A 72,089-nucleotide genomic window follows, 5' to 3' on the forward strand; every position below is an offset into this window, starting at 1 on the left:
TGGGGTTGAAATGGGTATGCAGTATTCCAGTGTAATATTCTCAAAATAAAATACTCATATTTTTTTAAAAGCATAAGAAAAGATAAAGGCTTTAAGAAGGCCTCAACTGAGTACTGTATGTTTTGTTTTTACTTTCTTTTCTCTTCACAGGATATCAAAACTTGAAAGTGATATTTATGTTATTGACTGACCATTTCAAATATTGTAGATATAGAGTTTTCAGTTACAAATATTAATGTGAAGTTCCCAATCATTGATATTTATCAATTAGCACATAGGTACAGCAACAGTGTATGGGTTGGTGTGAATATAGAGTTAGTAAAACTATTAATTAAAACAGTTGTAACGCTTAAGAATGTTAATAAATATTATTCATAATTGCAAGAAAATTATATTACTTAATTCTGCCTAAATTTAAAAAAAATACAACTGATCAATCATTTTTTCAGAGTAATATAAGACATGGAATTGGAAAAATGTACACGTCAATACTAAAAATAAATTAATGTGGTAAGAAAGTTAAACCATTTTTTTCAACTCCTAATGAATTTGACATTAGGGGAATGCCAGGGCAGGGAGGAAGTGGGGAGTGGGTGGGTGGGTGGGTGGAGGAGCACCATCATAGAAGCAGAGTGAAGAGGGATGGGATAGGGGGTTGCCAGAAGGGAAACCAGGAAAGGGGATATCATTTGAAATGTAAGTAAAAAAATATATACAATAAAAGAAAAGAGAAAGTTATTGTATGTAAGATAAGAAAACATAAAATCAATAAAGTGAAATAAATTTTAAAAATTAACTTGCGACTCAAGCGGCAGGTCCCCTGGGGTCCAGACACTGCCTGGATCTGAAGGGACCTGGGCAACAGCTCCCTGCACCCAAATTCCGTAGGAGGGAGAGCTAAACCTTCAGAGGGGGAGACACGCCTGTGAAGCCAGAAGAGACTACACTCTGCCCACATTTCTGACTCCACAGAAAAACACCTAATGCCATCTGGGACCCCAGTGCACGGGAGCAGCCAGAAAAGGCGGGGCAGGTCCTTCTGGTTGCCACACTCATGGAGAGCTCAAAAGCAGACCCTCAGGAGCAACTTCAGCCCCCGAGACCAGAGGTAAGACCAACTTTTCTGCTCCAAATGACCAGCTGAAGACCAATAGATAGGAAAGACTACATGCCTGAAAGCAGAACACTCTGTTCCCATAACTGGCTGAAAGAAAACAGGAAAACAGGTCTACAACACTCCTGACACACAGGCCTATAGGACAGTCTAGCCACTGTCAGAAATAGCAGAATAAGGAAACACCAGAGACAACCTGATGGCTAGAGGCAAGCACAGGAACCCAAGCAACAGAAACCAAGACTACGTGGCATCATCAGAGCCCAATTCTCCCACTAAAGCAAACACTGAATATTCAAACATACCAGAAAAGAAAGATCTAGATTTTAAATCACATTTGATCATGATGATGGAGGACTTCAAGAAAGACATAAAGAACTCCCTTAGATAAATGCAGGAAAACATAAATAAACAAGTAGAAGCCTACAGAGAGGAATCACAAAAATCCCTGAAAGAATTTCAGGAAAACACAATCAAACAGTTGAAGGAATTAAAAATGGAAATAGGAGCAATAAAGAAAGCACAAAGCGAGACAACCCTGGATATAGAAAACCAAAGGAAGAGACAAGGAGCCGTAGATACATGCATCACCAATAGAATACAAGAGATAAAAGAGAGAATCTCAGGAGCAGAAGATTCCATAGAAATCATTGACTCAACTGTCAAAGATAATGTAAAGTGGAAAAAACTACTGGTCCAAAACATACAGGAAATCCAGGACTCAATGAGAATATCAAACCTAAGGATAATAGGTATAGAAGAGAGTGAAGACTCCCAGCTCAAAGGACCAGTAAATATCTTCAGCAAAATCATAGAAGAAAACTTCCCTAACCTAAAGAAAGAGATGCCCATAAACATACAAGAAGCCTACAGAACTCCAAATAGATTGGACCAGAAAAGAAACTCCTCTCATCACATAATAGTCCAAACACCAAACGCACAAAACAAAGAAAGATTATTAAAAGCAGTAAGGGAAAAAGGTCAAGTAACATAAAAAGGCCGACCTATCAGAATCACACCAGACTTCTCACCAAAGACTGTGAAAGCCAGAAGATCCTGGACAGATGTCATACAGACCCTAAGAGAACACAAATGCCAGCCCAGGTTACTGTATCCTGCAAAACTCTCAATTAACATAGATGGAGAAACTAAGATATTCCATGACAAAACCAAATTAACACTATCTTTATATAAATCCCACCCTACAAAATACAATATATGGAAAACTCCAACACAAGGAGGGAAACTACACCCTAGAAAAAGCAAGAAAGTAATCTCCTTGCAACAAAATCAAAAGAAGAGAGACACAAAAACATAACTCCACCTCTAGAAATGAAAATAATAGGAAACAACAATCAATATTCCTTAATATTTGTTAACATCAATGGACTCAATGCCCCAATAAAAAGACATATACTAACAGACAGGATACATAAAGAGGACCCAGCATTTTGCTGCATAGGGGAAAGACACTTTAGAGACAAAAATAGATACTACCTGGGAGTAAAAAACTGGAAAACAACTTTCTGAGCAAATGGTCTGAAGAAACAAGCTGGAGTAGCCATTCAAACATTGAATAAAATTGATGTTCAACCAAAAGTTATCAAAAAAGAATTTAAAAAGGACACTTCATATTCATCAAAGGAAAAATCCACCAAAATGAACTCTCAATCGTAAATATCTATGCTCCAAATGCAAGGACACCTACATTCATAAAAGAAACCTCACTAAAGCACAAATCATACATTGCACCTCACACGATAATAGCAGGAGATTTCAACACTCCACTCTTATCAGTGGATAGAACATGGAAACAGAAATTAAACAGAGACATAGAGAAACTAACAGAAGTTACGAACCAAATGGATTTTACAGTTATTTACAGAACATTTCATCCTAAAACAAAAGAATATACCTTCTTCTCAGCACCTCATGATACCTTTTCCAAAATTGACTATATAATCTGTCACAAAACAGGCCTCAACAGATACAAGAAGACTGAAATCATCCCATGTATCCTATCAGATCACTAAGATAGACTAAGGCTGATCTTCAATAACAATAATAATGACAGGAATCCAGCATATACATGAAAGTTGAACAATGTTCGACTCAATGATAACTTGGTCCAGGAAGAAATAAAGAAATTAAAGACTTTTTTTAGAGTTCAGTAAAAATGAAGGCACAACATACCCAAACTTATGAGACACAATGAAAGAAGTGCCAAGAAGAAACCTCATAGCCCTGAGTGCCTCCAAAACGAAACAGGAGAGCAGACATTAGCAGCTTGACAGCACACCTAAAAGCTCTAGAACAATAAGAAGCAAATATACCCAGGAGGAGTAGAAGGCAGGAAATAATCAAACTCAGGGCTGAAATCAACCAAGATGAAACTAAAGGACCATAGATAGAATCAACAGAACCAGGAACTGGTTCTTTGAGAAAATCAACAAGATTGATAAACCCTTAGTCAGACTAACCAGAGGGCACAGAGAATGTATCCAAATAAACAAAATCAGAAAGGAAAGGGGAGACATAACAACAGAATCTGAGGAAATTGAAAAAATCATCAGATCTTACTACAAAAGCCTATATTGGGCAAAACTGGAAAATCTGGAGGAAATGGACAATTGTCTAGACAAATACCGGGTAACAGGGTTAATCAGGATCAGATAAACCATCTAAACAACCACATAATTCCTAAAGAAATAGAAGCAGTTATTAAAAGTCTCCCAACTAAAAAGAGCCTGGACCCGATGGCTTTAGTGCAGAATTCTATCAGACCTTCATAGAAGACCAATACTGTCCAAACTATTCCACAAAATGGAAACAGACAGAGTACTACCCAATTTCTTCTAAGAAATCACAATTACACTTATACCTAAACTACACAAAGACCCAACAAAGAAAGAGAACTTCAGATTAATTTCCCTTATAAATGTTGACACAAAAATAATCACTAAAATTCTTGCAAACCAAACCCAAGAACACATCAACATGATTATTAATCATGATCAAGTAGGCCTCATCCTAGGAATGCAGGGATGTTTTAATATACAGAAATCCATCAATGTAATAAACTATATAAACAAACTCAAAGGAAAAAAACCACATGATCATGTCATTAGATACTAAAGAAGCATTTGACAAAATTCAACCCCCTTTCAGGATAAAAGTCCTGGAAAGATCAGGAATGAAGGCCCATAGTTACATATAGTAAAAGCAATATACAGCAAACCAGTCGGTATCATTAAACTAAATGGAGAGAAACTGGACTCAATCCCACTAAAATCAGGGACTAGACAAGGCTGCCCACTCTCTCCCTACTTATTCAATATAGTTCTTGAAGTTCTAGCCAGAGCAATCAGACAACAAAAGGACATCAAAGGGATACAAATTGGAAAGGAAGAAGTCAAAATATCACTATTTGAAGATGATATGATAGTGTACTTAAGTGACCTCAAAAGTTCCACCTGAGAACTACCAAGTCTGATAAACAATGTAAGCAGTGATTGGACATAAAATTAACTCAAACAAATCAGTAGCCTCCCTCTATTCAAAGGATAAACAGGCTGAGAAAGAAATTAATGAAATGACACCCTTCACGATAGTCCCAAATAAGATAAAATACCTCGCTGTGACTCTACCCAAGCCAGTGAAAGATCTGTATGACAAGAACATCAAATCTCTGAAGAAAGAAATTTAAGAAGATCTCACAGGATGGAAGGACCCCTCATGCTCATGGATTAGCAGGATTAATATAGTAAAAATAGCCATTTTGCTAAAAGGAATCTACAGGTTCAATGCAATCCTCATCAAAATCCCAACTCACTTCTTCATAGAGTTAGAAAGATCATTTTGCCAATTCATTTGGAATAACAAAATACCCAGAATAGCAAAAACTATCCTCAACAATAAAAGAACTTCTGGGGGAATCACCATCTCTGACCTCAAACAGTATTACAGAGCAATAATGATAAAAACTCTATGGTATTGGTACAGAGACAGGCAGGTAGATAAATGGAATAGAATTGAAGATCCAGAAATGAACCCAAATACCTATGGTCACTTGATTTTTGACAAAGGAGCCAAAACCATCCAATGGAAAAAAGATAGCATTTTCAACAAATGGTGCTGGTTCAACTGGAGGTCAGCATATAGAAGAATGCAGATCGATCCATTATTATTGCCCTGTACAAACCTTAAGTCCAAGTGGATCATGAACATCCACATCAAACCAGATACACTCACACTAATAGAAGAAAAGGTGGGGAAGAGTTTCAATCACATGGGCACTCGAGAAATTTCCTGAACAAAAGACCAATGACTTATGCTCTAGATCAAGAATGAACAAATGGGACCTCATAAAACTGCAAAGTTTCTGTAAGGCAAAGGACAATGTCATTAGGACAAAACAGCAACCAACACATTGGGAAAAGATCTTTATCAATCCTACATCTGATAGAGAGCTAATATCCAAAGTAAGCAAAGAACTGAAGAAGTTAGACTCCAGAGAGCCAAATAGCCCTATTAAAAATGGGGTACAGAGCTAAACAAAGAATTCTCAGCTGAAGAATATCGAATGGCTGAGAAGTACCTGAAGAAATGTTAAATATCCCTAGTCATCAGGGAAATGCAAATCAGAACAACCCTGAGATTCTACCTCACATTGGTCAAGATGGCTAAACTGGATAAAAAACTCAGGGGTTGGGGATTTAGCTCAGTGGTAGAGTGCTTGCCTAGCAAGCGCAAGACCCTGGGTTCGGTCCCCAGCTCCTAAAAAAAGAAAAGAAAAAGAAAAAAAAACCTCAGGTGACAACAGATGCTGGTGAGCACATGGAAAAAGAGGAACACTTCTCCATTTTTGGTGGTATTGCAATCTGGTACAACCACTCTGTAAATCAGGATAAGGTTCCTTGGAAAATTGGACATTTAACTACCTGAGGACCCAGCTATACCACTCCTGGGCAGAAAGCCAAAAGATGCCCCAACATATAACAAAGACATGTGGTCCGCTATGTTCATAGTAGTCTTATTTATAATAGCCAAAAGCTGGAACGAACACAGATGCCCTTCAACAGAGGAAAGCATGCCAAAAATGTTGTACATTTACACAATGAAGTACTACTCAGCTATCAAAAACAATGACTTCATGAAATTCATAGGCAAATGGATGTAACAAGAAGATACCATCCTGAGTGAGGTAACCCAATCACAGGAAAACACACATGGTATGCACTCATTGATAAGTGGATATTAGCCCAAATGCTCGAAACACCCAAGATGCAAGCCATGGAGGATGACCAAAATGCAGATGCTTCACTCCTTCTTAAAAAGGGGAACAAAAAAAGGGGGACAAAATATCTATAAGAGGGGATATGAAGGCAAAGTTTAGAGCAGAGACTGAGGGAACAGCCATTCAGAGCCTGCCCCACATGTAGCCCATATATATACAGCCACCAAATAGGGTGAAAAAGAATTTAGGGAAACAACAGCCTTTACAATTGCCATGAATAATATAACATATTTTGGTGTAACTCTAACCAAGCAAGTGAAAGATCTATATGATAAGAACTTCATGTCCCTGAATGAAGAAATTGAAGAAGATATCAGAAGATGGAAAGATCTCCCATGCTCATGGACAGGCAGGATAAACATAGTGAACATGATCATCTTACCAAAAGCAATCTACGAATTTAATGCAATCCCCATCAAAATATCAACACAGTGTTTTTATAAAGCTTGAAAGAACAGTTCTAAAACTTTATATGTAAAAAGAACCAAATAACAAAAACAAACAAACAAACAAAAACCCAGGAGGCCAAAACAATCCTGAGCCATGTAAGAAGAAATCTTAAAGTTGTTTTGATTTGCATTTCCCTAATTGCTGGGAACAAAATGAACATTTTTGAGTATTGCTTAACCCTGTTTTTCTTCTTTTCGGAACTTTATAAATATGTCTCAGACTCGGTTATTTTTTAGATCTTAAATAGTAGGAGACCTATTCATAGGGAGAACTATATACACAGTGAGAAGCTTCTCAGGCCAACCCTGAGAAGTGAAGTTTGGTTTTACACATCCACTTTCTGCCATGACAATAAATGCCTTAAAATCATGGACTGCCTCTTTTCATAGGGACCGCCTTGGGGAGCTGTGGAGAAGGCCTTCACCTATAGAGCTGTTGTCTAGTTTCCCTTAGAAGGCCTCTCTGCACACTCAGCCAGGCCCAACCCTGCAGTCAAGCCAAGGACTCTCCTCATAGGATTAGCATGAGCTCAACCCCTGTTCCTTCCCCACCCCACACCCTGCCCAGGCCAGATCCAGCCCTGGGGCCCAGATTCCTTTCTCAGCTCTTGCACAACTTCCAGCTGTGCCTGGGTGACCAAAAGTCTGGGAACCCCACAGAAACAAACTCATTGCAGGCCCCGGGGACCTCCAAGCCTATTAAGGCTGTACTGTGCCTCTGAGTATCCTTTCCTGTCTCAGGAGCAGTATCCTGTTGTTTCCCTAAGACCCACACCAGACTGGAGAGCGGACAGCCTAGGGTAAGTAAGGGCAGTCAGTTCCAGCATCCTGCCTCCCTGAGTGGCCCTGCTCTGTGATTAAGCAGAAGTGGGACCCAACAACCCTACAACTGAAACTGCCATTGTGGGGCAAACCTAGCTGAAGGTACCCCCAGATGGTGACCTACACACAGAGACCCACATTACTTAAGGAGTAAGTAAACCCTGACCTAGTTCAAAATTGCTTGGTCTCCCTCCCTCCCTCCCTCCCTCCCTCCCTCCCTCCCTCCCTCCCTCCTTCCCTCCCTCCACATTGTTCCTGGCCAAGTTCCCCCTCCCCGCTTTGACTCTTAGCTAAACTCTACAAATCACATTTTGGACTTAACTCAAGAGACTAGCTACTCTCTGCCCCATCCCCAACACCACAGGGAGGGCTACTACACAGTTAACAGAGCTGCCTTTCAGACAGCAGTGCCTGCCCTAAGATCTCTGCTTTTCCTGCCTGCCAGCTTAAGCCCAACCTCTGGTCCCCTGCAGACCAAAAAGCTAAATTCCCACTCAAGTGTATAGGTGGCAATGTTCTTGCCCATTCTATGGGCTTCCTAGTCACCTGCTCGACTGTTTCCTTAGCTACTCAGAATCCTTCTAGCTTTATGAAGCTCTGTTTGTCAGTTGTTGGTCTTAAATATAGAGATCTATTCAGGTCCTTTCCTAGGCCTATATCATGTAGGTTACTGACTAATTTTTTTTCCTAGCAGTTTGAGTTTTTTTGGTTTCAAGTTTAGATCTCTGATCCAATTGGAATTAATTTTTGTACAAAGTCGTAGGATTCTATTTTCATTCTTCTGCATGTAGACAGTTTTCCCAGCACCATTTATTAAAGATGCCTCCTTTTCTCCAGTTTGCTTTTATCATCTTTGTCAAGTATTAATTGACTGAAGTTGTGTGTTCATATTTGAGTCTTTGCTTTTATTCCACTGGTCTACACATCTGTTTTTGTTCCAGTGCCTTCAGTTTTTTATTGCCATGCCTCTGTAATATATTTTAAGATGTAAAATGGTAATCTTACAGCATTGCTCTATTTGTTCAGGATTCTCTTGCCTATCTGTGACCACATAGTTCCATATAGGTTTAGGATTGTTTGTCCATTTCCATGAAGAATGGTGTGGGGATTTCGATTCTGATTGCTTTGAGTCTGTAAATAGATTTTGGTTAATTGATTATTTTCAAAACGTTAATTCTACCAGTTTACATTAATGTTCTAAAACAGAGGTCTTTCTTTTCCTTGGTCAGGTTTATTCCTAAATATTTTATTTTATTTTTTGAGGATATTGTGAATGGGAGTGTGTCAATGATCTCCTTCTATATGTGTTTGCTGCAGAGAAAAGTTCTGTGATTTGTGCAAGTTGATTCCATATCTTGCCATGTTCCTGAATTTGATTTTCATTTTGAGAAGTCTTCTAGTACAATTTTTGGGATCTCTATAGTATTATGTCATCTCACTGTGGGAATAGTTTGTTGTCTTCTTTACCTATTTGTATTCATATCAATTCCCGTCTCTTCCCTTATTGATCCAACTAGTATTGAGAATGCAGTGTGGAAAATGAGTATAAATAATAGAATCATGCTACTTTCCTGACTTCAGTGGGATTGGTCAAGCTTTTCTTCACTTACAATGATGTTGGTTATGAGTGTCTTGTATTCCCTCCAGGCTTACATTCTCTAGGCATTTTATCATGAAGGCCTGTTGGACTTTCTCAAAGGCCTTTATACATCTCTTGATATCATCATATAATTTATTGATCTAAGTTCATTTGCATGATTTATTGTATGAATTCCTCTTGAAAACTGAGACATTCCATGTCTGTGTAAATGTTTATTTTCTTTTTGTAAGTATTCTCTTGAGCATTTTGGGGTCTATTTGATCAGGAAAATGACCTGCCGTTTTCGTGTGTGTGTGTGTGTGTGTGTGTGTGTGTGTGTGTGTGTGTGTGTGTGTTTGTGTGTGTGTGTGGGTTTGTGTGTGTGTGTTTGTGTGTGTTTGTGTGTGTGTGTGTGTGTGTGTGTCTTTACCTGGCCATTCAGTAGACTTATTTTTGAGTGAAAAAAGCTTGATTCTCTGGGGCTGGTGGAAGATTCCCTGGGGCCTGTGGAAAAAGATTCTGAGTCCAGAGAAACTTTCTGGGAACAGCAAGTAAAAGATAGGTAATAATCACACACACACACACACACACACACACACACACACACACACACACACAAATGCATGCTTGTGTGCCTCAAGAGCATACTTTGTGGGTTAAGCAAGCTTCAACCAACTCTAACACCTTCACTTATTACATACATACATACATACATACATACATACATACATACATACTGCATATAAATATTTGGTGGATAGTGCAAAGCTACAATCAACTTCACATGTATACATATATTCATGTATACATACACACATTTACATTGGCTGAAAAGCTCCAAAACTTTATTTTTCCTCCCACAGTTTATATATCCCAGCAAAATCTTTCAAGCTTTACAAAAATTACAATATAGTTACATTCTATTTTTCTTTAAGTAAACAATTACAGTGAATATACATAGAAAAAACCAACATGTTTCCCGATACCCTCACTTGATCGAATGTTCTACATATCATAGTTGAAAAACAAATTATGCTGAAGAGCCTACATACATTTGTATCTAAGTAACTTGTTGTAGATTAGCAGAGTATAAGTAGACAAGGTAATTTTCTCAACCGTTTTCCCTTACTGGCAGTTTACCTTTGTATCATAATATGGGAGAGGGGTCACACGGATCCATCTAAAGGCAAAGTGGCATTGTACACTAAATCTAACTTCAATATTACTCAACTGATTTCCTATAAAAAGAACAGCTTCTTCCAAAGTACTGCTATGATCCTGAAGGCACCTATCAATCTGTTTTTGTAGCATAAGTGCCACAGAGACATTTTTAGACAGCTGATTAACATGAGTGCAGTATTAATATTTTGAACCAAAGTAGTTGTAGATAATATAAAAATGTCTATAATAAATATAAGAGCTGTAATTCCTAAAATTAAAGCATCAACAAAATACTTAGGACATGAGAGAGCAGAAGAAATCTGATCCTGTATTTGTAGTCCAGTATCATTGTACCATGGAGTAGTAATATTAGCAGGTAAAAGGACATAAGGTGGTTGTCTAACTACAGCATAAACATCATGTGCAGAAGTAACAGTAATGCAGTTAGCAATTACACACCCAAAACAAGAAACTCTAAAGGAACTGTGTCTATCATGAAAAGCTACATTTAAGGTCCTTTACAAAGAATACGGAAAGGGTTCCTACACAAGCACAAACAGATTTAATAACAATAATAATAATATTAATATTAATAATAATAATGACAACAATAATAAATGAAACACAGGACATTATGATGAAACTTAACCAGTAACAGCAAAAAGGTTAAATAAGTCCCTTTGTAAAGGATTTTTATGGAGAGAGGTAGGAACAAAAATTGGAGTGGGTCAAGCAGGACTATACCAAGTATTAAAAGTCTCAGGAGATAGAGTCTGAGGGTCATAAACAAATTTTTCTTGATTCAATTTGACGTATTTCTTTTTTTTATTTTTATTTTAAATTATTATTTATTTACATTTCAAATGTTATCCCCTTTACCAGTTTTCCAACCATAACCCCCACATCCCATACTCCTTCTCCCTTTGTTCCACCACCCCATCCACCCACCCCTTCCTGCCTCCCAACCCTGTTATTCCCCTAGACTGGAGCATTGAGCCTTCACAAGACCAAGGGCTTCTCCTCCCATTGGTGCCCAACAAGGCCATCCTCTGTTTACAAATGCAGCTAGAGCCATGGTGTGTCCATGTATACTCTTGGGGTGGTGGTATAGTCTCTGGGAGCTCTTATTCATTGGTATTATTAGGGGCTGCAAACCCCTTCAGCTTCTTCGATCCTTTCTCCAACTCCTCTACTGGGAACCATGTTCTCAGTTCAATGGTTGGCTGCAAGCATACACCTCTGTATTTGTCATGCTCTGGCAGAGCCTCTCTGGGTTTTGTGGCTACATGTATATGGTCTGGAGACCCTGATTGGATGTCCTTTCCTGCAGCCTTTGCTCCAAACTTTGTTTCTGTATTTCCTCCTATGAATATTTTTGTTCCCTCTTCTAAGAAGGACAGAATCATCCACACTTTGGTCATGCTTCTTCTTGAGCTTCATGTGGTCTGTGGATTCTATCTTGGGAAATATGAGCTTTTGTACTAATATGCACTTATCAATGTGTGCATACTATATGTGATTTTTGGGATTGGGTTACCTCATTCAGGATGATATTTTCTCCATTTGCCTATGAATTTCATGAAGTCAATGTTTTTAATATCTGAGTAGTACTCCATTGTGTAAATATACCACATTTTCTGTATTCATTCCTCTGTTGAAGGGCATCTGGGTTCTTTTCACCTTCTGACTATTATAAATGATGCTGCTATGAACATAGTGGAGCATGTGTCTTTGCTATATGTTGGAGCATTGTTTGGGTAGATGCCCAGGATTGGAATTGCTGGGTCCTCAGCTGGGTACTACATACAATTTTCTGAGGAACCTCCACATTGATTTTCAGAGTGGGTGTAACAGCTTGCAACAATGTTCCCACCAACAATGGTTCCTATTTCTCCACATCCTTGCCAGCATTTGTTGTCACCTGAGTTTTTTATCTTAGCCATTCTGAGTAGTGTGAGGTAGAATCTCGGGGTTGTTTTAATTTGCATTTCCCTGATGAGTAAGGATGTTGAGCATTTCTTTAGGTGCTTCTGAGCCATTCGATATTCTTCAGTTGAGAATATTTTGTTTAGCTTTGTATCCCATTTTTAATAAGATTATTTGATCTCTGGAGTGTACCTTCTTGAGTTCTTTGTTTATGTTGAATATTAGCCCTCTATGAGATGTGGGATTGGTAAAGATCTTTTCCCAATGTGTTGGTTGCCGTTTTGTCCTAATGACAGTGCCCTTTGCCTTACAGAAGTTTTGCAATTTTATGAAGTTCCATTTGTCAATTCTTGATCTTAGAGCATAAGCCATTGGTGTTCTGTTCAGGAAATTTTCTTCTGTGACCATGTGTTTGAGGCTGTTCCCCACTTTTTCTTCCATTAGTTTGAGCGTATCTGGTTTGATGTGCAGGTCCTTGATCCACTTGGACTTAAGCTTTGTACAGGGCCATAAGAATGGATTGATTTGCATTCTTCTACATGCTGACCTCCCGTTGAACCAGCACCATGTGTTGAAAATGTGTTTTTTCCCATTGTATGGTTTTAGCTCCTTTATCAAAGATCAAGTGACTACAGGTGTGTGGGTTCATTTCTGGGTCTTCAATTCTATTCCACTGATCTACCTGCCTGTCTCTGTACCAATACCATAGAGCTTTTATCATTATTGCTCTGTAATACTGCTTGAATTCAGGGATAGTGATTCCCCCAGAAGTTCTTTTATTGTTGAGGATAAATCTGATCCTGTACTTATAGTCCAGGATGATTGTATAGGTAAAAGGATATAAGGTGGTTGTCTAACTACAGCATAAACATCATGTGCAGAAGTAACAGTAATGCAATTACTTATTATACACCCAAAACAAGAAACTCTAATGGAACCTTGTCTACCACGAAAAGTAATGAATCATATTTGAAGTCCTCTAGAAAGAATACCAAAATGGTTCCTACACAAGCACGAGAGGATTTAATAAAAACAAAACTAAACAAAACAAAAGGACAATATAATGAAACTTTAGGTTAGCAGCAAAAAAGAAAAATGAATCCCTTTGTAAAGGACATTTATGGAGAGAAATAGGAACAAAAACTGGAGCAGGTCAACATTAAATAAGTAGAAGAAACATTAAAAGTTTCAGGAGAAAGATTCTGAGGGTCATAAAACAAACTTTTCTTTGTTCAATTTAACATATTACTTATAATCAAAATTGGGCTCATTAACTGAACAAAGAGAAACAGTAAAAGAAACATTTAAGGGATGGTAACTTACAGAATGGTTGACAAAACCACAAGAAAACCATTTAGGAAAATTCCTTTCAGAGGAAAGATGTGGCCCACCATCATCCATTGTCGAAGGATCAGGACAACTGGAAAGCTTAGGGGGCAAAGGTAAAGGTGTAATCTCATCTTTGTTATTCTTAAAAGCAGCAAGCATAAGTTTTAGATCCCAAAGGCTTCTAAGAGATAAACAGTCCTTATTAGGATGATAACTTAATTCACCAGGAGAATCAACAACCAAAGTATGCTGGGTAAGTGAAAAACAGCCAGTAACTGGGGACGCAGAATCAGTACAAAAACAAATAAGCAATGAACCAGAAGTACCTTTAAATGCAATATTGCCATGTTCCTTATATAAGACGTATTCATTACTTTCTCCCCTCCCCCAACAGCTCCACAGCATCAGTTGTAACTTTAGCAGGAGCAAAACCCCAAGTAGCAAGATGAAACATAGGAGGGTCAGGCAAACACTCACGATAAGGTGCTGCATCACAACCAGGAATAAAACGTAACAGTACCTCAACTGTGATCAAAGATACCATAGCAAGAGACACATTCTCTGGTGAATGTGGCAGTGGCTGAGCCTTACCTAAATCCTCAGCACGGGTGCTGAGTGACTTTATCTGGCCCCAGGATGGTACTGGCTGTTGCCCAGTAGATCCGGAAGCAAAGCACTTGCCAGCAGGGCAAGAATCCAGTGAAGTTTCTTTTATTTTTAAAACAGATGAGAAGTTATTTTATTGACTACAATTCATTCAGAATGATACTCAAAACTGTTTTTGTGTGTACTGTCAGTTTCAAAAACAATCTGTTTTGCCATTCATTCACTTTTATTAATCATTTTATTCATTTATATTTCAAGTGATATCCTTTTCCTGGTTACCCCTCCACAACCCCTTCATTCCATCCTCCCTCTCCTCCTCCCTTTTGCCTGTATGAGGGTGTTCCTCCACCCACTCACCCACTTCTGCCTTACCACTCTAGCATCCCCCTATGCTAGGGCATCAAACCTCCACAAAAGCAAGGGCCTCCCCTTCCATTGATGTCAGATAAGACCATCCCCTGCAACATACGTATCTGGAACAATGACTCTTTCCAGGTACACTTTTTGGTTTATGGTTTAATCTCTGGGAGCTCTGGCTGGTCCAGTTAGCTGATATTGCTCTTCCTATGGGGTTGCAATCCCCTTCAGCTCCTTCAGTCCTTTGCCTAGCTCTTCTATTGGGGTCCCTGGACTCAGCCTGATGGTTGGTTGTATCTGTATCTGTATTGGTCAGGTGCTGATAGAACCTCTCAGGGAAGAGCCATAGCAGGCTTCTGTCAGCAAGTGCTTCTTGGCATCAGTAATATTGTCATCATTTGGTGTCTGTAGATGGGATGGATCCCCAAATGGGGCAGTCTCTGAATGACCTTTTTTTTTCAGACACTGTTCCATTTTTTTGTCCTTGTCTTTCCCTTGGACAGGAACATTTCTGGGTTGAAGATGTTGAGATGGGTGGTTGTCCCCATCCCTCAATGCTTGGCCATGCCTAGCTACTCAAGGTGGTCTCTACAAGTTCTAGCTCCCCTTTGTTGCTTATTTCAGCTAAAGTCATCATGAAGGGATTGCTGGGAATGATGTAGGTTTACAACCTGATGATCTTTCGCTCTTTGATGAGACAGGCTCTGCTCACATCACCTAGAATTTTTTTTTAACTTATCCCAACTTTTACCTAAAATCTTGAGCAGGGTTTTTAGACCATAAAACCCACTTTCATGAGTGATGTTGCTTGTGCTTTAGAACGGCCCAAGGGATGTCTATGCTATCTTAGGACCAGGCTAATGTGACCCCCACAGGCATTGTGTTTACCTCAGTGAACCTCCTTAGAGACTAAATATTGGGCATTATCTCTGAGTCAACAGACCCATCTTGCAAAATAAACCAGGTGTACTTTATAAAGGATCTCAATGTAACACTAAATTGTGTGCTTGGGACTGAGTTCATTGCTATTGGAATACCTTTTCTCCAAAATATAGCTAAAGGGATATAATCAGGGCCAGAATCTATAAATCTTGGTCTAGCATCAAGTGCAACAAAATGGGGCTAAGCTGATTTTCAGTCTTGTCTCTTCCTGAATTGTTTGGTGGTGGTGGTGGTTGTTGTTGTTTAATTTTTTCTGCCTGTTATGAAGACTGCAGCGAATCACCACACTACAATGCTCTGATGTGAGCGTGGATCACACTGGCTCCCTAGGTTCCTTCTGGCTAACTCCAGTGAAAGAAAATAGGAAGTTTACAGAGTACGGCTATAGAGTTGCCACAGCTGGCTCTGTTATGTCAAAGTCAGCCTTGAAACTGTGCCCACCAAAGGGCATGAAAGCCACAGGGACACTTGTCTTCATGACTGTATCTGGAGTGCAGGATGATCTAAGTCATTCCTGGTCATTCTTTGCTTGTTCCTCCCCTCATCTGTTACTTTTCTAGAAGTGCCCAGTAGTTCTCTGGACACATCTATTGTTAGCGAAGCCCAGTGGTCTAGAAGGTTGAAAAGATGAGGAAGGCTCTAAAGTGAGAAACAATTAACCAATGAGTACTGAAATATTGTGTGTGAAGCTCCTGCCACCACCTGAGACGCTGAAGAGTTACTGAAAAAATATGAATTACAAAGTACCAAAATAATGTAAAATGGTCAATTGTCATAATTAATTGTATAGTATACAGTGTTAAGTAATGCATAAGCCTATAATAAAGTAATATATCCAAAGTGGAAGGTCATGATTACTATTATCATATTTTACATTGGGAAATGTTTATTCATCAATATTACTATGACTTGTAATATCATTAGTAATCAAGGCAGTTCATTAAATATTACTTAGAATGAAGGCAGGTCATTCAGAAAAACTTTCTCTCATCTTAATGGGGTTTCCCAGGTTGTTGCTGTTCTCTGCTTAACTCCTAAACAACTGAAGTTCAAGAACGTGAACTTGGGCATCACACGGAGCTGGTGGGTGTTGGAAATCATTCCCACACCTCACTCTCTCAGCACTGGCCCTATTAGTGATTTTTCTGAAGTTACTGGGAGTTTCTGATATAGAAAGTGCAGGCATAATCACATGTCCACAGACAGTAAGCACCACTTCCTGTGCAGTGAGACAGAAGGAAGGGCTGGGGACAGTTAGAAGTTCACAAGTAGCAAACAAAGATCAGACTGAAAGAAGCCAGAGTTAAGCTGTTAGGGTTCCTCGGAGCTCAGCTGGAAGTGACTGGATGACAAGGCGCGCAAACTCAGGTAGGCAACCCTGAAGATGTTTCCCTCTGTGTATCTCACTCTGTTTCTTAGACTGAGTTGCAAGAACTTGCTGATGCTCATGAAAGCAATGGAGACACTGGGGCACCTCAGAACTAAATGGGCAAAGGGACAGGGCATCTGACTTACCTGTCCTGGCTGTTTCTAGCTGCATGATCTTAGTGATCACTGACATAAGGAGCAGAGCTCTCAGGTCATTCACTGATTGGGAAGCATAAAGGCTGAGAATAGAACAAAGAACAGAAGGGAGCCAAGCTGAGCTCATTTCCCAGGGAACATTGTCCTTCCTCATTCAGGAACATGATTGCTAAGAGGCCAGCAAAACTTGAACCACAGCTTAGGAATCCAGGACTTCTCACACTGCTGTATTCAGCTGCTTCTCCACACTGAAGAGACTTAGACAAAGGCTGCTGCTGGCAGGTGGGAAAATAGGGAGAACAACCAGAGTCAGAGACAGCTGGGGTCCCACACCCAACTGTGTGTAATCAATGGGGCAATAATGAGAACTTTGGCTATTTGTTTAACATTTATTTGATGTTGCCGTACACTGCATGAATTACTTCCACGTGCACATCAAACTTTGGATTCTGAATTTCCTACTAATTGTGATTATTTAATTAACATAAATCATTGATTTGGGGAATAAGAACACTAAAAGATTATGTTTACTAAATTATGACAAAATGTGAAGTGGCAATCCTAAAATCCTATTAGACACACAAAGCAGATAAATGGGGTTACATATTTTAAGTGGAATGTAGCAAGGATTGGAAAGCACTGAAGGTTGATTTCTAGTATCTCATTATTAGCAAAGTAACTGGATGGGAAAAGTCAATGAATAAAGACAATGCACTTGTTCTAGGTGACATTGAGAAACAGCCAGAGCTACATTTACAAATTTTGTCTGAACATTTGGGCATGGACACAGGAACTTGTAGGGATTCATGTTTTCCCTTTCTATGAGGTGTTTATTATCTAAAATCATTGGGGTGTGTTAACATTATGGGGGGAGAACACATGAATCCAAGATGTGGTGGTTTTGCATTTTCCTGTACCAGCAGTTTCTTCTGACAAAGGACATATCAAGGATACACAAAGATGCACAGTCTGGGAGGTGTGGGCAGAACGGGGAAGGATAGTTTGTTTTCTTTGTTGTTATTTTATGTTCAAAGCCAAAGCACTTAATAACCTTCTGAAAATTCATATGATACACATTCTGATCATGGTTTCCCTTCCCTTTTCTCCTCCTAGATCCTCTCCACCTATCCGACATTACATCTTCCATCTTCTCTCTCTCTCTCTCTCTCTCTCTCTCTCTCTCTCTCTCTCTCCCTCTCCTTCCCTCTCTCTCTCTCTCTCTCTCTCTCTCTCTCTCTCTCTCTCTCTCATATACATACACAAATAGGCCAAAAAAAGGATAAAATGTAAATCAACCTAGCAAACAGAACCAAAACCAAACCACTACAATGGGCACAGTACTTCATAACAGCTGAGTCCATTTTCTCTTCCAGCTGTGGGAATGCCATCATGATTCCACAAGTAGTGACCAATGAGACCATCACAGTGATTTCGCCAAATAGAATCAACTTTCCCCAAACAGAGGAACCCCAGTCTACCCACCAGAGGCAAGACAGCCTGAAGAAACTTCTAAAGGCAGAGATCAAAGTGATGGCGGTAAATCCCACTCAGCACTTCCTGGGGTGGGAGGAGTGCAGAGGGTGAGGCATTTTGCATTAGGGCTAGAGATAAATTTGGAGGGTGGGAAACCAGTTTTGACAGAGTGATCACAGAATGGCCAGTACACTGGGACTTGGCAAACTGCTTACACCACTAAAGTCTTCTGAAATTGGCAAATATTTCCTTTATTCTAATGAACTTGGACTGTACCCCCAATGACCTGACTCCAGGAGTCATTGAGATTTTGTTGTTTAATTCTTTTTTTCACTTTTGAAAGGTACTTGCTAAGTATTTTATTGATGAAAATATTTGTAGGTAGATTCTAGGAGGTCTCTAAGTATAGACCACCCTTCTCCTCTTTAGTGAAAAGAGATGTTACAACAAAAATCACTGGTTTTTTACTCTGCGTTCATGCTAGAATCACTAATGGATCTATTTTAGGAAAAGAGAGAAGAAATATTTTTGTTGTGAGTTGTTTCTCAGTCTTGTCTATACTAATACTCTATGCCTGGGTCTCTGTGCTACCCAGTCTCAGAACTTAATGGAACTGAACACCTTGCTTTGGGCGTACAAAAATCCACTGGATTCCTTTGAAGTACATGTAGCAAAAAATTGATTAAATTGCTTAATCAACATTACAAGAGCTGTGAATCTGTGAGGTGAAAGTAGTGTCAGGAAGACAAAATTTTCCCTTTTAATACGGAGGCAGTGGATCCCCAGAATGAACAACAGGACTGAAAGAGCTATGGAGCTTGACAGAGAGGCTGGCCCTATGTGATATGCAGTGGGCTCTGGATGATGTGTAGAGAGGTTTTTACAGTCTAGGGCTCAGAGTAAGAAGGCTTTCAGATGCCTCCTTTTTCCTACAAGAGGAAGAGACTTGTTAACCATGCACTCAGCTCAGCCCAGCCAGGAAATACTGGGGTGGATCATAAGCATGCAATGGATTCAAGGACAGCAATGCCTAAAAGTGACCAGAGGCTCTGGCTGAAACACATCCCCTCCAGAATAACCTTTCCGCTGTCATTATAGAGCCTGTACAGTGTCTGTGTGTTCATTGGGATGTTGTAGAAGATGGCAAAGAATGGCCACGATGGGAAATGTGAAGACATTCTTGTCATTGCTCGTTTAGTCTTCCTTCTTCCTTTTTTCAACAGGCAATCCAGATCATGTGTGCTGTGATGGTGTTGGCTCTGGGAATCATTCTGGCATCAGTTCCCTCTGTCCCACTTTTTACGTCAGTGTTTTCTGTCCTGTTAAAATCTGGATACCCATTTGTAGGACCTTTGTTTGTAAGTAGACTTCTGTGGGGATTAAGATGGGGAGGAGAGAGAAGGGAGTTGTCACCTAGCTGCATTTCTGCCTACTGAAAAAGAGGTCAGTGGTAGACCTTGTTCTTCTGTCTGTCTTCAGAGAAGGTCTTAGTGTACAAGGGCAGCAGGAATTTCATCCTGAAGATATTTCAATCTAATCCAAATAACCATTTCTTGTCAATATCACCATTTCATGCCATCTCTTGAGCAATGATGATGTTAGAGTCCTCTTTGGGGAAAAGTCTAGGAAGTAAGACCAAATGATCTAGAGCTTTCTATATTACGCAAGGACATCCAGTGGACCACACTGCAGAGAGGAACACTTTCATTCTTTTGATCTGGCTTTGATGGAGGCATTCAGGGTTGTGGACTGGATAATACTCTGGGATTATTCCATGTCTGGGGTCAAAAGGTAATGAAGGGAACAGCTCTCCTCTAGACTGGCATTTAGAGTCTCACCCACAAGTGAGGATTCCTCTCACTGGGGCTTCTAAACTGCTTACTACAGTTTTGGTTTGTTTTTGTTTTTGTTTTTGTTTTCCCTTCTTGCATCTTTTCCTTTGATTCATCCACAGCCCAATCTTTCTTTCTCTGTGTTAATAATTTGTGATTTTTTTCTTCTCAAACCAATACATTGTCTGATTTCACCAGTTTTCCATAAATGTTCTTTGGTCCAGTTTCTGATCAAAGACACTGCATTCCAACACTTCTGTCTCCAGAGTCTCCACTAGACATCCTAATTTGGACCTTCTCTGACTTCCCTTGTCCTTGGTGACTTTAACTGTTTCAGTGTTATTTTTGTAAATATTTCTAAGGTTCAGTTTGTCTGATATCCTGTTAACCTTTAATTGAGCAGAGAGTGATGTCAGTGTAGGTGACAATGACATCATCGATTTGCAATACAGTAGATATTATGAAGGGTGTATACTATTTACAACACTTCACTGTTCACATAACCCTGATCATGGGGCTGATGTGGTGATGTCTAGGTCAATGCTGTTACTTTATTTTTTTTCTCCTCACCACATTGTGCTCTGTTCACTAAGCATGCCTTGCATTAGAAGAGACACTCAGTACACTTAATTTATTAGGACTCTGATATTGTGGGCATAGCTCACAGGAAAACACATGAATAGATTTCATAGACCCTGAGTTCAATCCCTACCATTGCAGAGATAAAGACCCAGCATTTATTTTATGGACACACTGCTTGACTTTGGAGAATAGAAATCACAAATTTTCTACTTAAAAAAAATTCCTAAACTGTTTGTTACTTGATTTCATTTAATTTATTGTGTAATAGAAAAGTCTATCATGATAAAATCATGATTTTAAAAACATCACAACTAAAGGCTTCTGGAAATGTAACCTTATGGTTCCTTTGTTCTCTGGAACCAGTTACTGAAAGTCCTGTTTCCTTTGGTCTCTGTTTGTTAATGTCATCCTGTATTTCCTTTAAAAAAAACAAAAAAAAAAAAACAAAAACAAAAAAACAAAATGAAACCTAGTACAGTTCACTCTCAAACTATTACCAACATTTGAAACAGGTATCTTTCTAAACTCATTTTTGGATGCCAGAATTATTTTGATGCAAAAATATTGTTGTGTTGCAGCCAGGAGCATGACAAGAAATACAAAGTACAGGCCAACGTCTTAGAGGACGCAGTTCCCAAAATTCCTCTCTAAAGTACTAGCATACTGAAAATTGCACCTTAAAAATTCAACACATTCAAGTAAAATTTACTTAAGGAAATTTGCATGGTTTTTAGGTGCAAATCGAAGTGCTATAACTTTATTTATGAAAGAAGGAACAACACTACCTTTTTATTTTCCATTTTCACTCCTTATAGATCAATGCCTCAGACACTGAATTAATCTAAATCTACAAATCCACATTTTCCTTTCTATATAACAAAACATTCTTTTGCTATCTCTTAAAGCCTTTATGAACTTTAATGGGATAGATTTCTGCACTTATCTACCTTTCTGAAATTTTGGATAATGCATGGAAAAAGAGACACCCCTGTGAGCCTACATTTGTGTGTCCTTGGTCATTTGTACAATGAGGGTTTGTCATAAACACCATAGAGTAACATCATAGACTTTTAGTACATAGAAACTGACATGATAATGTTTTCTTCTTCTCTGAGCAGTTTATTGTTTCTGGAATTCTGTCCATCATCACGGAGACAAAGTCAACAAAAACTTTGGTGAGTACAAGAACCATATCCAAGAACTGATGAGCACAGATCCCAGAGAGATAACTCAGGGCTGGGCCTTTCATGTTGAAAGTTACAAGCTAAGCAATACAATGATTACTTCTTCAATTTGTGAGCTGATCTGGGTTCTCCGTATCCCTATATGGAACATACTCTTTCTATCATGGTGGCCAAAATTATAGCGTGCCTGATGTCTGAGACCAGTGCCAAGAAATCTAATGTAAAAATCCTGCTCTCTTATGATGCCATTGTGTAGGCAGCAGGCAATGATGGTAAATCTTCATGTAATCGACTGGATTGAAAAGTGCCTCAAGGATTAGTAAAGCATACGTCTGGGGGTGTTCCAGTTCCAAACTGTGATTGCTACATTCCCTAATGTAAAGATGGAATAAATGGGAGAAATTGAAGTGTGGTTAGCACAGGTGTCCTCTCACTAGGCTCGCTGACCACCATATTTGAGTCGTTCTGCTCTGCCACCCAAGTCCCTCAAGTCAGCTGAGCATCTGAAACTGAGCCGAACATAATTTTTCTCTTGAATTATGCATGTGAGGCATTTTGTCATGGCAAATTATATTGTTCAGTATTAAATGCCCTTATTTTTAAAGAGTTATATTTGTTGTGGGTATATGATATAATTTCACCATTGAAAATCCATAATAATCCTCAGAGAAAATGTTCATGTCTTCTCTCTATATCTCCATAAAGGAAAGGCTTTTGCCTGAATTGATTACAGAATTTTAACTGAGAAGCAGAATGATGGAATTCTGAACACCTCCATAGTTGTTTTAGCTAAGAATTCAACTTTTCCTACTTTAACTTCTTTCAGTGAAAACTATTCCTGGGCAGACGAAAACTGGATTAGAGAAAGAAATTTTTGAATGATGTAAAGATTCACCTAGTCTTCAGTCATCACATATTCCTCAAGAGTTGATTCAGGAAGTCATTTAGGAAAATAGAGCAATAGCTGAGGGATTGAGTTAGGAAGAGCTGACGAAACCAGTCTCCCAAATGTACAGAATGTTAATCACTTTTCTGTTTCTGTGGTAAAAATACCATGACTAAAACAACTGAGAATTTAGGTCGTGTGTAAGTAGAATAAGGCTTATGAAAGTTGCTTAACCAATGCTGGAGAATGTTCTTTTCATACGGTGTGTGCAGACTAAAGAATGCCAGTTAAGATGAAGTTAGTATATTCTAAGAGCATATATACTATTAGTATCCTGATTGTAACTATTGGCCAAGGTTTGATTTGTCAAAATTTGTTTTAAAAGCACATAAAAGCACCGAGTTCTGAGAGATTTATACAATCTCTCTAAAACATAAATGACCTGAAATTAAATCACACACAAGTGCCATACATTTAGGTATGCCCTAGAATACCCACATGTAACTGTAGCTTTTTGACTGATCTCAGCTCATATTTCCTTTGTATACGTTTAAAAAGAAAGAAAGCAACTATCAAAAAAAGTTTATTTGTTTCACTGACACTGTAAGTGCAATAGAGAAGAGATCCAAAGTGAGCGTTGGAACTGAGTAATGCAGATCAGTGAGACTCCAAGGACCTCTGGCACTGTAGCCTCAATTTACCAACATCTAGTCCCATTCTGTTTTTTTCTGCTTCACACTATTTCCAAAAAGGACAATATTCTTAGTCACATGTTTAGATTTCTGTCTATATCCCTAGTTACAGTTAACCATTAGACTTTCCAGAATCCAAAGTCTACCAAACACTGAGAACAAAGTCCCCACACTCTCCTTTTGGTATACGAGCTTCTGAGGAGTGGTAGTATACAAGGAATGAACTGCCTCACTTGCCTTTTTCGTGAGATTGATGCTTCCCTAGGTGGGGTATAGAAGGGATATGTTATTCTGAATACATTTTTCAGTAGTAGGTATGTCCTGAGATAATTAAACTCACAAGGAGGAATGGTTCATTTTTGGCTTATATTTCAGAGGCTTAGTAGCATATAGTTTTAGTGAATCTAATTCTTCTGAGCTTGTAGACAGGCAATGAGTGTCTCATGCTAAAAGAGCAAAGGCATGTGCCACAGGGGAGCAATTGAGAAAAAGAGAAGATGAAAGTCTTATGTTCTGATATAGCCCCTTGATGAGCTATTCTATGCAGACATACCTTTGATCAAGAGGCATTTACTAAAAGTTCTGACAGGATTTATCTAACTGAGGATGAGATCTTTAATAAAATGAGGTTTAGGAAATGTCAAGTTTAAACTAGAGGAATGAAAATGTTGAAGGGCAAGAACATGACCAATGTCTGCACTTCTTCATCCTTTAACACTCTCTTGAGAATTTTCCAGTTTACATTATAGGATTCCATCAGAAATCTGGGGTGAAGATTTTTCCAGAGAAATATTTTTTTCACCATTGAAATCCTGTTTATTGATCTCAATGCCGTTTAGGTTTGGGTTTTGTGTGTTTCTAAATGTTCATAGGACCTAATAAATGTGTTGATGGTGGTTTGATAAAGTGATCTAGCAAATATCATCTGGGAAATGGAGCATATAATAAATAGACATGGAAAACCAGGGACTCTGCTCCTTATACTGGTTGTAGTTATACATTAGTAATGATAAGGAAATAAAATATCGATCCTTCAGAATCTTAGAAAGAACTGAAAGAGTTGAAGGGGCTTGAGACCCCATATGAACTACAATGCCAACCAACCAGAGCTTCCAGGGACTAAGCCACTACCCGAAGACTATACATGGACTGACCCTGGACTCTAACTGCATACATAGCAATGAATATCCTAGTAAGAGCACCAGTGGAAGGGGAAGCCCTTGGTCCTGCCAAGACCGAACCCCCAGTGAACGTGATTGTTGTGGGGAGGGCAGTAATGGGATGGAGAGGGGAACACCCATATAGAAGGGGAGGAGGAGGAGCTAGGGGGATGTTGGCCCAAAAATAATAATCGAAATATAAATAAGAAATACTCAAGTTAATAAAGATGAAAAATATATAAAAATTAATCCTTCAGATGTTAATGAAGTCAAATAAAGAGAATCAGTGCAAAATTTTGGAGACAGGTATAAGGGAAAACCTGCTGCTTCTTCCAGGTAGATGGCAGCCTGACTCTGAACATCCTGAGTGTTTCATTTGCTTTCATGGGCATCATTATCATGTCTGCCAGCCTGGCTGGTTTGCATCCTGCCTCAGAGCAGTGCAAGCTGAGCAAGGAAGGTATACGAAATGAACATGATTACTACGAACTTTCCTATGACTCAGACAAGAAAAAGTGCTCCACTGACAAATCTATTCTGACTGTAAGTATTTCTAAAGGCTTCACCGAATATTTTTATTATTATTTTTATTTATGGGGAAATAGTGATCTTTTGACTGTCTTTTGAAAATTCTTTCACTGTCTGGTTTGAGATCTTAGGGTAAGGTCAAGGCTGAAACAAAAACAAAGGTAAACAATGTTAAAGCTTTTAACTCCAAATTATTTTTAACTCCAAAATGATTCTGGGTTAAAACATTAACACATTTTACAGAGGGCTGACATATACATTGGAAAGTACAGTTTTTAGCATAATAAGATTCATATACAAAAGACTCAAGTGGTCTAGACATGCCAACAAGAAAACCAGGCACATGCATAGTAAAGTAAAGTTAGCTGAGCAGTACTCAACTAAGCGCTGAGAAAAGGATTGTGGGAAGGATAGGAGTAGAATGGAGATGTCAGGTGTCTGCTCCTTTATGTCCTCACAGTAGACAGAAGTGAGTCTGTGGGGGCGAGCTCACTGCTGCTTTCATCATTCACAAAGAGATGAGATGGTTAAATGAGAAAAGAAATACAGACAAATAGAGAAGAGCAACCAGCAGTGATGTGAGGGACTGCCATCTTGTTGGAAGAAAGTAATACAATTTGACTAACAGGAAAAACAGGTCTTCAATTCAAACATCCATGAATATATATTTGGTCTCTATCACATGGAGAGAACATTTAGTAAGATAACAGTGACGATCCTACATAATTTTCTTTGTCTTATGACAAGTAAACTAAGAAAAACCAGAGCTCCAAGGTGTCTGGATAGTCTGGTCTGGTCAACCTCAAGGTTTCTGTTTTTTTTTGTGGATCTGGGTCCAGTATTTCTTCCTTAATTAAGAAACCACAAGAAGAAAAGGTGTACGTAAATTAGATGCATAATAATGTGATTAAATTATCATCTAAAATAACTAAGCCTAATTTTAAAACCCTGATGCATTGGGGAGACATTTATATAGATCACAAAGAATGATGGCATCCTGGGTTAGTTTCACACTGCATGTAGTTTCACACCCTGCTTGTATGTGTGCAGATAAATGAAGAATTACAATGCCACATTCATCATCCTTCCTATCAAGTGGTATTCACAAAGGACACCTCAGGACAAAGGTCATGGGATACGTGTTCTTTACATAGAACATTCTTTGAGTTGCTTCGTGTTGTCGCAGACAGTAGAAACTGGATTACTTTTCTAATTTTTTGCCATCACAAAATGAATCACATCCCAAGAAAGAAGGTTCTATCAATACTACCTTTTGGAAAGAGCTTGCATAGTGAGAACCTCACTCACCCTCACTAGTCTCTCAGAGGAAGTAGGACAACAGGTGATAAGTGTGCCCATAGAAGCTGGAGAAGCAGAGACTTGACCAGCCTCATACTAAGCAGCAGAAGAGAGCCAAGAGCAGGAGCTGTTGACTCTCTGCTGGGGTCACTACTCCTCTCTGCTCCCTCCTTCAATGAACAGTGTAGTCAGGATCCTTGTCCAAGAGGGATGAGAAGTGGTAGAAAATGACTTTGTTGAGTGTTTTCCTCTTCAGCCATGTACTCCAAGGAATGAAGGGACCAGGCATCAATTCTAGCCCATTTGTAGGTTAGGGAAGATTCTTTCAGTTCTATGATGGTGGAGATGATTTCATCTCTACAGTTACCTCCCACCCAGGTATGAGGACTTTAGCTGACTCAGCCACATCTACCTCTCTTCTCCTGTGCTTAGGGGGTCTTTTCACTGATGCTGATCAGTACTGTATTGGAGCTTGGCCTGGCGGTCCTCAGTGCTCTGCTTTGGTGGAAACAGAGTCGCTCTGACTCCCCTGGGGTGAGTATTCTATAGTCCTCCTGAATCTTCCCTGGTGTTCCTCTGGGACATGTTGATCTATGCTGTCATGAATGTCAGGTAGACTGACTTCCGTCAAAATGACATGACTATCAGGTGATTTTGGACAGGGAGGTGGGACAGTAGATGATGGAGTAGAAGTTAACTGTATAGCTGATGAGGATTATCTATACGGAAACAGGCAAACCACCTGATTCATCCCCTCCCTTTTGCAAACAAAGGAACTAAGGTTCTACAAAGTTAAATTTATCTCCTGACATCAAGATGAATTTGCCTGTGTTTAGGATGTTAGAGCATGGCTGCCTCCCCTCTAACTAGGAATACTTTCTTCTATAGCAGCTAGTCTCTTTAACAATCTTGACCTCATAAAGAAAAATTCACACTGAAATGTATTCAGTCTGCATCTTAGATCTGTTTTCGTTCCTTCTGATATTACTTTTTTTTTCTTGTATTAAAGACACTAAAGATATAATATTTGGTAACTTCATGCTGCCCTTCTCAGGTACCTCTCAGGGTTTACGGCTTCAGTAACTGAGCCAAAAAGCTTTGCTCTGACAAAATCCTTAATCAGAGTGTGGAATGCAGAGGAGATGATGTACATCAAACATGTGCATCACCGAAGTGTCCTATTCTCATCTGGGAACATCTACAACACTGAATGAAAATCTATTATGTATATACATGTGTCTACATATCTATCTACCTTCCTATATGCACACACACACGCGCGCGCGCATACACACACACAACACACACATATGCATAAATGTATAGTATATATTGATTTTAAATCTAAAACCACATATTTTCTTTTTTCTAGAATGTGATTTTCCTGTCTCATAACTCAAATGATGAATCCAATGTGGAATCAAAGGCACTCTGTAACTCTGCATATGAGGAACAAATGGTTTGTTAAGAAAAACAAAACAGAACAAAATTCCCCAAAACAAGTGGGAACTAAACAGCAGAGGGTATGTCTTCTTGATAATGCAGAAAATACAATCATCACAAGGTAGCAATGCTTGTTACTAAAAATGTAGACTGTTTATACAATGAATACCAGTATGAGTTGAATGGATGTGTTAGTGTCATCCTATTGATTTTCATGACCTTGGCTTCATCCACAGCTCAGACCTGCAAACAGTGGCCAGAGTCCCAGATATTTCTCATTAAGATAACAGAATGTTTCAGGAGATTGTGATGGAGCAAAGGGGCGACATTTTCTTGTACCCTGCAATTAATAGCAACAGTTACCCATTAAGAGTCTTTTTGATAAGTGGCTATTAGCCCAAATGCTTGAATTACCCTAGATCCCTAGAACAAACGAAACTCAAGACGGATGATCAAAATGTGAATGCTTCACTCCTTCTTTAAATGAGGAAAAAGAATACCCTTGGCAGGGAAGGGAGAGGCAAAGATTAAAACAGAGACTGAAGGAACACCCATTCAGAGCCTGCCCCACATGTGGCCCATACATATACAGCCACCCAATTAGACAAGATGGATGAAGCAAAGAAGTGCAGACCGACAGGAGCCGGATGTAGATCGCTCCTGAGAGACACAGCCAGAATACAGCAAATACAGAGGCGAATGCCAGCAGCAAACCACTGAACTGAGAATGGGACCCCCGTTGAAGGAATCAGAGAAAGAACTGGAAGAGCTGAAGGGGCTCGAGACCCCATATGTACAACAATGCCAAGCAACCAGAGCTTCCAGGGACTAAGCCACTACCTAAAGACTATACATGGACTGACCCTGGACTCTGACCTCATAGGTAGCAATGAATATCCTAGTAAGAGCACCAGTGGAAGGGGAAGCCCTGGGTCCTGCTAAGACTAAACCCCCAGTGAACTAGACTGTGGAGGGGGAGGGCGGCAATGGGGGGAGGGTTGGGAGGGGAACACCCATAAGGAAGGGGAGGGGGGTAGGGGGATGTTTGCCCGGAAACCGGGAAAGGGAATAACACTCGAAATTTATATAAGAAATACTCAAGTTAATAAAAAAAAAAGAGTCTTTTTATTCAGAATCCCTGCTATGGCATGGGTCTTTCATCATATCAATTTTATTCACTAGTGCATAGAGACAAGTGACCTGCAATGAATTCCCAAGAAGTATATATGCTGTTGCTTCAAAATAAAGTGTTTTTGTGATTATACGTTCTCTTCATAAGGGTTGTGTTGTTGTTTTGCTTTTATGTACAGATCAAGTCCCCTGTGATACATAAATACATGTGTTTGTTGCTCTTTTGTTCTCTCTCAACCAAAAAAAGCATGGGAAAGACAAGTAGGAATAAATCTGTGTCACTGTGTTTATGTGGTGTGTGTGTGTGTGTGTGTGTGTGTGTGTGTGTGTGTGTATGTATGTATGTATGTATGTGTGTATTAAACTAAAAGTAAATGAACATTCAAAGGTTTGCAATGTATTTTGGAGGTACCTGATAACATAGTTATTTGTACAATCACCATAGCTAATAAGAGACATTTCCTCACTTCTTACAGGAGGCTAAAGAGATATCTTAGAGTTTAAGAGCACTGATTGTTTAAGTGAGGACATGGGTTTTATTACCAGCATCCACATGGCAGCTCACAAATATGTGTAACTTCACTTCCACATGATCTGACATCTTTTTCTGGCCTTGGTGGACAGTTGACACACATGTAGAACAAACACAGACATTTATCCATGTAAAATACACATAGACATAAAATTTATTTAAAAATTTAATAGTAAAATATGGATTGTATGGAATGACAATACAATTATGATCATATTCTATAAGACACTAAGGACTCTTTGAGTCCATAATAAAGTATTTTACTTTTTCTTTTTCTTGTTTATGTTCTACTTCCTTTCCTTTCTTTCTTTTTTTCCTTGTTTCTTTCTTTCTTTCTTTCTTTCTTTCTTTCTTTCTTTCTTTTCTTTCTTTCTTTCCTTCCTCCTTCTCCTCCTCCTCCTTCTCCTCCTCCTCCTTCTCCTTCTCCTTCTTTTCCTTCTCCTTCTCCTTCTTTTCCTTCTCCTACTCCTCCTCCTTCTTCCTCTCCCTTCTCCTCCTCCTCTTCTTCCTCTTCCTCTTCCTCCTCCTCTTCTTCCTTCTTCTTCTTCTACTTCTGACAAACTCATTTGTAGAAGAAGAGAGCCTTTCTTTGAGACATATACACAGCCCTAACCTACTGTCAATCATGTAACTCTTCTTAATTCGGGGAAGGAAGGCCTACCATCAAGAACTCATAGTTGATGTTTTATCACTATATCTCCTCGCTAGATCAGGTATCAGTGTTTTCTCAAAATTTTCAAACTTATTAAACAAGGAGACATCATTACCAACTCTACAGAAACTACAAACATTTAATGTCACATAGTGAACTAAACAGTTTATACAATTAAAAGAAATGGGAATAGTGGAAAGTTATAAATTGTAAAAAGCCACCCAAAAATACTTACCATAAAGGAATTTAAAATATGATGGTTATATAAGAAGCAAAGGAATATAAACAATAGTCACAAACCTCCCCAGCAAGTGAAATTCAGGTTCAGAGCACTTCAAGAGTCAACCTGTTTCCATATTTAAAAGAAACAAGATCAATCATTTGCAAATAAATGTTAAAAAGGGAAGAGGATAGGATACTCCAATATTACAAGTTTAGTGTCCTATAGAGAAACATGAGAAATATGGGAAAATTCAATTCTAGTGCATTTTATAGTTATCTAGGCTTGGTGAATCTTTTCTCAGAGTGTCAATCATAATGTGGGCAAATACATATCATATGGGACTTCTTTTCTGCCTCTCAGAGCAAACTTCACTCTGGCACTGGGAGTACATCTGTGGCATCAGTAGGCTAGGAGCTCACAGTCTATATTTTTTAGTTAGTAATTTTTATAGCACTTTCAATAATTTCTTATGTTAATGTTGGGTTTGACTAGTTATTCTCATTTATACTCTCGTGTTTAAGCCAAGCTATTAATTTTTATGTAAATAAAATTTAAGCATTTTCCTTGAAGTTTTGTTCTATGCTTAGACTGGAAAATTAAATATCATTCTATATGATATTGTTCATGATTGTGTTCTGATTTATGTATTTGGACAGTTTACATATGATTAAATGCCTGGATATCTATGTGCCTATGAACCAGATAACTCAATATCTGGGAGTTTCTTTCTTTTTTTATTGGATTTTTTATTTGCATATTAAATGTTATTCCTTTTCCAGGTTTCCGGTCCATAAACCCCCTATACCATTTCCCTCCCCCTTATTTTATGAAGGTTTATCAAGTGACTATAGGTGTTTGGGTTCATTTCTGGGTCTTGAATTCTATTCCACTGGTCTATCTGCCAGCCTCTGTACCAATACCATACAGTTTTTATCACTATTACCCTGTAATACTGCTTGAGTTCAGGGATAGTGATTCCCCAGGAAGTCCTTTTATTGTTGAGGATAGTTTTAGCTATTCTGGGTTTTTTTTTTTTTTTGTTATTCCAGATGAATTTGGAAATTGTTCTGTCTAACTCTATCAAGAATTGTATTGGAATTTTGATGTGGAATGCATTGAATCTGTAGATCGCTTTTGGTAAAATGGCCATTTTTACTATATTAATCCTGCCAATCCATGAGCATGGGAGATCTTTCCATCTTCTGAGATCTTCTTCAATTTCTTTCTTCAGAGGCTGAAGTTCTTATCATACATATCTTTCACTTGCTTGGTTAACGTCACACCAAAGTATTTTATATTATTTGGGACTATTATGAAGGACATCGTTTCCCTAATTTCTTTCTTGGCTTGTTTCTCTTTTGTTTAGAGTAAGGCTACTGATTTATTTGAGTTAATTTTATACCCAGCCACTTTGCTGAAGTTGTTTATCAGGTTTAGTAGTTCTCTGGTTGATCTTTTGGAATCACTTAAATATACAATCATATCATCTGCAAACAGTGATATTTTGATTTCTTCATTTCCAATCTGTATCCCTTTGATCTCCTTTTCTTGTCTGATTGCTCTGGCTAGGACTTTAAGAACTACATTTAATAAGTATGGAGAGAGTGGGCAGCCTTGTCTAGTCCCTGATTTTAGTGGGATTGCTTCAAGTTTCTCTCCATTTCATTTAATCTTAGCTACTGGGTTTTATATGGCTTTTACTATGTTTAGGTATGGGCCTTGAATTCCTGTTATTTCCAAGACTTTTATCATGAAGGGGTGTTGAATTTTGTCAAGTGCTTTCTCAGCATCGAATGAAATGATCATGTGGTTTTTATCTCTCAGTTTGTTTATATAGTGGATTACGTAGATGGTTTTCCATATATTAAACTATCCCTGCCTCCCTGGAATAAAGCCTATTTGATCATGATGGATGATTGTTTCGATGTGCTCTTGGATTCGGTTTGCAAGAATTTTATTGAGTATCTTTATGTCGATATTCATAAGGGAAATTGGTCTAAAGTTCTCTTTCTTTGTTGGGTCTTTGTGTGATTTAGATATAAGAGTAATTGTGGCTTCACAGAAGCAATTCGGTAGTGCTCCATCTGTTTCAATTTTGTGGAATAGTTTGGATAGTATTGGTATGAGGTCTTTTATGAAGGTCTGACAGAATTCTGCATTGAACCCATCTGGACCTGGGCTCTTTTTTAGTTGGGAGACTTTTAATGACTGCTTCTATTTATTTAGGAGTTATGGGGTTGTTTAAATGGTTTATCTGTTCCTGATTTAACTTAGATACCTGGTATCTGTCTAGGAAATTGTCCATTTCCTTCAGATTTACAAGTTTTGTTGAATATAGGCTTTTGTAGTAGGATCTGATGATTTTTTTGAATTTCCTCTGATTCTGTTGTCATGTCTCCCTTTTCATTTCTGATTTTGTTAATTTGGACACACTCTCTGTGTCCTCTGGTTAGTATGACCAAGAGTTTATCTATCTTGTTGATTTTCTCAAAGAACCAGCTTTTGGTTCTGTTGATTGAGTTATTTGATGCTCTAGAGTCTAACTTCTTGAGTTCCTTATATATATATTTGATATTAGTTCTCAATCAGATATAGGTTTGGTAAAGTTACTTTCCCAATCTGTTGATTGCCATTTTCTTCTAATGACAGTGTCCTTTGCCTTAGAAAAACTTTATAATTTTTTGAGGTCCCATTTGTTCATTCTTGATCTTAGAACATAGACCATTGATGTTCTGCTCAGGAAATTTTTCCCAGTGCCCATGTGTTCAAGGCTCTTCAACACTTAATCTTCTATTAGTTTGAGTGTATCAGGTTTTATGTGGAGGTCCTTGATTCTCTTGCTTTGTACAGGTTGATAAGAGTGGATCAACTTGAATTCTTGTACATGCTGACCTTCAGTTGAAGCAGCACCATTTGTTGAAACTGCTATCTTTTTCCCACTGCATGGTTTTAGCTCCGTTGTCAAAGATCAAGTGACCACAAGTATTTTGAATTATTTCTGGGTCTTCCATTCTATTCCATTAATCCACCTGCCTATCTCTGTATCAATACCATACATTTTTTATCACTATGGCTCTGTAATATAGTTTGAGGTCAGGGATGGTCATTCCTCCAGCGTTGTCTCCCTTTGAGATTTCTTTATTTTTTCTATTTCTGTTTTGGATCCTGGATGGTTTTGGTCAATTCCTTCACCTGTTTGGTTGTGTTTTCCTGTAAGTCTCTAAGGGATTTTTGTGTTTACTCTTTATGTGCTTCTACTTTTTAACATGTATTGTCCTGTATTTCTTTAAGGGAGCTATTTATGTCCTTCTTAAAGTCCTCTAATCTCATCATGAGCTGAGATTTTAAATCTAAATCTTTCTTTTCCAGTGTGTATGCAGGGCTTGCTGTGGTGGGGGACCTGGGTCCTGATTATCCCAAGTGGCCTTGGTTTCTGTGGATTACGTTCTTGCCCTTGCCTCTTGTCATCTGATTATCTCTGGTGTTAGCTGGTCTTGCTGTCTCTGACAGTGGCTTGACCCTCTTATAACCTCATAGTCATCATTCCTGGAGACTGGCTGTCACCCAGAGGAATCTGGGTAGAGAGATCTGGGTACAAGGCCAGTTCTGGGGACAGATGGAAACCAGAAGGATCCTGTCCTAGACTGCTCCAAGGTTCCTGTGTCCAGAGGGCTCCAGGCAGATTCCTCTTGGGCCAGGAATGTGAGCAGAAGTGTTGGTCTCAACTGTACTCTCAGGATTGTCCACGCTTCTAAGAATCCAGCTCTGTCTCCTCAGGTTCTGGGTTCAGAGAGCTGTGGCAAGGGTCAACTCTGGGAACAAGTCAACTTATTTCTAATAATCAAAATTGGGCCCATTAACTGACCAATCAGAATTAGTAAAAGAAGTATTAAAGAGATGGTAACTTATGGAGTGGTTGGCAAAACAAGAAAAACAATTAGGAAAATTTCTTTCAAGGGAAAGATGTGCCCAAGTATTATCCATTGTTGAAGGATCAGGACAATTGGAAAGCTTAGAGGGCAAAGGTAAAGGTGTAATCTCATATTTGTTATTCTTAAAAGCAGCATTCATAAGTTTTAGATCCCAAAGACTTCTAAGAGATAAACATTCCTTATTAGTATGATAACTTAATACAACAGGAGGATCAGCAACTGAAATATGCTGGGTAAGTGAAAAACTGCCAGTTTTTCTGAAGAAGCAGAATCAGTATTAGAAACAAATAGGGAATGAACCAGAAATACCTTCAAATGTAGTATTGTAATGTTCCTTATATAAGAATTTCTTGTTACTTCCCCCCCCCCAGTAATAGCTTCACAACATCAGTTATAAGTTTAACAGGAGCAAAATCCCAGTAGCAAGATGAAACCTAGCTTTTTGTTTACACAAGCCTTTTGTTATCCCAGGTCTAGCTTTTTGAGAGAGGCCTTTAACAGTAAGAAGCCTAAGTACAGTAAAAGGCTTGCAGGAAATATCCATCAAGGGTGGTGGAGGGTCAGTCCAGATTGTCAAGGCAGTGGAACTTTGTTGAACATTGCATTCAGGATACTTGGCATCGCCATGTTGAGGAGTAAATTTTATTTACAACAAGTTTTTTTAAAGAAATGACTTGTATTTTGTTGTGTAATATTTTATGATTAATAACATATAAATCATGGGAGGACAGAAGGAACTGAAGGAATTTGCAAACCCATAGGAAGAACAACAGTATCAACCAACCAGAAACCCGAGCGCTCCCAGAAGCTAAACCACCAACCAAACAGTATACATGGAGGGACCCATAACTCCCAACACATATGTAGCAGGGGATGGCCTTGTGTGACATCAATGCGTTGAGAGACCTTTGGTCCTGTGGAGGCTGGATGATCCAGGGTAGGAGAATGTGTGAGTGGGGAGGTGGGAGGGATTAGATGAGAGAATGGGGTAGCTCCATCATAGAAGCAGGGGGAGAGAGGGTGGGATAGAGAGTTTCTGGAGGGGAAACCTGGAAAGGGAATAATATTTGAAACATAAATAAAGAAAATATCCAATAAATGTAAAGGAAAAATATGATGAGGAGATGATTATTTATAATCATTATGTTGTAATTTAAATATTTGAGTATTTAAAGTTTGATGTACTCACTCTACAATGGCCTGTCCTTGGTGATTATAGGGAATGCCATGGAGTGTGAGATACTGAAAGTCAAACACCATTTTTGAAAACCCTTATAAGTATAAACAGAAGCATTTCGAGTGTTTTTTTAAACCGTTGGAAATCCTGAAAATTGTAAAACACATGTCATACCTTATTTTTGAAAGCTTCTCTAGATCTAACAAAAGCACAAATAACATGAGAATAATTATAGATCACAGGGGCACCATCTGCCGGGATTAACTCCCATAGGGGAAGCATTCATGGGTGTGAGACACACTGAGCAGCTCTAAAGGATCTCACAAGCAGTGTTGACGGGAAGCTGAAACTGAAAGAGGGTCTTTGAGGGGAGATGAAACAGAATGCTCAGGGCACTTGGCAGATGAAGAAAGTTTCAACTACCTCCACCAACTCCACACATTACATACATACATACATACATACATACATACATACATACATACATACATTTTGTGGATAGAGTGAAGCTCCAAACAACTGAACATATATGTATACACATATACACATTGTGAAAATATCTGAACAATTCCATGCTTCTGGTCCAACAATATCAACATCCATTGTCATTGCTGACTGGTGTTTCAACAACTAGGACTCAAGTTTACTCTACACCCTCTTAGCTCAAGAGCCTAAACTATAATTGCATCTACCTCTCCATGGATCCTATCTCAACTTCGATAGGCATAGTGGTATTTGATGTTTTAACCAAAGTCAGAATTATATCAATGCTCTTCACCCTGACACCGGGTCCTCTGGCATCCTCCAGAGTCTCATGCTATGTGTACAGTCTGCATCATGATGGAGAAAGAACAGAGTCTGCATTCCAGGTGAGAATACCTTGATTGGTTCTAGAAGGAGGACCTAGTTCTCTGGCTCTGCAGAAGCTCTGGGAATCTGTACACTGGAAGCCAGCACTGCTGTGGCTGCTTGTGTGTGTGCTGGAACTCAAACTATGAAGGATCCCTTATCTAAAATGCTGAAGTAACAGCACCCCTAAGACAGCAGTTCAACTTGTGGGGCCAGACTCCTCCAAGGGTTGAATGGCCTCACAGGAGTCGCCCAAGTCTATCTGAAAACAAATTTATTTTCATTATGATTTATAACAATAGCAAAATTATAATTATGAAGTTTCAAAATAAGCAATTTTATGCTTCGGGGTCACTACAACATGAGGAACATGAGGAAGTTTTGCTGTGTTAAGAAGGTTGAGAACCATGACTCTAGACAGGTGATTAGGTGAGTGGAAGCCTTGCTCTTAGAAGGGATTCATGTAGTGTTATGTGACCCTGGATAGTTCATAGGCAGATAAATAGTGATATCATGAAAATCTTGGGCCCCGCTCACTCATTCTATTTCTCCATGGAACAGTAACCTCTCTCATTTCCAGTATTACCTGTGCTATGGTGTGACTTAGCCAGATAACCCTGACCAGAGCTGTCAATTTCTGTTGTGCCTCCCAATAATGGGTTCAATAAGTCCACCTTCTTTATAGTCACCAAACATCAAATATTTTACCAAAGTATTTTGAGGGTGGTTTGATTTTATGTGGGGAATCTTAGGTCCATTAGACTAATGAGATTATGCAGAAATGACCGTGGTTAAGTTTGTCTTAGAGAACAAAAGCTTTTTCTATGAAACTGGATGCTTCTTAGACCCAGAAAATCACTGTATTCATTTTTGCTGTGTAGCTATTATGAATTCATGATGTTTCTGAGAGTAGAGTATCCTGTGCAAACAATACATTCAAAATCTCTATACACAGTTCTCTAGAACAATATGTCTCTAGAAAAAACACATGTTACTACAGTCTGTAAATTTTTTCAGAAATTTGAAAGGCCATCTAAATGATATTGGTCTGAGTATGTTAAATCATTAATGTCATATGTTCGTTATATTTTGTTTAGCTTTAGTTTTACTTTTTGTTAATACTTAATAAACCAAGGGATGCATCATACAACATTTTTATATCTCATAGTATTTTTTTCCCTTTGGTAGTTTTGGTAGTTTTGGTAAACAAAAAGGAAGTTTTAAGACTTTCATCACAATAAGCAATATTATTTTCTGAGGGGATAAAAACTCTGTTAACAGGAACCACTCCTTTTGAGTATATTTCACAATAAATATACATGCCTTGGTTGAGGAATCAAAAGTCAGTTAACGGTTTTTATAGAAAAAGTAGGAAGTGGTTATATGTTTTCAGAGATTCATGTCGCAACTTTTATGATTTAGAAAGGTGCTAGAAGAATTGTACAAATTTAAGCCAAGCAAAGTGCTGAGTGTGGGGTGGCCACTATGTCTGAACAAAGACACCAGGGTGCATTTTCAGAGTCATAGCATCCTCAGACACAGAAGACAGGCAGTGTGGAAGTAGGGAGGTTTTTGGCTTCCTAGGCTTCAGCATGATGACGTTTAATTTACTGGATGAATATGGGACATCTAGGTGGAAAATGAGAAAAATGACATCACCTATCACTACATACTCTAGGTTTTCTACCTGAGGTTGAGTGCACATTTAACTGTACCTTGAGAGGCAGTTTTTGGTGTATGGACTAAGGACAGGGGAGAGATAAACACTTGTTAAAGGGGCAGCAGCACTTTCTCCTCCAGGGTCTATGACCTCGCCATTCACAGGTAGGTAGCTAGGTTTACAGTAGCAGGCAAGGATTTTTTTCTCCTATTTCATCTTTAAGGCCATTTAGACATCTCGTGGCTACTCTCAAAATAAAAAGTGCCTCTGTTGTACCCTTGAGAACATCTCACATGGTCATCATTAGATGAAAATCCGAAGGCAATTACTGGCTCCAGAGAGAGGGAGGAACAGTCTTCTCCAGCAAGGAGCTCTCTGGTGGGTTATCTCTCCTAAGTGGTCAACCCTACACACGTATACATACAAACACTATTAAATGGACCCAATATTGTGTGTGTGTGAGTATGTGAAATCATATGCATATTTTACAGTAATAAAGGGAAATATAACCAATGAAAGCAAAATAATAAAAAAAATGGGAAATAGGTTATGAATATAAAGGAAGTAGGGGATCATGGGAAAAGTTGGAGGATAGGATGGGATAGAAATAGGAATACAGTATTCCAGTGTATTTTCAAAAATAAAATAAATAATCATATTTTTAAAATGCAGTAAAAGAAAAAATGAAAGCTTCAAGAAGGCCTCAATTGAGCACGGTATAAAGGTTTGTTTTTAATTTCCATTCTTTTCTCTAGTCACAGGATATCAAAAGCCTGACAGATATATTTAAGTTATTGACTGATCATTTCATGTATTGTAAATATAGAGTTTTCAGTTACAAATATTAGTGTGAAATTCCTGATCATTGATATTTATCCACTAGCACATGTGTACAATAACAGTGTATGTGCTCATATGAATATAAAGGTAGCAAAACTTCTAATTAAAACAGTTGCGGGGGTTGGGGATTTAGCTCAGTGGTAGAGCGCTTGCCTAGCAAGCGCAAGGCCCTGGGTTCAGTCCCCAGCTCCGAAAAAAAGAAAAAAAAAACAGTTGCAATGCTTACAAATGGCAAGATATGTATATATTCATAATTGCAAGAAAATTATGTTACTTAGATTTAAAAAAAATATACCCTGATCAACCATCTTTTCAGAGTAACATAAGACATGGAATTGGAAAAATGTACACTTCGATATTAAAACATTTTAATGTGGCAAAAAAGTTAAACCACTTTTTTTCAACTCCTAAAGAATGTGGCATTAGGGGAATGCCCCAGTAGGAAGGAAGGAGGGAGTGGGTGGGTGGGTTGAGGAGCACCATCATAGAAGCAGGGGGAAGAGGGATGGGATAGGGGGTTGCCAGAAGGAAAACCAGGAAAGGGGATAACATTTGAAATATAAATAAAGAAAATATACAATAAAAGAAAAAAAGAAAAAATCATGCATGAGCTAAAAAAATCATGAAATCAATAAAGTAAAATAAATTTAAAAATTACCTTCCATAATATTAATATCTGTCACCTACCTATTATTTTGATAATCCATGAGTTAAGAGAATATCTGCTCCATGAAGAACTTGGTGGACATTCAAAGACGGAGGCTGGGCACCCAGCCTAACATGATTAGTCTGCTCTCGGGATGAACTGTGACCTGAACTAGGGTCAAAGCCTCGTTGGCTCCTATTATGAGACACTCGGGCCAAGAACTGAAGCCTCTGATACAGATGTTCATCAATGGAAGACACTGAGAAAACTCTTAGCAGTGTGCAGATCAGAAAGAAGATTGGTAGCAACTGTGCCCAGTGCACCCTTCACAGATGAAGTCAAAGTGCTCCAACGAATGTTAGCAATCAGAAGTACCCATCTTAATGAAAGCTGGGAGAAAACTTCAGATTATTCGAACTTTTTTATGTGTATAGGTGTGTTGTCTGCATGTATGTCTTTTTGCCACATGCGTGTGTGGTGCTCAAAGAGACCAGAGAGAGTATTATACCCTAGAGTTATTGTTGTAGATGAGTATGAGCTGCCGTAAAGGAGCTGGGAATTGAACCTGGGTCCTCTGGAAGAGCGAATAATACTCTGAAACACTGAGCCCTCTCCCCATCCGTCAGATTATTGGATTTTAGGCCCAGGCTTTTCTCTGCTCAGGGGTCATTATTTGTCTTCCTCAATGACCAAGAGTGTTGAGATTTAGGCTTGTTTGTTTTTGTTTCTCTCTATTTTCAGTTTGATCAAAAAGGTGCACAGCCTTTAGATTCCCATATTTATGTTTCCTCTTTAGTAAGTGTGACCCAAGAGGGGAATGAACAGGCAAGCGAGGATGTCAGCACAGCCCAGAGCTCTGAAGGTATTTCTGAGAGGCGTGGCAGAGGTTCTTTTTCACAAAAGGAAAGCTGTGCATTTGAGTGGACTAGACCTTCACCCTGGGTTCCCTTAAGAACACCTTTGCCTTCTGCAACATGAAACGAAAGCATAGGCATATTTTTCTACTTTATTGCCTTCTTATGTCTACCACCCTTCTCTGCCTCAATTCACAATAATCCCTTGCAACCCCCAAGACTAGAGAGCAGAGAAAGAAGGTTAGACTGGGAAAGGCAGTCTATATCTCTTTAGACTGTTTCCTGCTAATTAGAGACACGAATTTCCTTAGAGCAAACCCAGTCTCCTTCATGAGAATATCCCTAACCAGTAATCCAGCAATAACAAAAGCAGCAAAGGCAACAGCAGGAACTAGCAGTAGCAGGGATCAGCAGCAGGTCATGATAAGTGTGGTTGTGTTGTGGGGAACAGCAGCCACCACCAGTTTGCTCAGGGCTCTAGCCTATCACATTTCTACCCTGTCATGTATCCCCAGAATTTCAAACATTTACAACTGGCAAAAATCATGCCCCTCCTACAGCACCAGACCAGCCTAGTAGGCAGCTGTTGACAACCTGAAGCAGCCCCATATTCCACAGCTGGGATTAAAACAAAAACATACTCACAAAACATAAGTACCTGAGTTATTAAAGAAACCATAATTCTCACCAGAGGGAAGGAACAGAAACTTCTTTTTTTTTTTTACAAAAAAAATTATTTTATTCACTGCCCCTAATTTTTTATTACTTTTTTTTATTAACTTAAGTATTTCTTATTTACATTTCTAGTGTTATTCCCTTTCCCGGTTTCTGGGCCAACATCACCCTAACCCCCCCCCTCTTTATGGGTGCTCCCCTCCCCATCCTCCCCCCCATTGCCGCCCTCCCCCCAACAATCATGTTCACTGGGGGTTCAGTCTTAGCAGGACCAAGGGCTTCCCCTTCCACTGGTGCTCTTACTAGGATATTCATTGCTACCTATGAGGTCAGAGTCCAGGGTCAGTCCATGTATAGTCTTTAGGTAGTGGCTTAGTCCCTGGAAGCTCTGGTTGGTTGGCATTGTTGTACATATGGGGTCTTGAGCCCCTTCGAGCTCTTCCAGTTCTTTCTCTGATTCCTTCAAAGGGGGTCCTATTCTCAGTTCAGTGGTTTGCTGCTGGCATTCGCCTCTGTATTTGCTGTATTCTGGCTGTGTCTCTCAGGAGAGATCTACATCCGGTTCCTGTCTGCCTGCACTTCTTTGCTTCATCCATCTTGTCTAATTGGGTGACTGTATATGTATGGGCCACATGTGGGGCAGGCTCTGAATGGGTGTTCCTTCTATCTCTGTTTTAATCTTTGCCTCTCTATTCCCTGCCAAGGGTATTCTTGTTCCCCTTTTAAAGAAGGAGTGAAGCATTCACATTTTGATCATCCATCTTGAGTTTCATTTGTTCTAGGCATCTAGGGTAATTCAAGCATTTGGGCTAATAGCCACTTATCAATGAGTGCATACCATGTGTGTTTTTCTGTGATTGGGTTACCTCACTCAGGATGATATTTTCCAGTTCCAACCATTTGCCTACGAATTTCATAAAGTCGTTGTTTTTGATAGCTGAATAATATTCCATTGTGTAGATGTACCACATTTTCTGTATCCATACCTCTGTTGAAGGGCATCTGGATTCTTTCTAGCTTCTGGCTATTATAAATAAGGCTGCTATGAACATAGTGGAGCACGTGTCTTTTTTATATGTTGGGGCATCTTTTGGGTATATGCCTAAGAGAGGTATAGCTGGATCCTCAGGCAGTTCAATGTCCAATTTTCTGAGGAACCTCCAGACTGATTTCCAGAATGGTTGTACCAGTCTGCAATCCCACCAACAATGGAGGAGTGTTCCTCTTTCTCCACATCCTCGCCAGCATTTGTTGTCACCTGAATTTTTGATCTTAGCCATTCTCACTGGTGTGAGGTGAAATCTCAGGGTTGTTTTGATTAGCATTTCCCTTATGACTAAAGATGTTGAACATTTCTTTAGGCGTTTCTCAGCCATTCGGCATTCCTCAGCTGTGAATTCTTTGTTTAGTTCTGAACCCCATTTTTAATAGGGTTGTTTGTCTCCCTGCGGTCTAACTTCTTGAGTTCTTTGTATATTTTGGATATAAGCCCTCTATCTGTTTTAGGATTGGTAAAGATCTTTTTCCAATCTGTTGGTTGCCGTTTTGTCCTAATCACAATGTCCTTTGCCTTACAGAAGCTTTGCAGTTTTATGAGATCCCATTTGTCGATTCTTGATCTTAAAGCATAAGCCATTGGTGTTTTGTTCAGGAAATTTTTTCCAGTGCCCATGGTAACAGAAACTTCTGAAGCTCTCCTCTGCACTGCAGGTTGGTTGAGGAGTTCACAGGCAGGGGGGAGTTGTATCTGTTGGAAGCTAGAGACTCTGTGAGGAGACTGCACACATGTGATGGGTTTCTTTGTTGTGAGACCAGATGGTGAAGAGGAGTGCACCTCCTGAAGATAACGTCAACATGCACAAATGCTCCAAATACTAATTTAAAAAGTGAAGTCCAAAGTATTTGCGAGTATACAAAGAAAAAGCACGAGCATTCAAAATAAAATTGGAAATAGAATTGGAAAAGTGTCTCTTACCAAGAGAAAAAACTGTTTTATATTTTATCTGCTTTATTATTATTATTATTATTATTATTATTATTATTATTATTATTATAACATAGGAGGATTTTGTTTGAAGATTAACCTTATGTGGAAATGCTGCATTAAATCATTTCCAGAAGTTCATCTGAAAGTTCATTCTTATTTCAGTACTGTGTCTGCTGCCCTGGAAACCATGCAAGGACTTGAACAGACCACCCTGGCAGTGATTCCTGGAGAAGCTCAGCTGAAATGTTTACATTGTGAGCAGGTTTACAGTTACAGTAAAGTTAAGAGGAGGGAGAGGTATATACACTCCCAGTGATGAGAACTCTGAGCTTAATGCTTTGTCTTCTACTATTTTATTAATGTCTTTAAGTATTAATTTAAAATACAACATCATAATATAAAGTACTATGAAATTATTCTATATGGAGGTTCATTTGTTTGTTTTTGTTTTGGGTTTTTTTTTGTTGGTTGGTAGTCTTTTGAGACTTTTTCTATGTGATTCTTGTTGTCATGGAACACAGGCTGTAGACCAGGCTGGCCTTGTGTTCACAGAATCTGACCACCTCTGCCTCCTGTGTGGTGGGAATAAATGCCTGCATCACTCATATCCAGCTAAAATTATTCTTTTTTTGTGACATGAGTGGCTTTCTTTGTCTGAGGTTTTGGGCATGGTGTTCTTAAGGAACTCTCTGTTTCCTGTACGCTATTGAGTTGTTTAGCCCTGTCTCTGAAGTGTGCATATATCCTATCCCCTGAATGACTCCTAAAATTATTAACCACTTGTCTTCTGTTAGCTTGGCTAGCAAGTAAATGGTTTTATTTGCCAAAAAAATGCAAAATGCCAAAAGCTTCTAAGCCAAAGCATCCAGGAAATCCAGGACACAATGAGAAGACCAAACCTAAGAATAATAAGTATACAAGAGAGTGAAGACTCCCAACATAAAGGGCCAGTAAATATCTTCAACAAAATCATAGAAGAAAACTTCCCTAACCTAAAGAAAGAGATGCCCATGAACATACAAGAAGCCTAAGGAACTCCAAATAGATTGGACCAGAGAGAAATTCCTCCCATTACATAATAGTCAAAACACCCAATACACAAAACAAATAATAATAAAAACAGTAAGGGAAAAAGGTCAATTAGCATATAAAGGCAGACTTTTCAGAATTACACCAGACTTTTCAACAAAGACCATGAAAGCTACAAGATCCTGGACAGATGTCATTAGGACCCTAAGAGAACACAAATGCCAGCCCAGGCTACTATACCCAACAAAACTCTCAATTAACATTAGATGGAGAAACCAAGATATTCCATGGCAAAATCAAATTTAGACAACATCTTTTCTCAAATCCACCCCTTCAAAGGATTATAGATGAAAAACTCCAACAAAGAAGGGAAACTGTCCCAGCCTGCCCGAACATCAACAGAGACCTTGGAGAGGGGAGTGGGAGGGATGGGACAAGAGGCGCGAGAAGTGGAGACAAGACAATATTCTGATTATGTCTCATTTAATCAAGCAAAAAGCACTTGTTTATAAGCAGAAAAATCATACAACACAAACTGGTAATCAGGGTAACGATAAACGTTGTCACATCAGAAACCAATGGCATAAGTTTTGATTTCCCAAAAACTTCTTACCTACACTAAGTTTCAATTTTCTGAAGTTTCTAACTAAGAATAGAATGAAACTCATTCTTGTGTAAAAGCAAGCTACCAGGAAGTCTCCAGTATTTTTGACTGGTGGTAACCCCCACGTATGCTACTTGGAAACAAGGGCCCATGAAGTGGAAAACACTTAGCTCAGGCAAAGAAAGGTATAAGCAGGCTGGGTGGCCCCGGACAGGTCCCCCTTTTTTATTATTTCAAGCCATGAGAGAGCCCCTAGGGAACTGTGTCTCTCTTAGATTGGAGCACGACCTTCTTATTTCTCTAGGCCCGTCATTGGATAAGACAGCAGCTTATGGTGGCCCTCCTGTCTTAGGCTTCAAATACCAGAGAATGCTGCTCTCTTACCCCTCATTGACTGTCCAGTTCAGCTCACAGGGGAGGTGGTTGGGAGCAGAAGACCCACCTAGATCATTCATCTCAAGGCGATGATAATGGACCTGAATGGCCTCAATTTATTGATTAATAAAAGCCATGAGCTTGTTGAAAATCATGGGTCCCAGTGTAACCAAGAGCAAAATACTAATCAGGGGTCCCACAAAGGGCATCAAAAGAGAAAACGTAGATGATCTCCACCAATCACAGGCGGTAGAGGAAAATTTCTGTCTCTGTAGTTCAATACTGAGCTTGTGTAATTTATTAACTTGGGTTTCCACCAAGCCAGATTCGTTGACATAGAAACAGCATTCTTCTCCCAGGAACAGGCATGTTCCACCCTTTTCCATGGTCAGGAGATCTAAGGCTCACTGGTTCTGTAAGGTGACCTGAGCAAGGGAATTCATCTGCCTTTGCAGGGAAGCCAGAGACTCTGCTGAGGCCTCTATTGCCAAATGAAACTGTTGAGAAAGTTTTGCAGTGGGGAGAAGGGAATGTCCTAAAGTTCCTCCTGCCAAGCCAGCAGCCACAATGGATTTAGCAAGGGAGATACCAGCCACCAGGTGTAAGAAAACAGCCCATTTCATCCTTAAGGATGGCAGACCAGCCCAACCTAGATATTCAGCTGGGGTGCAAAGGGTTAACGGAGGCAGTAAGGCAAAGGGAAGGCACAGCAGCTCCTTATTTACAGGAGCTGAAAGATTTTTGGAAAGGTACCATTACACCAGAGAGAGAACCCCTCAGGGGCAAAAAGATCTGTATTTGGGACAATAGTCAAATTACACAAGGTAGTGCTAGCATTAGAATAGCAAAAGCTAAATTGTTCCCGATCAGGAGCCAAAAACAGTGATAGATCAGAGATGGGCGAAAATCCTTTATCAATATTACTAGAGCCATTAAACGAGGTGGGATATGGGACTGCTGTTAAAGGAGGACGTGCTAGCGCGGCACAAAGGAAACAGGCAGAAACATTGCCAAGACCTGTAATGTTGGCAATCATGTGGCCTTCTCTGAGAAGAGAGAGCCAGGAAAAAGGGAAGGTGAGTTGTGTATTTAACTTTTTCTTGTTCTTGGATTTCTGCATGGATGGTGGTTTGTATTTGAACAAGAGAATGACAAATATAGACATAGCTGCTAGGCCAGGTTATATCTCTATTCATGTACATGGCTACCTAGACTGGTGTAGTCCAGCGAGAATCCCATGATCCCAAATATCCCAAGTATAGCCTGGGGGTATGTGATAAAAATTGTGGCCCTGATAGGGACCTTGAATAATAATCTCATTATTTCTTAAGTTCCTAACATCATGGATTCTGCATGAATGATAGGGACATCCTACGTTCTCCTCAATACATCTGTCTATGTAGTAGGGATGTTGTTGATCAAACAAAAAGCACAAGACAGGAGCAACTTTTCCAGGGCATGCCTTAAAAGTCTATAAAATTTAACATTATAGCAGATTGGCATCCCATAGGTGGACAATCAGCTGTGGCCAGGAGATGACCATAACTCAGAGTTTTAGCATGGTTTGTACAATTTTCAGTCAGAAAAAAAATGCCAGGCAAATGGGGGAATTACATCCCTTTTACCCAGTGTTGAAGCATCACAAGTGATTTTCCATTGGCTCAAAAGTACCTTCCATAGGAACATCTTCAGCAAGTTGAATTCAATCTTTTTCCTGAAAAGAAAAAAAATGCATTCTCAGGAAAGAGGTTATTCCCTGGATTTATTAACATTATCAGTTTGTTTTACGAATCACTCTGGCAGCCATCTGGCTGTATCATTTTCTTGAGAAAGAATGCAGACTGACCCTCTCCCCCAGATAAGCACTGGGTCATGTGCACGCCATGTATAATTAAAGGATCTTTCCATTTGACCATAGCGAACTGTTTTTGTGAATTAGGGTGCCAAAAGCGATTTGCGGCTGACTTTTTATCAGCATCCAATTTTTTAAAAAATTAAAATAAGAAGGGCATGGTTTACTATATTTCTGGGGGTACCCTTTGTAGGGTACCATTCTCCCTTTTTTATTTTTATTTTTATTGAAAGTGACACACTGAAAGATTTATTTCCCCAGTAGGTTAATGTAACAGATAATTCTCAAATATCACATTAAGATAAAAGAAAGAAACAATACTTAAGCCAGTTGTCAATTCATTTCCCTACAGCTATTTAGCAGAACATTTTTCAATGAGAACATGTTATTCTCCAGGTACACAAATTAATTTCTTATTAGCATCCTGCTCACACGAATCTTAAGGTGTATCTTTATAGAAAAGAAGCAGAAATGAATATTTGGCTGAGCCCAGAAGGTGAGAAATGCAAAACACTGTTTAATTTTAAATAAGGATTAAGATGACATTTTTGTATAGACATAACATGAAATCATTGACATTGTTGCAATGAACAAATATTGAAACATATGGCTTTTAAACACTGATTTTAAAATTGCTCTTTTCTGACACCAACAACTCACAGTTCAAAGATGGTGATGAGCAGAATGTGAACTCAACACCAGGTACCATATATTCTTATCCAGATGCAGGGTATGGCACCTCTCCTTACAGTGTTTCACTTACATTTGATTCCCTCCTTTTCCAATTATATGACATTTCTGATAAGTGGGCCCTTTCCACCAATTCCATGAGTTTTTCCTTGGGGAGAGGAACATATATATCTCGCAAATTTGTGAGAGCTAAACACATAGCACTTAGCACAGTTTCTGACCAACAACAATAGCTCCTAACTACCAGCTAATGACTTGTGAATCTCAGGAAGTCACTCTGATATCAACAAAATAACCAAAATCTAAGTTGGACTACATGCTTCTTTTATATACTGTTGGGTTATTGCAATTTCTGCAATAAAACAGACTTCCAAATACTACCAGATTGTTACTAGTTTTATTGGGCAGCAAAATTTTTTGTAGAGAAAATGACATCAGATAAAATATGATCCAAAATAAAAAATAAGTACAGCTAATTTAATTATACACTATAAAATAATAAATCACTTTATTACTTTATTATAACAAGTAAAATCCTGAATGTTATTAAAATACACACTTTAATATTGTTCTTTTATTGATGATTCCAGGGAACTCTATTAATATAGTTATTACCAAACTCACAATTGGATTTGCACCTTTAGATGAAAAGATTAAATTGTATTCTGTAATTAATAACACTAATTTGTACCAAGTATCACTCTTGACCACACCCCCAAAACATAAAATCATGCAGGACCACCTGGGACTATATGAGAAGCTAGAGTTCCTGAACACACAACTTATAACAAAATATCACAACTAATGTCAGTTCAAATCATTTCTATCACTAATGAATTAACTTATTGATTCATTGAGCACTGGCTCTATACCTTATGCCAGTCCTTTATTTATAGTTGGTAATATAAACACAAATGATAAATGGCATAGTCTTTCAAGAGTATAATGAAAAGTTTGTACATATATCGGAAACTAGAGAAAACCAAGAACTTATCCAAATATGTCTTATTAGTAGAAAACTTTGTGAAAATCTGTTAAAATCTATTCTTAATGTGTTTATGTGTGGAGTGTGCATGCAGTTAGTGGTGAGTTTCTCACTTGTGCTTGAGCATGCACAGGTCCTCCTATATTTCTTTCCATGTTATTTTTTGAAAAGAAACTTAAAGCTCACTCATTTTGCTCTGTGAGCGCCTGTGAGCTCGCCACTGCATTCTTGTACTCCCTCCAGCCCAGGATCTCAAAGGCACACTCTTGGGCCTTCCACATGGCACAGTTGTCTTTGGCACAACAAGCTCTGATTGATTCAGCTATCTCCTAAGACTGTAAACACGTTTTCTAAGTCTTAAGGAATAATTAAGAATTTCCCATAAATAACAAAGACCAAGAACTTACATAGCTCTATGTTCTAAATATTTACTTAGTGAAAGTCCTTGAACCCCTAAGTTCTTGTTCACAAGACAAAGCCCAAGGAAATAACTTATAACCCTGGCATCTGTTCTTTTTTAAAAGCTTTATGCAATCTTCCCTCTACAGACAGATGTGCTCTTCTACCATGGCTTATCCTTGAGAGTTATAAGGAATCCTTGTAACATGTGAGATGTGTAATGGTGTACAAGATTTTTGAAAAGTCTTTGATATATATCTTAGACCATTATCAGTTTTAATTTGTTTGGGAATCCCCAAGACAGAAAAGCAATGTAGGAGGTGGGCAATGACATGTTTGGTGGCTTCATCAGTTTGTAGGGTAGCAACAATGAACCCACTATAGGTATCCATACAAACATGAATATATTGTAAATTACCAAATTTTGAGTAGTGAGTGACATCCATTTGCCAGATCATATTTGGTACCAAGCCTTTGGGATTGACTCCCAAGTGTGGAGTATGGAGGTAAATCACACAGGAAGGACATTGCTTGACTATCTGTCTGGCTTGCTCTCTGGTAATATTGAACATCAATCTTAATGTGTGAGCATTTAAATGATGTAACGAATGAATAGTCTGTGCCCATTGAAGATTTTCAGGTAGGCTGGGGAAAGCAGTGGCTATTAACTTAATGGCCCCATCTGCCACTTCATTGCCTCATACTCTACTAAGTTTTGAAATGGATTGTTGGAGTTGGCTGGAACAAAGCTGACTGCCCCACAAGCTTGTTTTGGGGCCTGGAGCTGGCCCCTGCCCCTGTTTCCCTGATGATGTATTGGGTTCCCTTCAGCATCTCTCTTTGATCTGTAGAAATTTGTCCAATGTTTTCCTCATTGGCATTTTGGGCAGAGGCCAGGAGCAGGGAAATCAGATTGTTTCCTAATTGGATCTCTGTGGCAATCCTTAGCATAATGTCCTGCCTTACTACATTTAAAACACCCCCATTTATTTTTTTTCTATTGGCAACGAATTCTTTAACAGTCTGTCCACTAAAGGCTGCAGCCATAGCAAGAAAGACCCTGTTGATATGAGGGTCCAATGTCTGAATAGAGGCAGATGTAACCTGTCAAATCAACCTTCTTTCTGTAGGATCTGATAGCTGCCTGACAGACTGTAATGGCATTTTCAAAGGCTAATTGTTTTATATAATCAACATCTGTCTCTGTACTTCTAAAAATGCAACCTGCAGTAGTCATGAGCCTGTGTACTTACTCACAAAAGGCTCATCTAATTCCTGTTTCGCCCCAGTAAATGACACTCTTGGATCCTCTTTAACAGGGAGTTTCTGTTCAACATCTTTAGTCATAAGGGAAATGTAAATCAAAACAACACTGAGATTTCACCTCACACCAGTGAGAATGGCTAAGATCAAAAACTCAGGTGACAGCAAATGCTGGCGAGGATGTGGAGAAAGAGGAACATTCCTCCATTGTTGGTGGGATTGCAGACTGGTACAACCATTCTGGAAATGAGTCTGGAGGTTCCTCAGAAAATTGGACATTGAACTAACTACCTGAGGACCCAGCTATACCTCTCTTGGGCATATACCCAAAAGATGCCCCAACATGTAACAAAGACACATGCTCCACTATGTTCATAGCAGCCTTATTTATAATAGCCAGAGGCTGGAAAGAGCCCAGATGCCCTTCACCAGAGGAATGGATACAGAAAATATGGTACATCTACACAATGCAATATTACTCAGCTATCAAAAACAATTACTTTATGAAATTCATAGGCAGATGGATGGAACTGGAAAATATCATCCTGAGTGAGGTAACACAATCACAGAGAAACACACATGGTATGCACTCATTGATAAGTGGCTATTAGCCCAAATGATTGAATTACCCTAGGTGCACAGAACACATGAAACTCAAGAAGGATGATCAAAATGTGAATGCTTCACTCCTTCTTTAAAAGGGGAACAAGAATACCCTTGGGAGGGAATAGGGAGACAAAGTTTAGAACAGAGGCAGAAGGAACGCCCATTCAGAGCCTGCCCCACATGTGGCCCATACATATACAGCCACCAAACTAGATAAGATGGATGAAGCAAAGAAGTGCAGGCCGACAGGAGCCGGATGTAGATCGCTCCTGAGAGACACAGCCAGAATACAGCAAACACAGAGGCGAATGCCAGCAGCAAACCACTGAACTGAGAACTGGACCCCTGTTGAAGGAATCAGAGAAAGAACTGGAAGAGCTTGAAGGGGCTCGAGACCCCATATGTACAACAATGCCAAGCAACCAGAGCTTCCAGGGACTAAGCCACTACCCAAAGACTATACATGGACTGACCCTGGGCTCCAACCTCATAGGTAGCAATGAATAGCCTAGTAAGGGCACCAGTGGAAGGGGAAGCCCTTGGTCCTGCCAAGACTGAACCCCCAGTGAAGGTGATTGTTGTGGGGAGGGTGGTAATGGGGGGAGGATGGGGAGGGGAACAACAATATAGAAGGGGAGGATTAGGGGGCATGTTGGCCTGGAAACCGGGAAGGGGAATAACAATCGAAATGTAAACAAGAAATACTCAAGTTAACAAAGATAAAAAAAAACAAAACAAACAAAAAACAGGGAGTTTCTCCAGGCCCTAGTGACTGTTGCTGGAATTTGAGCAAATAGCCCAGGATCATATTGCATCTGAGCACCATTAGTATCATAATTGCCTGATTCAGTCAGCCTGTCAAAGGTCCATCCATTACCTGCCTGAGCATTCCTTTGACAGTTTATCTACAGTTTTCAAAAAATTCTGACTTCCATAGAAGATAATCGCCTCCAGTCAGAATGGCACTGACTAGTGTATTTCAGTGTCCAGGAGTGAAGCCAGTTTTCAGCCACAGATTCTAAAATGGTTAGAGTATAAGGAACAGGAGCACCATATTGGGTCACACCAGTTTTTAATTCTTGGACAGTTTTAAAGTCAAATCCTTGGTGATGTCTCCCAGACTGTCCCTGTGCATCTACACTTTTCGTTACTGGGAAGGTGTCTAAAACATCTCTGTTTTCATTTTCATTGTTAAGATTAACAAGCGCCTTGCCTTTTGGTGCCTTTTGTTCTGGCTGCTGTGGAGGGTGAGTTGTTTTTGCTTTTGAGCTTGTATCTGCCACAGACGCATCCCCTGTTTTTAATTTTTGTAGTTTGCTAATCAAAGACTGACGAAGTTCCTCTAACTATATTTGTTCCTCGAGATAAGCTATTTTTGCTTTCAACCCTTGCTTGAAAAAGCAGTTACTGGAACCTTTTCAGGCCCAAAAGTTTTATAAAACCTTTAAAAGCACCTCCTACTCTATTCTATCCTTAAACATCAATAATGCCCTCTTGAGGAAACCAAGGGCAAAGATCCTTAACAAAATAAAAAAATTAAACAAATCATTGGTTTTTACCTTTACTCCTTGTACTTTAATGTCTCTTTTAATTGTCTCACATGGACCTCATATTGGCAATGCCTCTTTTAATTGTTTCACATAGACCTCATTTTGGCTTAATGTTTGTCCCATAATCAGACTCTATCACTCACTTTCGTTTCAGCCACAGCAGGCTCCCACAGCATTTGAAGGAATTTCTATATACAATGCTGGCCACCTGAACCTTCTTCCTCATGGAGCCTCCTCTATCCAGGCCCCACTTTGGGCGTCCTGTGTCCAAACCAGCAGGAACATCAGCGGAGACCCTGGAGAGGGGAGTGGAATGGATGGGACAAGAGGTGAGAGAAATGGAAACAAGACAGTATTCTGATCAAGTCTCATTTAATCAAGCAAAAAGCACTTGCTTATAAGCAGAAAAATCACACAATACAAACTGGTAATCAGGGTAACGATAAACACATGCCACATCAGAAACCAATGGCATAAGTTTTGATTTCCCAAAAACGTCTTGCCCTCAATAAGTTTCAATTTTCTGAAGTTTCTAAGAATAGAATGAAACTCATTCTTGTGTAGAAGCAAGCTACCAGGAAGTCTCCAGTATTCTTGACTGGTGATAACCCCCACGTATGCTACTTGGAAACAAGGGCCCGTGAAGTAGAAAACACGTAGCTCAGGCAAAGAAAGGCATAAGCAGGCCGGGTGGCCCCGGACAGGAAACTGCATCCTAGAAAAGGCAAGAAAGTAATCTTCTTGCAACAAAATTCTACCTATAACAATAAAAATAATGGGAAACAGCAATCGCTAATATCCTTAATATCTCTTAACATCAATGGACTCAATTCGCCAATAAAAAGACATAGACTAACAAACTGGATACATAACTAGGACCCAACGACATTCTGCTGCTTACAGAAAATGCAACTCAGTGACAAAGCAGACACCACCTCAGAGTGAAAGGCTGGAAAACAACTTCCCAAGCAAATGGTTTCAAGAAACAAGCTGGAGTAGCCATTCTAATGTCAAATAAGATTGACTTTCAACTTTTCAAAGTTACCAAAAAGGATAAGGAAGGGCACTTCATAGTCATCAAAGGAAAACCCACCATGTTGAGTTCTAAATCCTGAACATCTATGCTCTAAATGCAAGGACACCTACATTCATAAAAGAAACCTTACTAAAGCTCAAAGCACACATTGCACCACACACAATAAGAGTGGAAGATTTCAACACCCCACTCTCATCAATGCACAGAGCATGGAAACAGAAACTGAAAGAGACACAGTGAAACCAACAGAAGTTATGAACCAAAAGGATTTGACAGATATCTATAGGACATTTTATCCATCCTAAAACAAAAGAATATACCTTCTTCTCAGCACCTCACGGTACGTTCTCCAAAACTGACCATATAATCGGTCACAAAACAGACCTCAACAGATGCAAGAAGATTGAAATAATCCCATGCATCCTATCAGATCACCACGGACTAAGGCTGGTCTTCAATAACAGCAATAACAACAGAAAGGCCACATACACTTAGAAGTTGAACAATTCTCTGCTCAATGATAACTTGAAGAAAAAGAGATAAAGAAAGAAATTAAAATCTAATAAAATTGAAGGCACAAAATATGCAAACTTATTGGATACTATGAAAGCTGTGCTAAGAGGAAAACTCATAGCTCTGAGCGCCTGTGAAAAGAAACAGGAGAGACCATATGTCAGCAGCTTGACAGCACACCTAAAAGCTCTAGAACAAAAAGAAGCAAATACACCCAAGAGGAGTAGGAGGCAGGAAATAATCAAACACAAGGTCAAAATCAACCAAGTAGAAACAAATAGAACTATACAAAGAATCAACAAAACCAGGAGCTGGTTCTTTGAGAAAATCAACAAGATAGATAAACCTTTAGCCAGACTAACCAGAAGGCACAGAGAGAGTATCCAAATTAACAAAATCAGGAATGAATAGGGAGACATAACAACAGAATCTGAGGAAATTCAAAAAATCATCAGATCCTACTACAGAGGCCTATATTCAACAAAACTGGAAAATCTGAATGAAATGGACAATTTTCTAGACAGATACCAGGTACCAAAATTAAATCAGAATCATATAAACCATAACAATGAGGTGAGTAGCAATCCTTGTCCAAACCTTAGTAGATCTCTATTGGTTTGTAATCAGTCACACAAATTTACCAGCTTACAAGGACACATCTTTGTATCTTACCTTATTCAGAGAAGACCGTCAACAGCTTAGCCTTGTCCCATTGTTACATCTTAAGAGACTGTGTGAGTGGGAAAACTGAGGTTCTCTTGGGTTTCCTAGTTTCATTAATAACAGAGTTTAAAGCCATACTAGGAAGGAGGGGCAAGAACACTTTTAGGACAGTTTGAGGGATGGAAAACAAACCAAACAAAACAAAATCAGGCAGATAAGCTTAAAATTCCTTTACTCTCCAGAGAAAGGGAACATGAAGGGAAAGACTGCAAAAACCCAGAAGTCTGGAAAAACATATTTAGGAGTGCCAAGTCACCACTCTAAGTTCAGAATTCACTCACTTCTAGATCCTTGTATTATAAAGCAATGCACTGTACCAGGTACACATGATAGAAATAAAGACAGTTTATCAAGAAAAGAAAAGCAGTCCTAAGAATTGAAGTGGACTGGTGAGCTGTGAAAAGAGTCTGAAGGGCATCCAGCCACAGAATGAAGCAGCTTTTATAGGACCATTATAGACCCAGCCTTTCTGTTTGTGTCTGATGGACTCACTGCCCCACAACCTCAGCCAGCATGCTGCCTTCCTTAGATGAAGCCCAGGTGAAGAAGAGCTTAGAGTCCTCTTCTGTGTACTGATTTCTTTCACATGGTAATCTTTTGTTGCTGTTGTTTGAGAATGCCCTACCTGAGTATAATGTACTTTAATCAAATCCAGCCCCATTCCCTCCACTCTAATTCTCCCTTTCAAGTTCCTACTCTCCTGTTTAAACTGTGTTCATAGAGTTGATTGGGATGTGCTTTCTCAGAAATTCTCAGTTTGTGCACACATGGCCATTGTCTTAACCCAACCCTGCAAATGCTCTTGAACAAGGAGGAGGAAGAAGGTCACATAAGGAGAAGAAAGTCATATATGTAGGAGGAGAAAAATAAGAAGGAAAAGAAAAATAGCCAAGACGCAGTCCATGAATACGGTGTGCCAAATAAATGACTTCAAAGATTGTATAAGAAGCCCGTGTAGCCTAGAAACTGCTTCCTGGACCTGAGGCATTCTGTTCTTGCTGCCTTCTTGTGGGTTAACCCACAAAAGCAGTGACCTAGCATGTGTTTTGCATAAGTCTGTGCATCTTCTTCCTTCTACTGCTTCCCCATGACACTTGATTGTGAGGGTCGGAATACATTTTCATGAATCATAATGCTCCTACCATTCTGGGCCACTCTCATGTGTGTAGAATGTCAAGGTCTGGATATGTTGCTGTCAGCAAGAGCGAACTAGTTTGGAAGAGTGCCCCTGTCATTCTTTGTGACACTTTGGTTCAAGTAAGCCATTCACACAGAAGACTAATGTTCTAAGATGCAGCTGCAGACACCAGCTATTCTGTTCAATCTCTGCCACAGAATGTGTGTCATAGGGGCTGCCAATGCCTGATGATCCAAGAAGTGGCCCAGAAACCACCAGTTTGATGTGTGATTCAACTCTGTAGTGACAGTGTAGACTTTAATAAACATGATGCTATTAGGTAAGGAAATGGAAGCTGTGACTATACTGGGTGACTGAATGACATTTTCATTCATTTCACAAGTTCTTGTCGTGCTACCATCAAATCCTGCTGTGACAGTGACAGCACCCCTCATGCCCTCATGACACTTCAACCATTGTTACCACCAGAACAGCAAGGAAAAAATGTTCCAGAAAATCTATATAAGAACCACCCTGGAGAAAGAGTCTAATTTTTGAGTGAGTGTGTGTGTGTGTGTGTGTGTGTGTGTGTGTGTGTGTGTGTGTTTCCCTGGGAAATGAATACATCATTGCACTGGCTTCTGCTGGGAATATCAGACATGCTAAAATATGGAAGTCAAGCAATTACTAGATCAACAACACTTTATCATTTTCCATTCATTGGAAATAAAAGGGACATTGAATTGGCAAAGAAGTTTTTAATGCAAATTGATTTTTAAAAAGCAATGTTAGTAAAGTGAGGTTTCCAAAGAATGAAGAGTAGAGTTGGAGTTCACATCTTAATTGGGGCTTTTGCTAAATAAGTAGATTTAGCTGCTCATGATCTTGAACAGACACATAAAGTATGTAGGACAACAGGTGTGTTAAAGTATTTGTTAAAACTTCTTGTTTTGTGTCACAATCTTACACTCATCCTTCTGGAAAGTCATGGAAATATGTGGGACAGTGACTGGTTCCTGGTTGAACTAAGGATAGAAACTCTGGTGACCCTAAGGGAAGGTAGGCATTCCTCCTAACTCCCAGGAAACCAGGCCCCTGTCACTAGCCACAGCCCTCCATAGATTGTGGCTATCAATGCTCCAAGCCCCTCCACAGATAGAGGACTTGACCACAGGTCATGAAGGCTCAAGACAGATCTTTGTTATAATAAGGTACCTAAAGGCCTGGAAGTTTAGCCAATAACATTTCCTTTCCAGACACTTCTTGGGTATTTAATCTCAAGGCCCAGCTTGAGAATGGGGGTACAGTTTTACTCATCCACTCTCCACCATGACAGTAAATGCCTTAAAACCGTGGAATGCTTTTTCCATTTGGATCTGTTGTGGGGAACCTACAGAGTTACAACTTAATCTCCTGTAGAAGGCTTCCTTGTGAGCCACCAAACCAAGCATGCAGCCCTCCACCACCAAGCAAAGGGCTATCCCCATGGGACCAGCTAGAGCTCCCACTCTTTTCTCTCTCAGCCCCAGGCTAGATCCAGCCAGCAGACCTCACTCCATTGTCAGCTCTTCTGCAGCTTCCAGAAGCACCTGGATGCCCAGAAGCCTGAGCATCCGATAGTCCTGGCCTCCTTGCAGGCCCGAGAACCCCCCATCCAACCTGGGGCAGGCTGAAGCTGTGTCCACACCCCTAGAGAGGTGTCTCATGCTTCCCTATAGCCTGCCACCTGCCCTGTGACAGCATGGGGTAAGTAAGCTCTGTCAAACTTCCTGAATCCTGCCTCCCTGAGCTGCCTTGCCCTGTGGCAGAGCTGACACGGGATGCATAAACCTACAGATATATAAGTGAGCTTTTATTGCATTTGTACAACCATTCACAAAAAACCTAAAAGAAAAGGAATGGGAGGAATTGTACCAGGAATTGAACCAAGCTTACATAATTCTGTAATATTTGGATTGCTTTTAGAATCCTCAATAGCTGTAGTTTGTACATGTACATAGCCATCATATCTAACTCCCCCTCACTTTGTGTGTGTTTGTCTGCCTATATCTCTCATATATATATATATATGTGTGTGTGTGTGTGTGTGTGTGTGTACACACACACACACACACACACACACACATAAGTCTATCATCTGATTCATGAGTACATTCACTAGCACAGTTGTTACTCAGTTGTGTTTACCAATGGTGAGTAGTAGGTAATAGAGAACATTATTTTATTAAATCATTCAGTGTAGTGAGATGGATAGGTAAAATCAGGGACACTGTGTGTGTGTACATCCTTTGGTAAGACACGTGTGAAGAATGAAGAATAAACTGATGAAGACTTGAGCTCGAAGGTAATTGATGGGAATGACAAGAATGATCGTGTATAACACATGTAGATAAGTAACTACCAACAATTGCTAGAGATTGCCATGTATGCCTAGAATCTCAGCACAAGGCCAGCCTTTGTAACATACATAGCCTAGGCTATACAACATTGTACATCAAAGTACCAAAGAAGGAGTTGGTTCAAACTGTCAACACCTTAAAGGATAGCCAAACAAACAGCAATGTGACTGATAAATTGAGCACTCAAATCTTTAATAAAACTAAATGAATAGTTGGGTGAGGGAAGCAGTAATATGCAAGTCTGGATGGTAGAAGAGTAGCAGAAACAGATGAAATACTGAAACTTAGTTTCAGAGTAATAGAGACAAGTTAAAACTTAGTTTTTGACTTCTGTTCTGACATGGTATAAGAGTGATCATCATGAAATGAAGAAGGTCAAGACACCAGGACAATTATTTTGAGATTGAATTAAGGCAGGTAACTCTTCATGCCTATACTTAGGAGGGGAAAGTAAGGATCAAAAGTAGAAAGCCTAACAATCAGTCAGAAAGAGCAGCAGATGCCTATAGTGGAAAAAATTAAACAAAAAGAAAATAATTAACCAATAGAAATTGTACATGTTGGCTTGGGAAAGAGAAGAGAAAATGGTGTCTAAATGAATGCAAACTCTAAAGAGGCATTTAACAGGGTATGTGATCAGAAGACCAGAACATTTGCAAAGGTGTTGAAAGATTAAAATAGAAGGTCCTAGTTCTATCCATTTGCCTGCAAAACTCAAGATGTCCTCATTCTTAATAGCTGAGTAGTGTTCCATTGTGTAAATGAATCGCATTTTGTGTATCCATTCTTCCATCGTGGAACGTCTGGGTTGTTTCCAGTTTCTGGCTATCACAAATAAGGCCACTGTAAATATAGTGGAACACGTGCACCTGTGGCACAATGGGGCATCTTTTGGGTATATTCCCAAGAGTGGTATTTTGGGGAGGCCTATTTCCAGTTTTCTGAGGAACCTCCAAAATGATTTCCAGAGTGGTTGTACCAGTCTGCAATCCCACCAGCAATGGAGGAATGTTTCTCTTTCTCCACATCCTCACCAGCATGTGTTGTCACCTGAGTTTTTGATCTTAGCCATTCTGACTGGTATGAGGTGGAATCTCAGGGTTGTTTTGATTCACATTTCTCTGATCACTGAGGACTTTGAACATTTCTTTAGGTGCTTCTCAGCCATTTGACATTCCGCTGTTGTGAATTCTCAGTTTAGCTCTATACCCCATTTTTGATTGGGTTGTTTGAATTTTTTGGTGGTTAGCTTCTTGAGTTCTGTATGTATTTTGGATATTTGTCCTGTATCGGATGTGGAGTTAGTGAAGATTTCTTCCCACTCTGTAGGTTGCTGACTTGTCTTACTTTGTACTTTCCTTGAAGAAGTTTTCCAGTTTCATGAGGTCCCATTTATCAATTCTTGATTAAAAAATACCTAAGAAAATAAGAAAAAATAAAAATTAAAAATAGAAAATAGAAGGTCCTAGATTACTAAACATACTGTATTTTTTTTTTGGTTCTTTTTTTTCGGAGCTGGGGACCGAACCCAGGGCCTTGTAACATACTGTATTATTGTTAGTCTTTTATGATCTGGTTAAGGAGCTGGGCTCAGACTCTAGAGACCGCCAAGAATGTAATGGCAGTATGGAACTAAACTCAGACTAGGGAGAGCAGCCTTTTGCTCAGATTGCAGAATTCACCTTTCCAAATAAAGCTCAAAAACCCCAGATTTGGGAGAAGAGCAAAAATTAATCCTGGGGATGGATGGTCAGGGAAGGTATGGGGAAACTTGGCAAAATACCACTCCTATATCTAGTGTGTAGGATTTTGTCATAGTAGTCTTACATGCATTGTCTCGTGTACCCTATTAAATGTCTTTACATCCACTTCAAATCGTGAGAGTATAAAAATGAAGAACAGATTGGTGAGGGTAGACAGATTTAACTAATTTATTAGTAAATTCTTCTGCAGATGAATGTGGGTGTATTTGCCCTCAAGAGGCTATACTTCACCATGGTCAAAGCTCAGGTGAACAGATGGACCTCACTAACTCATCAGGTTCTGGGACAGGGATGGGGGACAGTGCCTAATAGTAAAGGAACAGTGACAATAGGCATCCTGGAAAAGGAGAAGACACCAGATATTTTACTTACTCACTTTACATGCTGTTCACTGCCCTCCTCCTGGTCACCCCCCTTCCCACAACCCTTCCTCCATCTCCCTGCCCTTCTTCTGTGAGTGGGTGGGGACCCTTTGGATATTCTCCCACCCTGGCACTTTAAGTCTCTGTTAGGCTTCTCATACACTGAGGCCACAGGCAGCCCAGCTAGAAGAACATACCCCACTTACAGGCAACAATTCTTCCAATAGCCCCTGCTTCAGAAGTTCGGGATGGTCTTCTAAGAGAAGCCAGTCTTCTCCAGAACCTTTCTACAGGCTGTTCTCTCTGTGCTGTTCTGACCTTGAGAACAAAGGCAACTTTCAGATAATAAAACACCACATCTTAGCTTGTGTCTTCAGCAGAAGAGTTCATGTAAGAACTGTAGAATTCACAGCTGTAAAGGACCAAAGACCTTGTGCACACTGATGAGCACTGGAGAAGCCAGGATAGTAAAACAGCGGGCTTACATCTTCACTGTAATGGGATGAGAGTAGCTGTTTTTCAGGGAGTGCCAAGAATGATGTAGGTTTACAACCTGGAAATCCTTTGCTCTTTGATGAGACAGGCTCTGCTCACATCATTCATATATATATATATATATATATATATATATATATATATATATATATATATATATCAGACTCTTACCATAAATCTTGAGCACTGCTTTTAGACCATAAAACACACCTTCATGAGTGATGTTACTTGTACTTTAACACAACCTAAGGGATGTCTATGCTATCTTAGGTCCAGGCCAATGCTGACACCCATAGCATTATGTTTACCTCAGTTAAGCTCCCTAGAGCCTAAATATTGGGCAGTGTCTCTGAGTCAACAGTACCCATTCTTGTGAAAAAAGCCAGGGGTACTTTGTAAAGGATCTCAGTGTACCATCAAATTGCTGTGTCCTTGAGACTGAGTTCATTGTTATCTGACTACCTTTTTCCCAAAATTATGCTGTGCTTAAATATGGCTAAAGGGATACAATCAGGGCCAGAGTCTAGAAAACTTGGTCCAGCACCAGTTACAACAAAATGATGCAGAGCTGAGTTTTAGTCTTGTCTCTTCCTGAATCCTTTTTGTTGTTGTTGTTGTTGTTTAATTTGTTTCACCCTGCTGTGAAGCCTGCAGGGAATCACCACACTACAACCCTCTGTTGTGAGAGTGGCTCACACAGACTCCCTAGGTTCCTTCTGGCTAACTCCAAGGAAAGAAGGAAGGAAGTTTACAGAGTGTGGCTATACATTTGTGGTAGCTGTCTCTGGTTCCCCTGTACCTTTTTTTCTCTTTTTTCTTTTTTTTAATTTTCTTATTGGCTATATTTCTTTATTTACATTTCAAATGTTATTCCCTTTCTCAGTTTCCTGCCCATAAACCCCCTATCCCCACCCCCCATAGGGGAGTTCCCCCCATTTGCCCCCCTTTACCACCCACCCTGACATTTCCCTGCACTGGGGGTCCAACCTTGGCAGGACCAAGGGCTTCCCCATCCACTGGTGCCCAACAAGCCTAGGTCAGTCCATGTATAGTCTTTGGGTAGTGGGTTAGTCCCTGTAAGCTCTGGTTGGTTGGCATTGTTGTTCTTATGGGGTTGCAAGCCCCTTCAACTCTTTCAGTCCTTCCTCTAATTCACTGATATTAGCCAAAAAGCTGGAATTACCCAAGAAGCAATCCATAGACCATGTGAAGCTCAAGAAGAATGATGACCAGAATGTGATGCTTCCACTCCTTAAAAGGGGTAACAAAAATACTCATAGGCAGGGATGTGGAGGCAAAGTTTAGAGCAGAGACTGAAGGAAATGCCATCCAGAGACTGCCACACATGTGGCACTTGTAACTTTAATTATGTCAAATTCAGTGACTGAACAGTGCCCACCCACGGCAATGAAAGCCAAAGGGACTCCTGTCTTCATGACTGTATCCCAAGTATAGGATGGTGGAAGTCATTCCTGGTGTGTTGAAACATCTCTGCTTGTTCCTCGCCTGATCTATTACTTTTCCAGAAGTGTTCAGTAATTCCCTGGACACATCCACTGTTAGAGAAGTCCAGTAGTCTAGAAGAAGGTTAGAAGTGTTGTGGAAAACTCAAGGGAGTAGCAATTAACCATTGAGTGCTGAAATATTGTGCGTAGTTTCCCCCGAGATACTTAAGAGTTACTGAAAAAAAATGAACTACAAAGAAGCAACAATACTATAAAATGGCAAATTGTTACAATTAATTATACAGTACAGTGTGGTCAGTAAAGCATAAGCCTATAATAAAGTAATATATCAAAAACGGGAGAAGGTCATGATTACTATTATCATATTTTACATTGGGAAGTGTTTTATTCATCAATATTACTATGACTTGTAATATCATTGGTAATCAAGGCAGTTCATTAAATATTACTTAGAACGAAGGCAGGTCATTCAGAAAAACTTTCTCTCCTCTTAATGGGGTTTCCCAGGTTGTTGCTGTTCTCTGCTTAACTCCTAAACAACTGAAGTTCAAGAACGTGAACTTGGGCATCACATGGAGCTGGTGGGTGTTGGAACTCATTACCCCAGCCCTCACACTCTCAAAAATGGTCCCATTAGTGATTTTTCTGAAGTTACTGGGAGTTTCTGATATAGAAAGTGCAGGCATAATCACATGTCCACAGATGGTAAGCACCACTTCCTGTGCAGTGAGCACAGAAGAAAGGGCTGGGGACAGTTCACAAGTAGGAAACAAAGATCAGACTGAGAGAAGCCAGAGTTAAGGCTCTTAGGGTTCCTGGGAGCTCAGCTGGAAGTGACTGGGTGACAAGGCACACCGGCTCAGGTAGGTAACCCTGAAGAGGTTTCCCTCTGCATATCACACTCTGTTTCTGGGACTGAGTTACAAGAACTTGCTGAGGTTCATGAAAGCAATGGAGACACTGGGGCACCTCAGAACTAAATGGGCAAAGGGACAGGGCATCTGGCTTACCTCTGTCCTGGCTGTTTCTAGCTGCATGGTCTTAGTGATCACTGACATGAGGAGCAGAGCTCTCAAGTCATTCACTGATTGTGCAGCATAAAGCCTGAGAATAGCACACAGAACAGAAGGGAGCCAAGCTGAGCTCAGGAACTCATTTCCCAGGGAACATGGTCCTTCCTCATTCAGGAACATGATTGCTTGGATCCTAACGAAACTTGAACCACAGCTTAGGAATCCAGAACTTCTCATTCCACCATACTCAGCTGCTTCTCCACACTGAAGAGACTTAGATGTAGACTGATGCTGGCAGGTGGGAAAATAGGGAGAACAACCAGAGTCAGAGACAGCTGGGATCCCACACCCAACTGTGTATAATCATGGGGCAATAATGAGAACTTTGGCTATTCGTTTAACATTTATTTGATATTGCTGTACAAAACATGAATTACTTCCCCATGTACATCAAAATTTGATTCTGAATTTCTTACTAATTGTGATCAAGTGGTAATTCTAAAATTGGCACTATAAGACACACAAAACAGATAAATAGGGTTACATATTTTGAGTGGTATTTAGCTTGGATTGGAAAGCACTGAAGGTTGACTTTTAATACCTCCTGGCTAGCAAAGTATGGTGAAAGTCATTGAATAAGGACAATGCCCTTGTTCTGGGTGAAATTGGGAAAGAGTTAGAACTACATTTACAAATGTTGTCTGAATGTTTGGGCATGGACATAAGAACCTGTAGGATTCAGACTTTCCCTTCCTAGGAGTTGTTTATAATCTAAAGTCTTTGGGGTGTATTTAACATTATGGGGAAAGAACTCAGCAATCCTAAAGGTGATGGTTTTACATTTCCCTGTAACACTAGTTTCTTCTGTCAAAAGACACATCAAGGATGCACAAAGATGTACAGTCTGGGCAGTGAGAGCAGAACCAGGAAGCATAGTTTGTTTTGTTTTTTGTTATTTTATATTCAAAGACTTATTGACTTTTTTTCTCCATCTTTATTAAATTGTGTATTTCTTATTTACATTTTGATTGTTATTCCCTTTCCTGGTTTCCGGGCCAACATTCCCCTATCCCTCCCCCTCCCCTTCTATATGGGTGTTCCCATCCTCCCCCCATTACTGCCCTCCCCCCAACAATCACGTTCATTGGGGGGTCAGTCTTGGCATATTTTCTTTATTTACATTTCAAGTGTTATTCCCTTTCCCAGTTTCCCCGCTGAAAACACCCCATCTCATACCCCAAACCCCTGCTTCCATGAGAGTTCTCCCCTACCCACCTGCCCACTCCCTCTTGCCTCTCCACCCTGGCATTATCCTACACTCCAGCATCTAGCCTTCACTGGACCAAGGACCTCTTCTCCCATTGATGCCCGATGAGGACATCCTCTGCTACATATACTGCTAGAGTCATGGGTCGCTCCATGTGTACTTTTGGTTATTGATTTAGTCCCTGGTAGCTCTGGAGTGTCTGGTTGGTTGGTATTGTTGTTCTTCCGATGGGGTTTCAAACCCCTCAGCTTTCTTAGTCCCTTCTTTAACTCTTCAATTGGGGTCCCTATTCTCATTCCAATGATTGGCTGCAAGCATTTGCCTCTGTATTTGTCAGTTTGTTTTGTTTTGTTTTTTGTCATTTTATATTCAAAGCACTTAATGACTTACTGAAAATCATACAATATATTCTGATCATGGTTTCCCTTTCCTCATCTCGTTCTAGATCCTCTCCAACCATCCAACTTCACTTCTGTCTCTCTCTCTCTGTCTCTCTGTCTCTCCATCTCTCCCTCTTTCTCTCTGTCTCTCTGTCTCTCTCTCTCTGTCTCTCTCTGTGGGTCTCTCTGACTCTGTCTCCTCTCTCTCTCTCTCTCTCTCTGTCTCTCTCTATGTGGGTCTCTCTGACTCTGTCTCTTTGCCTCTCTGCCTCTCTGTCTCTGTCTCTCTCTAACAAATAGGCAAAAAGCAACAAAAGAAGAGAATAAAAAGAAATAAACCTAGCAAACAGAACCAAAACCAGACAAAACCAAACCACTACAATGGGCACAGTACTTCATAAGAGCTGAGTCCATTTTCTCTTCCACCCAAGGGAACTCCATCATGAATTCACAGTAGTGACCAATGAGACCATCCTGGTGATTTCACCAAATAGAATTAAATTTCCCTAGTCAAACCCACCAGAGGCATGCCAACCTGAAAAAACATCTAAAGGCAGAGATCAAAGTGATGGCAGTAAATCCCACTTAGAACATGCTGGGGTGGGAGGAGGGCAGAGGTGAAGCATTATGTATTAGGACTATATATAAATTTGGGGGTGGTGGGATTCACTCAGTTTTGATAGAGTAACCACAGAATGGCCTGAACACTGGTGAACGCCCCTTAGCAAGCTGCTTACATCACTAAAACCTCCTAAAATTGGCAAATATTTCCCTTTATTGCAATGAACTTGGACTGCAGTCCAATGACTTTATCCCATGAGTCATAGAGATTTGATTGTTTAATTCTTCTTTGTTTTTTTCTATTTGAAGAGTACTTACTAAGTATTTTATTGATAAAATATGTGTAGCTACATTCTAGGAGCTCTCTGAGTGTAGGATACCCTTCGGCTCCTTAGTGAAAAGAGATGGGATAAAAAAGAAAAGAAAAGAGATGGTTCAAAAAAATTGGTTTTCTACTCTGCTCATTCCATACTCACTAATTAAGCTTTTTTTTGATTAAGGGATAAGAAATATTTTTGCCGTGAGTTATTTTTCATTCTTGTCTGTACTAACACTCTATGCATGGGTCTCTGTGCTACCCAGTCTCAGAACCTAAAGGAACTGATCACCTTGCCTTGGGCGTACATACAATCCACTGGATTACTTAGAAGTACAGGTAGCAAAAAGTTTATAAAATTGCTTTATCAACATTACAAAAGCTGTGAGTCTGTGAGGTGAAAACAGTGTCAGGAAGACAAAATTTCCCTTTTAATATAGAGGCAGTGGATCCCCAGAATGAGCAACAGGACTGAAAGTGCTATGGAGCTTGAAAGAGGCTGGCCCTATGTATATGCAGTGGGCTCTGGATGATTTGTTGAGAGGTTTTTACATTCTACTACTCAGAGTGGGAGGGCTTTCAGATGCTTCCTTTTGCCACAGGAGAGAACAGGAGATCTGTTATCCATGCACTCAAGCTCAGCTCAGCCAGAACATACCAGGAAGGGTCATGAGCATGCTATGGGTTCAAGGACAGAAATCCCTAAAGGTGACCTGAGGCTCTGGCAGAACCAAATCCCCTCCAGAATGACATTTCTTCTCTCACTGCAGACCTTGTACAGTGTCTGTGTGTTCATTGGGATGTTGTAGAAGGTGGCAAAGCATGGGCACCATGGGAAAAGTGGAGAGGTCCTTCTTGCCCATGCTGGTTTAATCTTCCTTCTTCCTTCTTGCAACAGGCAATCCAGATCATGTGTGCTGTGATGGTGTTGGCTCTGGGAATCATTTTGGCATCTGTTCCCTCCATCCCACATTTTACCTCAGTGTTCTCTGTCCTGTTAAAATCTGGATACCCATTTATAGGAGCTTTGTTTGTAAGTAGACTTCTGTGGGGATGAAGATGGGGAGGACAGAGAAGGGAGTTGTCACCTAGCTGCACTTCTGTCTACTGTGAAAAAGAGGTCGGTGGTAGATCTTGTTCTTCTGTCTGTCATCAGAGGGCCTAATGGATGAAAAACCAAGAAAGGAAATAACAATTGTAATGTAAATTTAAGAATATCCAATAAAAACATAAATAAATTAAGATTCCATTATCTTTAAGATGAAAAACCAAAAAAAAAAAACTTCTGTGGGGAGAAAAAGAAAAAAAAATTACCTCAATATGTTCAAGTGAGATTTACTGAAGGAAGTTTGCATGGTTTTTATGTGCAAGTTACACTGCCATAATTTATTGATGAAAGGAGAAACAAACACCCACCCCATCCTTATTTTCCATTCTCTCTATTTGTAGATCAATGCCTCAGAGTCTAAAATCATCTAAACACACATTTTTTTTCTTATTTAACAGAACATCCTTTTGCTATCTGCTAAAGTTTTTATGAATTTTAATGGTATAGATTCCTGCTATTATCTATCTTTTCTTGGGTTTTTGAATAGTTCATGGACAAAGAGATGTTTGTATATCATTGGTTATTTGGTCCATGAGAGTTTGTCATAAACACCATATACTTAGTTACTTTGTACATAGACATTGACATGAAAATGTGTTCTTCTCTGAGCAGTTTATTGTCTCTGGAATTCTGTCCATCACCATGGAAACAAAGTCAACACAAACTTTGGTGAGTACAAGTGACATAATACAGAACAGATGGCCAGGAAATCCAGAGAGGATTGCTTAGGGCCAGGTTGCTTGCTTTCTTTCTTTCTTTCTTTCTTTCTTTCTTTCTTTCTTTCTTTCCTTCCTTCTTTCTTTCTTTCTTTCTTTCTTTCTTTCTTTCCTTTCTTTCTTTCTTCCTTCCTTCCGTTCTTTCTTTCTTTCTTTCTTTCTTTCCTTTCTTTCTTTCTTTCTATTTTTTTTTTAATTTTTATTAACTTGAGTATTTCTTATTTACATTTCGGTTGTTATTCCCCTTCCCGGTTTCTGGGCCAACATCCCCATAGCCCCTCCCACTCCCCTTCTATATGGGCTTCCCCTCCCCATCCTCCCCCCATTACCACCCTCCCCACAACAATCACCTTCACTGGGGGTTCAGTCTTGGCAGGACCTAGGGCTTCCCCTTCCACTGGTGCTCTTACTAGGATATTCATTGCTACCTACGTGGTTGGAGCCCAGGGTCAGTCCATGTATAGTCTTTGGGTAGTGGCTTAGTCCCTGGAAGCTCTGGTTGGCATTGTTGTTCATATGGGGTCTCAAGCCCCTTAAAGCTCTTCCAGTCCTTTCTCTGATTCCTTCAACGGGGGTCCCGTTCTCAGTTCAGTGGTTTGCTGCTGGCATTCACCTATGTATTTGCTGTATTCTGGCTGTGTCTCTCAGGAGAGATCTACATCCGGTTCCTGTTGGCCTGCACTTTTTTGCTTCATCCATCTTATCTAGTTTGGTGGCTATATATGTATGGGCCACATGTGGGGCAGGCTCTGAATGGGTGTTCCTTTAGCCCTGTTCTAAACTTTGTCTCCCTATTCCCTGCCAAGGGTATTCTTGTTCCCCTTTTAAAGAAGGAGTGAAGCATTCGCATTTTGGTCATCCTTCTTGAGTTTCGTTTGTTCTAGGGATCTAGGGTAATTCAAGCATTTGGGCTAATAGCCACTTATCAATGAGTGGATACCATGTATGTCTTTCTGTGATTGGGTTACCTCACTCAGGATGATACTTCCAGTTCCATCCATTTGCCTACGAATTTCATAAAGTCGTTGTTTTTGATAGCTGAGTAATATTCCATTATGTAGATGTACCACATTTTCTGTATCCATTCTTCTGTTGAAGGGCATCTGGGCTCTTTCCAGCTTCTGGCTATTATAAATAATGCTGTTATGAACATAGTGGAGCATGTGTCTTTGGTATATGTTGGGGTATCTTTTGGGTATATAGAACCAGGCTTTCATGCTGAAAGTTACAAGCTAAGCTCTGAAGTGATTGCTTGTTCACTTTGTGATCTGATTCTGAGGTCTCCACATCCCTGTATGGAGCACAATCTTTCTATCATTGTTACCAAAACCATAGTGTACCTGATGCCTGAGACCAGTACCAAGGAATCCCATGTATAAAACCCTGCTTTCTTACAATGCCAATGCATAGGCAGCAGGCAATGATGGTGAATCTTGATCATCAACTTGACTAGATAGAGGAGCACCTGAGAGACTAATAAAGCATCTAGCTTGGGGTGTTCTAGCTCCAAAATGTGATGGCTCCATTCTCTAAGATAAAGACCTAGACGATGTAAAAGGGAGAAATTGAACTGTGCTTAGAACAAATGTCCTCTCACTAGCCTTCCTGACCAGTACATTGTGAGCTGCTCTGCTCTGCCACCCCGGTCCCGCAACACTCAGCTGGGACTCTGAAACTGAGCCAAACATACTTTTTGGTTGAGTTGTTTATGTGAGACATTTTTTCATGGTAATGAAAAGTCTTAACAACACAAAAGCTTTTTTTACTGTCCAGTACTGAAAATAATGTCCTTATTTTTGAAGAGTTATATTTGTTGTGGGTATACAATGCAATCTCACTACTCAAAATTCATAAGAATACCTAGAGAAAATGTTCACATAAGAAAAGTCTTTTATCTACATCTCTAAAAAGAAAAAGTTTTCCCCTGAATTGATTATACAATTTTAACTGAAAAGCAAAATGTTGGAACTCTGAAAGTCTCAGAAGTTATTTTTTAGCCAAGAATTCAGCTTTTCTAATTTAACTTTTTCCAGTAAAAATCTAGTCCTGGACAGAAGAAAGCAGACACTCCTGAGAATTCAGAGGAGACAAATACTTTCTGCCCACATTCCTGACCCAAGAGGAAATGGCCTAGTGCCATCTGTGACCACTGGGCGCAGGGACCTAGGAGCAGTCAGGGATGGGACACTTCAGGTTTCTGCCTACATCTAGAAGCATCTACACACCTGAGAGCAGAGCTCCCTGTTTCCAGATCTGACTGAAAGAAAACAGGTCTACAGGAGTGCTGACACACCAGCCTAGAAGAGGGCCAAGCCACTTTCAGAGACAGCAAGACAAACTAACGCCATAGTCAACCTGATGGCAAGAGGCAAGGACAGGAACCTAAGCAACAGAATCCAAGACTACTTGGCATCACCAGAGCCCAGGTCTCCCACCAAAGTAAACACTGGACATCCAAACACACCAGAAAAGCAAGATTTGTATTTAAAAATCACGTTTTATGATGATGATGATAGAGGACTTTAAGAAGGACATAAATAACTCAAAGAAATACAGGACAACACAGTGAAAAAATAGAAGCCCTTAGGGAGGAAACACAAAAATCCCTTAAAATCCCATAAAGAATCCCTTAAAGAATTACAGGAAAAACCAACCAAACAGGTAAAGGAAATAGACAAAACCATGCAGGATTTAAAAATGGAAATAGAAACAATAAAGAAAGCACAAAGGGAGACAACCATGGAGATAGAAAATCTAGGGAAGAGATCAGGAGTCATAGATGCAAGCATCACCAACAGAATACAAGAGCTTGAAGAGGGGCAGAAGATATCATAAAAAACATGGACACAAGCATCAAAGATAATGTAAAATGCAAAATCTTCTAGCACAAAACATCAAGGGAATTCAGGACACAATGAAAAGATCAAATCTAAAGATAATAGGTATAGAATAGAGTGAAGACACGCAACTTAAGGGGCCAGAAATATCTTCAACAAATTTATACAAGAAAATTTCCCTAACTTAAAGAAAGAGATGCCCATGAACATACAAGAAGCCTACAGAACTCCAAATTAATTGGGCCAGAAAAGAAATTCCTCCTGTCACATAATAGTCAAAATACCAAATGCACAAAACAAAGAAAGAATATTAAAAGCAGTAAGGGAGAAAAGGTCAAGTAACATATAAAGGCAGACCTATCAGAATCACACCAGACTTCTCAACAGAGACTATGAAAGCCAGAAGCTCCTGGGCAGATGTCATCCAGACCATAACAGAACACAAATGCCAGCCCAGGATACTATATAAAGTAAAACTCTCAATTAACATATGGAGAAACCAAGATATTCCATGACAAATCCATATTTACACAATATCTTTCGACAAATCCAGGCCTACAAAGGAAAATAGATGGAAAACTCCAACACAAGGAGGGAAACTACACCCTAGAAAAAGCAAGAAAGTAATCTTGTAATGTCACCAAAAGAAGAGTGACACACAAACATAATTCCACCTCTAACAACACAAATAACAGGAAGCAACAATCATTATTCCTTAATATCTCTCAACATCAACAGACTCAATTCCCTAGTAAAAAGACATAAACTAACAGGCTGGATATGTAAAGAGGACCCAACATTTTGCTGCATACAGGAAACACATCTCAGAGACAAAGACAGACACTACCTGAGATTAACAGTCTGGAAAACAACTTTCCATGAAAATGGTATGAAGAAAAAAGCTGGAGTAGCCATTCTAATATCGAATATAATCGACCTTCAGCCAAAAGTTATCAAAAAAGACACAGAAGGACATTTCATATTCATCAAAGGAAAAATCCACTGAGATGAACTTTAAATCCTAAATATCTATGTTCCAAATGCAAGGGGACCTACATTCATAAAAGAAAGCTAACTAAAGCTCAAATCACATATTGTACCTCACACAATAATAGTAGATTTCAACAACCCACTCTCATCAATGGACAGATCATGGAAACAGAAATTAAACAGAGACATAGAGAAACTAACAGAAGTTATGAACAAAATAGACTTAGCAGATATTTATAGAACATTTCATCCTAAAAAAAAGAATATATCTTTTCCTTAGCATCTCATGGTACCTTCTCCAAAATTGACCATATAATCAGTCACAAGACAGG

At 39.5% G+C, this 72,089-nt stretch overlaps 1 protein-coding gene and 1 long non-coding RNA gene across 4 annotated transcripts; one reads left to right on the forward strand and one right to left on the reverse strand.

Moving 5' to 3' along the window:
* The first annotated feature begins 7,511 nt into the window (after positions 1 to 7,511).
* Positions 7,512 to 29,446, forward strand: Ms4a6b (membrane-spanning 4-domains, subfamily A, member 6B). 3 transcript variants are annotated; one of them, XM_215145.11, is made up of 7 exons: positions 7,512 to 7,659; positions 18,479 to 18,641; positions 19,802 to 19,936; positions 22,111 to 22,167; positions 25,251 to 25,457; positions 27,174 to 27,275; positions 28,114 to 29,446. In XM_215145.11, the coding sequence occupies exons 2-7, from the start codon at positions 18,495 to 18,497 to the stop codon at positions 28,207 to 28,209; spliced, it is 744 nt and encodes a 247-aa protein (XP_215145.5). In that variant the 5' UTR covers positions 7,512 to 7,659; positions 18,479 to 18,494; the 3' UTR covers positions 28,210 to 29,446. The 3 variants fall into 3 exon arrangements, with proteins under 3 accessions (XP_215145.5, XP_006231172.1, XP_038957282.1); XM_006231110.5 differs by lacking the exon at positions 7,512 to 7,659 and adding an exon at positions 16,793 to 16,949; XM_039101354.2 differs by lacking the exons at positions 7,512 to 7,659; positions 25,251 to 25,457 and adding an exon at positions 16,793 to 16,949.
* Positions 29,447 to 42,425: 12,979 nt separating this feature from the next.
* On the reverse strand, positions 42,426 to 55,003 carry LOC102551452 (uncharacterized). The gene is made up of 3 exons (XR_350940.4): positions 54,917 to 55,003; positions 52,839 to 52,991; positions 42,426 to 47,064 (listed from the first exon to the last, which is right to left on the reverse strand). It is a non-coding gene; the product is annotated as an uncharacterized LOC102551452 (long non-coding RNA).
* Between the last annotated feature and the right edge of the window lie 17,086 nt (positions 55,004 to 72,089).

The sequence above is a fragment of the Rattus norvegicus genome, chromosome 1, assembly GCF_036323735.1.
Source record: "Rattus norvegicus strain BN/NHsdMcwi chromosome 1, GRCr8, whole genome shotgun sequence".
Taxonomy (NCBI): domain Eukaryota; kingdom Metazoa; phylum Chordata; class Mammalia; order Rodentia; family Muridae; genus Rattus; species Rattus norvegicus.

Coding starts and splice junctions, on each gene's coding strand:
- Ms4a6b (XM_215145.11), top strand. CDS start 18,495: ATGATTCCACAAGTAGTGACCAATGAGACCATCACAGTGATTTCGCCA. Junction 22,168..25,250: donor CAAAGTCAACAAAAACTTTG/GTGAGTACAAGA, acceptor TGCTTCTTCCAG/GTAGATGGCAGCCTGACTCT. Junction 25,458..27,173: donor CTGACAAATCTATTCTGACT/GTAAGTATTTCT, acceptor TCCTGTGCTTAG/GGGGTCTTTTCACTGATGCT.